Source organism: Pygocentrus nattereri, chromosome 22 (genome assembly GCF_015220715.1).
Source record: "Pygocentrus nattereri isolate fPygNat1 chromosome 22, fPygNat1.pri, whole genome shotgun sequence".
Lineage (NCBI taxonomy): Eukaryota > Metazoa > Chordata > Actinopteri > Characiformes > Serrasalmidae > Pygocentrus > Pygocentrus nattereri.
In genome coordinates this window covers 4,025,415-4,097,503 of record NC_051232.1, presented here as the reverse complement: position 1 = coordinate 4,097,503, position 72,089 = coordinate 4,025,415, and the positions used below count along the sequence as shown (strand labels likewise).

The 72,089-nt window shown below is 42.4% G+C and overlaps 3 protein-coding genes and 1 long non-coding RNA gene across 5 annotated transcripts; all 4 read left to right on the top strand.

The window, feature by feature from the left end:
* Positions 1-44,469: 44,469 nt before the first annotated feature.
* Positions 44,470-48,017, top strand: LOC108413470. Of its 2 annotated transcripts, XR_001856763.2 has the most exons (4): positions 44,470-44,557; positions 44,738-46,026; positions 46,692-47,136; positions 47,228-48,017. It is a non-coding gene; the product is annotated as an uncharacterized LOC108413470 (long non-coding RNA). The 2 variants fall into 2 exon arrangements; XR_001856762.2 differs by having other exon boundaries at positions 44,738-47,136.
* Positions 48,018-50,063: 2,046 nt separating this feature from the next.
* Positions 50,064-52,250, top strand: LOC119262094. Its single transcript, XM_037533090.1, has 5 exons — positions 50,064-50,573; positions 50,684-51,052; positions 51,229-51,396; positions 51,572-51,624; positions 51,756-52,250. The coding sequence occupies exons 1-5, from the start codon at positions 50,537-50,539 to the stop codon at positions 51,870-51,872; spliced, it is 744 nt and encodes a 247-aa protein (XP_037388987.1). The 5' UTR covers positions 50,064-50,536; the 3' UTR covers positions 51,873-52,250.
* A 9,684-nt stretch (positions 52,251-61,934) lies between these two features.
* LOC119262104 lies at positions 61,935-63,316 on the top strand. The gene is made up of 5 exons (XM_037533113.1): positions 61,935-62,013; positions 62,124-62,492; positions 62,789-62,836; positions 63,012-63,064; positions 63,200-63,316. The coding sequence occupies exons 1-5, from the start codon at positions 61,977-61,979 to the stop codon at positions 63,314-63,316; spliced, it is 624 nt and encodes a 207-aa protein (XP_037389010.1). The 5' UTR covers positions 61,935-61,976.
* A 5,756-nt stretch (positions 63,317-69,072) lies between these two features.
* LOC108416838 lies at positions 69,073-71,209 on the top strand. The gene is made up of 5 exons (XM_037533014.1): positions 69,073-69,425; positions 69,536-69,904; positions 70,081-70,248; positions 70,424-70,476; positions 70,612-71,209. The coding sequence occupies exons 1-5, from the start codon at positions 69,389-69,391 to the stop codon at positions 70,726-70,728; spliced, it is 744 nt and encodes a 247-aa protein (XP_037388911.1). The 5' UTR covers positions 69,073-69,388; the 3' UTR covers positions 70,729-71,209.
* The last annotated feature ends 880 nt before the right edge of the window (positions 71,210-72,089 follow it).

Genomic DNA, 72,089 nt, shown 5'->3' with positions numbered 1-72,089 from the left:
TGGTTTAACACTAATTTACCTTTTATTGTGTCTGTTTTAATGGTTTGATGTGTTCTCATGCTTTACATTTTTACTGTTTTATATACCCTCCTTTTCAGTTGTTGTTCAAAAGCTCAGCTGCATTGCAAATGAGGGTCAAACTCAGTGGACTGCGAGTTTAAAATAAAGTCAATTGACTGATATGTTGATTGATTAATGTGCCTTTCTAAGAAATGTTAAAGCATGCATTTCGATTCCAGTCCTGGAGAGCCCACAATTGTGTGCTTTCCTAGCACACCTTTAACTAATTAACAAGCTCCATGGGGTCACCAGAACTTTACATTTATGGCATTTGGCTGACGCTCTTATCCAGAGCAACTTACAATTTGATCATTTTACACAGGTAGGCCAAGGTGGTGTTAGGAGTCTTGCCCAAGGACCCTTATTGGTGTAGTGTAGGGTGCTTGCCCTGGTCGGGGATTGAACCCCAGTCTACAGCGTAGAAGGCAAAGGTGTTAACCACTACACTAACCAACCACAGAACTTACTTTGGGAAATACTGTGTTTCAGATCCTGCTTGCACTCTCTGTTGCTAGAGCGATGACAACAAAAGTTATAAGACAGGCAGATATAAGTCTGAAGCTGCCCTATTTTCCAATGGAAGAATTCAAATAATATGTAGTTCTTCTGAAATCGTAGGTCTTGTTCTGACCGCCAACCTAAATCTGATTTTTGGCATTGTCATGATTGGCCCCTCCCAGTCTTGTCCATGTGCTTTTTCTTCACTGTCCTGCCCCCTTGTTTCATAACTCTGCCCTTGATCGTTTTCACCTGTGTTGTCCACCTGTGTGTGGTTTACCCTCGTCGTGTCCCTGTATTTAAGCCCTGTATTTTCTTGTTGGTCTTTGTTTGATATGCACTGTTTGAAGTGCTGTTTGTTTATTCCCGTGTTCATTTGCATTATGTCTGTCCCTCCTGCACTCTGTGTTGGCTCTGACCCTGGAATGTCCTGACCCTGATTTGCGATATGCATCCGCCTCCTCATCGCGCCTCGTTACAGGCATATCCACATTGTATCTAGATTGATTTTTCATACTCTGCAGCAAAAAACCCCCAAAAAAACAAAACAAACAAAAAAAAAACACACATGAAATTTGATTTTTGCAAATGGGATCCAAACCACATTTGAAGGATACAATCCATAAGACCCAATCAGACTTTTACAGAGGCATCTCAGTTTGGACGCTCTGGCCCCACAAATGGAATATTAAAGTGTCTTTTGCATCACTGCAATGCAACACACAGTGACAATGTCAAATCCCGAGTAACAGAAACGCTGGGACTGGAAACGAGTGCCAAAGATTAAGGTTTATGTATTGGAAGAAAAAGGCCTTTACTGCAAAGATGAGGGCCCAGTCAGTATTGGTTGCTTCTGGCCAACTCTGTTTAAGCAGTTCAAGTTGCTTCCGTCTGGCTGTACACTTTTCCAACATGCAAGACAAACTTCAAAACGGATTTGTTTCAGCGTTCATTGGTCTTTTAACCCTTTAAAAGGCTGAAGTTTTATTACGCATTGAAGTGCCTGTAGTTACTGAATAATAACCGTTAATATATAATAAGTCTGGGATATTAAGGGTCAAATAGTTCATAGAGTAATATAGTAATATTGTCAATCACAAGCCTGAGTGTTTTAGCTTTATTTGATTAGAATCATCTGATCTTTACACTAAACAGGGAGCTTTCCTTGCCACGGTCGCTACTGGCTTGCTCATGCGGGCTTGGACCCAGATTTTCTCTTTTCATTTTCTTTCTGTAATACTGATTGTTCTGTAAAGCCGCTTTGTGACAACACCTGTTGTAAAAAGTACTATATCAATAAACTTTGCTTGCTTTCATTGTACTGAATCAGTAGTGTCTTTCCCACATGAACACACTCTTACTCATAGGCTTCTCACTAATCCAAGCTCTAAGTATAACCTACCCTTATGTTTACTCTAATACTAGCCATGAGCTCAGGTTTACTAACCCAAAAGACATTTAGGACTTTCAGCCAAACGCCAATACATATAACTATGTGGGAACCTGGCAAGAAATAGACTAATTTAATCTTGCATTGAAAGAAATGCAGGCCTGAAACTCACTTTCTTCCTCTCAAACCAGCAAACATCAGCCACTCTAAAACAGGAAATCTACATACAGACTCAGCAGTTCAGACCACAGCAGACCAGTGTTCACTGGCTGATCTCACATCTGTTCTGTAGTGTGTCAACCCAGCTGTCAGGCCTTGTTATAGTGGAGAGACTGATCTAGGATCTGATTGACACATTTCTCAAGTTTTAATATCTACATTTGAGTTAATGGCATGTAAATAATGCTGATAAAACTGACAAGACTGCGTTCGGTGAAGCAATACAGAAACTACTGCAAAAGGCCCTTTGTTCTGCTCCACACAGAGAGACACACAGTGAAGGAAACACCTGTGGTTACAGACCTACATCCTCCAGGTCATTCCCCTGCTCTCAGATCAGGCCTCACAATGGCTTTTTTTTTTATCGTCATCAACTTCCACAAGGTTTCTTGAACTGGTTACCCTGATTTGAAAAGACAAGTGAAGGTTCACACACCTCAGAGCTCACCAGCAACAAAGTTCAGACATGTGAAAACAAGAAACCTGCAACTCAGGCTAGATCACACCACTGCACACAGACTGCCTTTGATAACAGACGTCTATTTGCAACTGGCCATTCTTAACTGAGACTGAGTAGCAGCTACATCAAAGGTCAGATGTGTAAAAACAACACATGCACAGTAGACTGCCTTTTATAGCTGATCTCAGACCTGCTAAAACTGGCTGTCCTTACCTTTAAGGCCAGTTCCTAGCTGGTTCCTGTCCTGTAATCAGCATATAGCTTAGTTATGTGGACAAATATTCAGTTTATCAGCTTGAGTTCACAGAGCAGCAGATGGTATTGAACAGTGATCTGCTTTGGTGCATAATCTTTGCAAAGTAACCCTGTTTGATTGATAGAATGTCTGTAGATATCTACTCCTGGAGGCAAATAGTCTTACAAACGCTTTAATGATTTGAGCCAGTGCTGTGATAGTACAGAGAAAACAGGGACCTCAGGCCATCCAGAACCGACACATTAGTGTCTGAATGACTTCTTCAGGTTTGGTAACATAAAGTTCTCCTATATAAATCGTGTTTACTTTACTGGAAATTTCTTACCTGTCACACGAAACTTAAGCACTCAAGAGAACTACATCATAAAAAAAAACGCTATGTTGTGAGATGTGACCGAAAACAGGACATCTCCACTGACGTGGACCAATCAGAGCTCAACACAGACATCCTCACCATCGTCAGTCCCCTGGCACCAGTGTCTGAGATGGAGAGATCAAGAGCTATTCTCATCATCTCTCGTCTGTGAACATTCACATCTGTTCATTTTAACCTCACAGCTCATTTCATATTAAAGAAAGCGTCTGAGATTGTTTTGTAGCTACATTTGTAGATGTACGTGAGACGTGTTCATCCTTCCTTGCTTCATTTACATTTGGTTACACGTGGTGGTGGGTTGAGGAAACATCAAAAAAGTCAGAAAAGTACAAAAAGAAACAAGGTATGGGCACACACACACACACACACACACACACACACACACACACACACACACACACCCACCTATTTACAGACTTAAACATACTACTGAGAATAATGATTGGTTTTTGCTGAAATTTTCCAATTAAAATATAGATATTTAACACAAATTAAACACAGCATCATCAGCAAATTAATCACGGTTAAAAATTAAAATAAAACATTCATTAATAAAAATTAAAGACAATGTAATTCTTGCCTTTGTTTTGTTTGTCACAAACCAGCTGTTTGAACTAGAAAAAAACATGAATAGGATTATAAGCCCTTAAATGTTACTCTGATAAACAAATGAAGCTCTTACCGATCTGAACCGCACCCTGAATGAGCTTGATGGAAACATAGCCACTGTGGTCAACAAGTGACAGATACCCCCCCTGCTGTTCAGGTTATGGTGGTTTACTGCCCTCCCTGCACTGAAATATGTGTGGTACTGCATGACATCAGTATAAGCATTAGATGGGCCAGTAAACGTGTCAGTACCATGGACAGACAGACATCACTCACAGACCTGTGGGTCTCTACAACAGTCATATCAACAGGTTGGTCTTCTGACCTTGAGATGTGAGGTTAGCTCCATGGCTCCCAGTTCAAGTTAAAGTAGAGTGTTTTGAATTTGCCCATCTCCCTTTAACCCAGCCTGGTTACTTCAAAATCTTCTTATTGATCCAAAAGAGGGTGCTACACAGCCAATACATTACCCCAAAACAAATAACTAATTTGGCTGATGTCAGAGGACAACGAGTATTTACTGTAAAATATCCCAAAAGTTTAAACCATAAACCAAAATAAGAAAAGCTATCAAGATATAATCAAATATTAAACAAGCAAAACAACCAAACAAACATGAATCAAAATAGGTCCAAAGCAGGTCAATGTAACAAACAAAACAATAAATTCAAATCAAGATAAACAAAAGAGCAGTGGCTCAAATTACTACGTAGGTATTAAAGCAATAAAAGCCAAAAGATAACGGTGAGTCAGCTGCTTCCAGAGCCTGCATGTTTGAATGGTTATGCACCACCTAGACCGGTCAATGGCGACACCACATCCGACCTTTAACTGCCACTATGCACAGGCTCACCACCTGTTAGCCGTTGCACCAGCCCACCATACACCTGCATACAGACACCACCCTGGAGAGATCGGAGCGCAGGAGCGCTATAAGGTAGCAGAGCCACAAAGCCACAAATGGCTATGATGATTCAAAGCTGTTTCCAATAGCTCCTCGCTAATACACCAGAAGTGCTGGAGAAGGGGGAGACTGCATAAACTGGCCCACCAGCACCCATCAAATGACCATCAGCCCCAGCCAAGTCAAACTCCAAGCACGAGGAAGTTGTCCATGCACAAGGTGCCACTGTGCTTTTATGCTAAAGCTAATGGCTAGTTGTAAACACCCGGTGCTTCAGATAAGGGAGCAGGAAACAACACAGTGCCTCTCTCTACGGTGGCTGGCAGGGCTCACAACCAGCCAAAGCCTCTGTTGGTTACACCAATTTGGCCCGAAACCCAAACTTGGCCCGAAACCCTAACTTGACCCGAAACCCAAACTTGACCCGAAACCCAAACTTGACCCGAAACCCAAACTTGGCCCGAAACCCTAACTTGACCCGAAACCCAAACTTGACCCGAAACCCAAACTTGACCCGAAACCCAAACTTGGCCCGAAACCCAAACTTGGCCCGAAACCCAAACTTGACCCGAAACCTAATGCAAACCTTGACCCTGTTATCTGGTCAGTAGGCTGGTGAAGTGCGATATACCCTCTAATGACGAGACCGTAACGGACCTTCGCATTAGCGCGAGGCTAGCACTCTTTCTTCTTTATAAGAACCAACAAACAGCACTGCATATCCCATGAATCAGTGCATTCTTAAAGTGCCAATACCATTAAAGCATTAATAGTGTCAATGACTTACGAAATACATCACATTCCTCCCCCTTACATAAAATGTCCTTTCTTTTCTACCCAAGTCTCTTTTTAATGTGTATATATATATATATATATATATATATATATATATATATATATATATATATATATTTGAACTACATGGCACTACTAACAGATCCTCTGCCGCTGTAACAAAATGTCTACACCTTCCTTTTTCTTGTATTTCTTTTAAACTATCTACAGGGTAGAGTAGACTGGTCTTGCCCCGACTTAACCATGGGGATTATTATGCCCCGACCTTCAGGTTAAGCACTAACTAATAAGTCAGTCTAGCGGGTGGATGCCGTTCTCTTGTTCAGTGGCAGATGATGGCACAGTTACCGGAACAGTCTCTTTTTGAGTTTCTCCTTCAGTTACTTCAGATTCATCTGGATGGTGCTGATCCACATGGACTGTTGAGGATACAGGCATCTCGGGTTTAGTGATGAGTGGCATTTCCTGTGGAGTGGATCCTAGCAACAGCTGATCAGCATGTCTTCTCCATACTACATTTGAAGATGTCTGCACTGTGTATGACACTGGTCCAGTCTGTGCAATTACTGATGCTGGCACCCATTTTGGACCCGGAGCGTAATTTCTTGCAAGAACATGTTGACCAGGGGAGAACATTCTGCTCTTTGCTTTTACCTCTCGCCTGTCAATTTGGGCTTGTTGTTGACAGTGCACTACCTCTCTGACACCGGGTGGTTTTAACAAATCAAAATTTGTGCGAAGTAATCTTAGCTTAGAGTTGCTGGCGACGTTTTGGTGGTTGTATGCGTAGTTTCGATAAGACAGTAAGAAACTATGTAAGCGCTGATGTAAAGTCTCTTTACCTTGTGAGGCTTTCAACGCATGTTTCATGGTTTGCACCATTCTCTCAGCGAGACCATTTGTTGAGGAGTGGCCGATGATCAGTCAGCAGCGTGAAACGCTTTCCGAACAAGTACTGATAAAACTTCCTTACACCAAAGACGATTCCCAATGTTTCCCTCTCAATCTGGGCATAGCCCCTCTCCACCCTATTTAAAGTGCGTGAAGCAAAAGCTATGGGTCGTTCTTCTCCGGATGGCATAATGTGGGAAATTACAGCTCCCAAACTGTCTGGTGAAGCATCACATGCAAGCTGTAATGGTAGCTTTGGGTTGAAATGGGTCAGAACTTTTGATTTTAGCTAATGCTTCTTTAGCTTTAGTGAATGCTTGATTGCATTGTTCTGTCCATTTCCAGTGCTTTCCCTGACACAGTAACTCATACAGTGGTTTTAGCAATGTAGCCACGTTCTTAATGAATTTTTCATAATAATTCAAGAGCCCTAGAAATGAGCGAAGCTGGCTAACATTTTGTGGGGCGGGGGCATCCACAATGGCTTTCACCTTTGATGGAGCTTTGTGCAGGCCCTCAGAGTCAATGACATGCCCCAGGTACTCCACAGACTGCTTAAAAGAACTCACATTTGTCTTTTCGGACTCGAAGGCCAAATGAGGATGTCATCCAAGTAACACCGAACACTTGACAGACCACTGAGGATTTGATCCATTGCACGCTGGAAAAGTGCGGGAGCAGATGTAACACCAAAACAAAGATGCTGACATCTAGAAAGGCCTTTGTGAGTCACTATTGTCAACAATTCGTTTGACTTCTCATCTACTGGCATCTGCAAATAAGCTTGGGAGAGGTCAGTTTTACTGATTCGTTGCCCTCCCTGCTAAAGGGTATTGTTCTACTGACAGCACCGGGTTCACTGTAACCTTAAAATCCCCACAAATTCGCACTGACCCGTCCCTTTTCAGAACAGGTACTATGGGAGTGGCCCACTCACTGATGCTCACCACTTCCAGGACACCACTTTTCAAGTCCTCCAAAGCTGCTTCAACTTTTGGCTTTATAGTATAAGGCACTGTACGAGCTTTAAGGAACTTGAGCTTACTATCAGGTTTTATGTCCAGGTTCGCCTTAATTCCCTTCATCATGCCCAGCTCGCCTTTAAACACTTCAGAGTGTCTGTCTAACACGTCTGAAAGGCCAGTGGTCTGTTTGGTTAATGTCCGCACAGAGGGCCAGTCCAACCGGATCTTTTCTAACCAAGAACGGCCCAGGAGTGCTGGATAATTGCCCTTCATGATGTAAACTGGCAGTCTTGTGGTCTGGCCGTTTAACTGCACTTCTGTTTCGATGACACCCTCAACATCCACACGCTCACCTGTGTAAGTTTTAAGTACAATATTTGTGGGTTTTAAAGGCACATGGCTCAGGTGTTTGTATTTTTGTTTCCCAGTCTCCTGTGGTTTTCTTCATTGTGCATGCACGCTCAATGTGGCCTTTTTTCCACAACTTCTACACTGCAAGTCTTTGCACCAGCACTCCCCTGCGTGATGGCCAACCTTGCCACAGCGAATACATGTGACATTCGGATGTTGCGGTTTCGACTCTGGCTTCCCCACTGCCAGTTTATGCATTTTGCTAGTATTCCTGAGATGCTGTGCTTCTTTTGCAGCAAGCTCCATGCTCACACTGATTTCTGTAGCTTTCTGCAATTTTAGGTTGCTTTCACTGAACAGTCGTTTCTGAATGGCTTCACTTCAGAGTCCACACACTAGTCTGTCCCTTATTGTGTCACTTAAAACATCTCCAAATTCACAGTGCTCTGAAAGTTTCTTTAGAGCAGCTACAAACACTGTCACACTTTCTCCTTCCTCCTGATTTCTTTTGTGAAAACGAAATCTTTCTGCTATTACCAGCGGTTTCGGCGAGAAGTGTGAGCCTAAGATGTTTACAATGTCTGTGAATGAGTTCTCACCAGGCTTTGCCGGCTGCACCAAGCTACGAAGCAATGCAAATGTTTTAGCACCCATGACGCTCAGAAAGGTCGACACTGTCTTCTCCGTATCAATCAACACTCATCAACAGGACCCCCTCAGAAGTGATATTTGTTGAAAAAATGACAAAGCCCCAAAAATTCGCCTGGGTGGCTGATTTGGGGGTAAAAAAAAAAATCTCAAAAAAAAATTTGCCTAGGTGGCGTGGTATCCCAGGAGACGGTTCTGGTTATCCCAGTGGGCAGTGGCATGGTATCCCAGGGGACATCTTTTTTAGGTCTCCCAGTGATAAGGGGTCTGGACAAAGTTAATATTCTATTCTTTCACCTAGGTGCTAAGCTCCAGGGTGTCCGTCCTACTAGCAAATCCGAAGAGGTGCACCTTTTTCTGATCCGATTTGGATCCGATTGCGATGGAGGTAAATTTTGAGAGGAAAGTCCAGAGGGGTACCCTCAGTGTTTTGAGGAATGGGTTTTTTAGAGGCAATTTTGGGTCCAAGCACTTTTTGGGAATTTTCAAATCTTTCCTCAAATTTTGACAAAGTCCACACTTTTCATTAAAGTTCATGACATAGATGGATAAACTGAGTCCAACAGATGGTAATGCATGGTGGATTAGTGTCCCTTCTCCCATGGGGGTCACACTATGGTTCCTAAGAGCTCCATGCCCTGGAAAGTGGGTGATACATATTACAAAGCCAGGCTTGCTGCCCCACAGCTGCCTTGGGTCTTATGGTTTCTGGTGGGGTATTATTGGAGGTCTGCCAGCAGGGACTCTCTATAAACTGAGTCTGAGAGATGCGGGAGTGGAGGAGTGTAAAGCCCCCCATTTTAGGGACCTGCTTGGTCTACCAGTGGTTCCGTTCATCCACCGGGGGTCTAAGACCCATTGTGCAAGGTCGACCAGATGGCACTAAGGTTGTCCACAGCACTTTGGGAAGTTTTTATGGTTTTATTAGACCATAAAAATTGTCATATCATGTATCTTTTTTTTTTTTTAAGTTTTACTACAAAATTCCATAATAATCCATAATAATAATAATAATAATAATAATTATAATAATAATAATAATCTCAACCAATTTGCATTGACATCCCAGTAGTTTATTACTTTATAATAAAGCCTTATTATGTAATACGTTTGAGATTTAAAAAGGGTTAAATAAATCATAATTTATAGTTTTTTTTATTGATCATCTGATGTTTTTGGTGGACAGTGCAGATTGTACCACAAATTGCACCTCAGGGATAATAAAGATCCTTAAACAGAATCAACCCAGCATTTGTGTAGAAAACACAACCCAGCAGGTTTTCAGAATGCACATATCTGCACTTCTCTAAAAATATAAAACGTCTCTGGAGCAAAAGATGATTGATTGAATTCTTAGAAAAAGATAAATTCACTCCCTAATGAGTCGCATGCAGATAACAAGCCTGAGCTTTATCTGATCAGGACGCTGTACTAAACACAGCTTTCATTAAACTGAATCAGAATCAATATACTGTGTCTCAGCTATACACTTACTGAAAGGCCTCACATTAATCCAAGGTCTAGACATCTTACATTTACTCTAATACTAGAAACTGATGTAGGATCTGACTTACACATTTCTTAAAACTGCTTTTTTAAGTTTAAACTCAGAATGTGAAACTGCTGAGTACTTCAAATAACACTTTGTCCTCTGCTTCACACAGAGACACATACAGTGATGGAAACACCTGTGGTTACAGACCTACATCCTCCAGGTCATTCCACTACTCTCAGATCAGGCCTCATGAAGGTCTTTATCATTGTTCACATGGTTTCTTGAACTAGTTGCCCTAAATCTGATGAGATAAATAAAGACGAAGGGTCAACCACCCCAAACTTGAGCCTGAGAGCAACAAGTAACAAAGTTCAGACATGCAAAAACAGGAAACCTGCAACTCAGGCTAGATCACACCACTGCACACCGACTGCCTTTGGTAACAGACATGTACGAACAACAGACCATCCTTAACTGAGACTGAGTAGCAGCTACATCAAAGGTCAGATGTGTAAAAACAACACATTGAGTGGGCTGCCTTTTATAGCTGATCTCAGACCTGCTAAAACTGGCTGTCCTTACCTTTAAGGCCAGTTCCTAGCTGGTTCCTGTCCTGTAATGAGTATATAGCTTAGTTATGTGGACAAATATTCAGTTTCCATTAGCTTAAATTCACAGAGCAGCAGATGTTATTGAACAGTGATCTGCTTTGGGGTATCATATATGCAAAGTAACCTTGTTTGATTGATAGAATGTCTGTAGATATCTACTCCTGGAGGCAAATAGTCCTACAAACGCTTTAATGATTTGAGCCAGTGCTGTGATAGTACAGAGAGAACAGGGAACTCAGGCCATCCAGAACCGACACATTAGTGTCTGAATGACTTCTTCAGGTTTGGTAACATGAAGTTCTCCTATATACCACCTCACATCTCACAGTGGTGCAGTAGCAATCACACAGAGACCAGTGAGGAAGCATGTGATCAGTTTGCATGGCTCTCATTGATCAGTTGTCTGAACAGAAAAAAACTAACCGCTATGTTGTGAGATGTGACCGAAAACAGGAACCCTCCACTGACGTGGACCAATCAGAGCTAAACACAGACATCCGCTTCAAAGACCCTCACCATCGTCAGCCACCTGGCACCAGCGTCTGAGATGGAGAGATCAAGAGCTGTTCTCATCACGCTCGCCTGTAAGTGAACATTCACATCGGTTCATTTTAACCTCACAGCTCATTTCATGTTAAAGAAAGCGTCTGAGATTGTTTTGTAGCTACATTTGTAGATGTACGTGAGACTTGTTCATCCTTCCTTGCTTCATTTACACTTGGTTACATGTGGTGGTGGGTTGAGGAAACATCAGTGGGGAAGAGAACTTTGTGCAGCTTCAGCTTAACACTAAAAGCCAGATGCTACTTGAAGAACCAAGACACATGATTGAGCAATAGAGAGATGACAGGAAGGTTCTTTAGAGAGCCTCAAGCCTGGTCTTCATGGCTTCTACTCACAACTACATTTTGATTGTTGTGTTGCAGGTGTTTTGTTCTCCAGGATCTCTGGAGCAGAAGTGGAGATGAGGGTCAGACCAGGAGACGATGTGACTCTCTACAGCGACTGTGTTTGGAAGCGTGGATATAATGCAGTTTGGTTTAGAAACTCTTCACACAAACGCCAGCCTCCTCTCATTATATCAACTCTTGATTTGATACAGGGTGCTCATCCACGCTACCATTTTGAGTCTAATCAATATAATAAAACATATAATCTGCTGGTGAAGAACGTGACTGAATCAGATCTGGGTCTGTATTTCTGCGCTCGGCAGGAGACAAAGATAATCAATGATGGAACTGGAGTCATACGGTATGAGGATATTTATCACTATGGAAGCAGAAGCACTCGACTCTCCTTCCTGGGTAAGATTAGTCATTATGACCTATTCTAGTGTTTACTCTGAGATTAAAGACGTCCATGTACTCTGTCAAATTCAGTTAAAGAATGATCAAAGCTGCAGTGTGTAAGATTTGGGAATTGAGACCTCTCTGGTGGAAATGTGTAACTGCACACAACACACACAAGAACTTTTTGTATGCTTTGCGCTTTAGACCCCTTCCCCAACTGGATGAATCAGAACTGAAAGAGAATGAAAAGATAAAAATTTAATGAAGACATCTTCATTAGTATGATGTATCTGAGTATGTGAGATCATTTGAGACCAAAACATTGAGAAGGACCTTCTTTATGAGCCTTGCGATTATTAGGTTATTACATAATCTTACATAGTGCAGCTTTAATATGTTTTCTTGAGCATTATCTGACTGCAGTTCACGCAGTAACGTTCGACATTTTCTCTCTTATTTCAGAGCCCACCCCTCCTGTCTCAGACTGCAGCGTCTGCTGGAAGCTGCTGGTCAGTGTGTGTCCTGTGTGTGTTCTCCTCTCCTCCACCTGTGTGTGCTGCATCTACAGATACACAACCACAGGTACTCACATAGACATAGACTGTGCACATATACCCATCTATGTCCCCCTTTTCAAATAAAGTGGATGGTGTATGGAAGATTGTGAAGTGCCAGATTGGATATTTATACTTCCGATTTATTTCTTCTAAAGGAGAGAAGAAACATGGGGAGGGGCAGGAAAAAGAGAATCAAAAAAGAAGTACAACAAGAAACAAGGTATGAGCGTGTGCACACACACACACACACACACACACACACACACACACACACACACACACACCCCTATTGACAGATTTAAACAAACACTACTGAGAATAATGTTTGGGTTCTGCTGAAATTTTCCACTCAAAGCAAAGATATTTAACACAATTAAACAGCATCATCAGCAAATTAAACACAGTTGTTCTAATTGTTCATAGTAAAGTGACCCAAAAATCCAAAAATTCTTACCTTTATTTTGTTTGTCACAAACCTGTTTGGAACTAGAAAGTAAAAATAAACGAGTTGGATTCTAAGCACTTAATTGCTACTCTGATAAAGAAATGAAGCTTTTACCGGTTTGAACCCTGAATGAGCTTAGACACTACGCACAAGTAAAGCTTTGTGCATCATTAATAGAGTGACAGGATTCTTGCGGAAAACTTTGAAACACTTTAAAAAGTTGAAAGAATAAATGGAAATGCATTACGAAATTTTTCATGGCCAAAAGGTCAGATTGATGGAAACAAGTGGTAAAAATAGCACTTTGATTTAAACGTTTCCATTTTATTTTACTGCATATTAATACTTCTAAACTTTAAAATCACTTTCAGGAAGAGTTTGCTGAAAGCCACAGTGGAGGCCAGGATGTTTGTTATGCTTCATTGGATCTCCCGACCAGAGGACAGAAGCGTCTGAAGAAGAGAGTTGAGAGCTCTGACTTCAGCACATATTCTGAGGTTAAAACTGGTAAAATATAAAACTGCTGAGGAGGACGTTCCTTTCAACGTTCAGGAGGTCAAGGACCCTGGGTGACAGAATAAGATTCAATCATTAACTAAAGTCTTCTTCTTCGTCGTCTTCTTCTTCGTCGTCTTCTTCTTCGTCGTCGTTGTCGTCGTCGTCTTCTTCCGGCTGCTCCCTTTAGGGGTCGCCACAGCGAATCATCTGCCTCCATCTTGCCCTATCCATTGCCTCCTCTACTTTCACACCAACCATCTCCATGTCCACCTTCACTACATCCATAAACCTTCTCTGAGGCCTACCTCTTCTCCTTCTACCCAGCAGCTCCATCTCCAACATTCTTTGCCCAATATATCCACTATTCCTCCTCAACACATGTCCAAACCATCTCAACCTGGCCTCTCTGGCTTTATCTCCAAACTGCTCCACCTTCACTGTCCCTCTGATCTGCTCATTTCTAATCTTCTCCATCCTTGTCACTCCCAATGAAAATCTCAGCATCTTCATCTCCGCCACCTCCAGCTCAGCCTCCTGTCTTTTAGACAGAGCCACAGTCTCCAAACCGTACATCATAGCAGGACGCGCTACTGTCTTGTAAACCTTCCCTTTCACTCTTGCTGCTATCCTTCTGTCACACATCAGCCCTGACACCCGTCTCCACCCACTCCATCCTGCCTGCACCCTCTTCTTCACCTTTTTTCTACACTGTCCATTGCTCTGGATGGTTGACCCAAGATATTTGAAGTCATCCACCTTTACGACGTCCACTGAAAGGTCTAAAATAAAATGTTGGTCTAACTTAATTTGGATAGCCTGCTACAGTCCCCTGTAGATCATTTACTGATATTCAAAATTGTTAAACTATCTGTTGAAACCTCAATGAGTCTAAGCCGTGCTGAGTTTTGAGTTAGGATTTGGACCAGGGTTAGGATTAAGGCCAGGGTGAGGGTTGGGTTTAGGTTTTGGGTTGAAGTTAAGGTTCAGGCTAGGATTAGACCCAGGTTTAGAGTCAAAGAAAAGTGCGGACTATTTAGTAGATATTTATTTGAATGTAACTTGAAAGTAAATGAAGAAGTATCTGCAAAGCATCAAAAGTGGACTATCCAAATAAAGTGGTACCTAATTTTTTTTACCTCTTTAAAATGATCAGGTTCTCGTTCAATATTCCTAGACAACTTGAGTTTTATTAGCAAATATTAAACATTAAATTGAAAATGAGACTTGCAATGCAAACGTCTACTGAACAAGGATTTCAACTAATCCAGGTACTTTTGTTCTGTTAAGTTGCCAATCTTTCCATTTGAGTCACTTTTCTTGCTTATTAGACATGTTTCACTTTTCCACTCTGAATAATTTCTATTTTTGGTTTCTATATTTGTATTCTGTTAATAACATTTGTATCAAACATATTGTTTAGGGAGAGCCTGGGATTTTGTAAACTGCATCCTACACTATGAATGTTCTGAATAAAGCGGGACAAATACTGATTGAGTGAAGTTTCGGAGTTATTTGACAAACTGTCAGACTTCATCAGCTCAGGAAGAAGCTTTGCTTTCATTGAAAGTACCTGGTCTATTCCCAATAGAGAATTAGATCTGGTTCAGGGAGAATAAGTGCCACACTCTCTCTTTTCTTAGAGATCTTTCATTGCCACACTGGTTGATTGGCAGCTGTAACCAAATTTCAATCGTGTTTCCACACAGTACAAACCTACTTGAAAACCTACCAATAAGCAATTATTAATACAGCCTTTAACCCTATTTAACTATTGGTCAAATAATGTTGGAGATGGAGCTGCCAGGCAGAAGGAGAAGAGGTAGACCTCAGAGAAGGTTTATAGACGTAGTGAAGGTGGACATGGAGATGGTTGGTGTGAAAGTAGAGGAGGCAGTAGATAGGGCAAGATGGAGGCAGATGATCCACTGTGGTGACCCCTAAAGGGAGCAGCTGAAAGAAGAAGAAGAAGATACAGCCTTTAATCCCAATAATAAAGCATTTAACCCAAACCCATACTAATACAGATCACATGGTTTGATGGTGTTGGAATTGTTGGGTCTTTATTCAGAAGCCACTAAGCTTTTTCACATTTCCAGTGAGGCTCCTCTTGAAAAGTCTCAGCTCACATAGTGGAGGTTGGAAAGCAGGTGGTCACGGCTCCTGACTGATTTCCAGGAGATATATTCCAATAATTCCTAATTGTGATCCTGTAATATCCTGTGGTATATTTTGGTGTGTTAGAGCAGGAACACACCTCATCCAACTAGTCAGATCATTTGATTACATCTTTCACTTCTGAAGCATGTTCTAAGTACCTAAAAAGCTTTATTGCTGTGTGAACACTAGCTGAGTTTCAGCACCATGGACAGTACAAGTGGACAGCCTGCACACTGTGTTTTGGCTTACGGGATTCAAAAGAGTACATTTTTCCAAAGGAATTAAATGCATCAACACAATATTGCCATTTATTTCATTCATGTGGAACCAATGTACACATCTGAATTAAGTAAACACAAAGCAACATCGTTTTCATTGTGGTTCACTATAATTGTGAAAAGTCTCTCTTACAAAGTAGGTAGATTTCTTAGAAAGTCACATGCAGGTCAAAATCCTTAGTGTGTAGCTTTACATCATCAGGATTTTTCAGGACACTACACCGACCACAGCTCTCATTTTGCTATGCTTCATTGGATCTCCTGAACAGAAGACCGAGACAGCTGAAGATGAAAAGAGGTGATGGCTCTGATTTCAGCACATATGCTGAGGTTAAAACTGATCAAATGTAAATCTGCTCAGGTAGATTCTGGATATTCAGGAGTTTGAGGGGCTCCTGGAGACACATTATTTGTAATGGTTTATAGAAAAGAAAACAAGCAAACGCATTCTTAGCAAACTTTAATTTCATTATTGAATAACAATTGAAAAGGTGGCTGATCTATGTTGCAATTAATAAAATTTTAAGTAATTTATCTAACTCGGGTACTATTATTTATCCTTACTAATTGCTCAGTTTGATACAGATACTGTTGCTATTTTCTTAATATTCTTTTTCTATTCTAAATGGTGTGTAGTTTTAGTTAATATGGTTGTCCCTGTAGTTTCTTAAATCATATTTATATCAAAGATAGTGTACAGAGTCCTTTGGGATTTCACAAACTGGATCCTATTCTCTGGTCTAACTTTCTAACATACTTTGCTAGATTAGAATGAAGATTTGTATGTAAAGGTGAACATGTCTAATGCAAGTCTGCTGTCCATTCTCCTCTGCTCATGGATGGCTTGCCAATTTATATTTAATAAAACGGTTCCTAATTTGACCCTGGCTTACTCTGTTCCTGTATAATTTGATGTTTTCCTGTTATAGCATAGATCATTGAATTCATGATCTCACTACAAGTTCTTTTTTAATTGAAACGTGAGAGGCAGAAGTGCGAGGACATCTATATGAAGATCATATACTGATAAAGACGAGGAAATAACTGCGTTCTTGCTGGTATTTGATTATGACCAACTTCTGGAGCTAGTTTCTTTAACAAACTGGCCTAAACAGCTTTAACCCTGTAAGTGGCCAGGACCCATGTGGGTCCAGGTTTCCTACACACTTCATTGTGGTAGGCTACCTCCAGTCGCTAGGGGGAAGCAAGGCTAACACAATTAGAGCCGAGTGGCAACAGCTGCAGGCACCCTATTTAAGAGGCGCTCCCATGTTGTCTTATGCTCAGTCTTGAGTTCATGTGACAATGTGCGCATGTCTCTCGGCCCAGCTGGTAATAACGGTATCTCTCTCAAGTTTTTTTCCTTTTCCATTCTGCAGATGATCCAGCATAAGTATTTTTCCCCCCAGTAGTTTCTTGAAACCCTCTTTTGTTTGAAGATGCTGTCCTGGCATTTCTTTTGTTTGGCCTTCATTCAAACTCTTGTTTATCAACCCTTCTGTGAGCTAAACGTCAGTGTTGCTGTGGTAGTTCTCCCCTGCCCCACTATGCGACATCATTAGTTTGATACTCACTCAGCGAGTCATTGTCTTTTTCCTCTATTATCTGCAGTCACTCGAGTCTGCACTGTTCTGCTCTCACCTCAGACTAGGGGCTCGCCCCCATAGTACTTTGGTAAGTTATCCAGGAGGTTGCTGGTTCAATCCCCATGTGGGGTCAATCACTAGTCACATCATGGAATGTAATATAGTTGATCCTTTGTACAAGATATACATTCACTTTATCAGCTGTACTGTAAATCAGCTCACAAGTATTTGTATCAATCATTTGAGGCTTTAACACAAATTTATAACTAGCTTTAAAAGGCAGAAGAAGGCTGACATAGAAATCGATGCAATGAGTTGCTAAAAATGAGCAGATCATGTAGAATATGTAATCAGCCAAATGTATTATTTCATCAATGCCAAGCTCAAATTTATATGCATGAGCTATAAAAAAAAAAAAAAAAAATACTGAATTCAGGCTTCTGCAGCAGAAAAACATTGGCAGGATGAATCTGACCTGCACCTCAAACTGGCATACAGGTCTCAGAAAATCAGGCCCAGAAAGTTTAAAAGCCATCAGCGCAAGTAAGCCTGGGTTTCAGCGCCATGGACATGGAAATGTAAAGGTGTCCAGTTTAGACTGATTTCTGGGTCATTGCATTTCTATTTCCCAATCAGTAGTAGAATGTATAACAAGTCGTGGGCTGGAGGTTAGGGATCTGGCCCTGTGACCGGAAGGTTGCCGGTTCGATCCCCAGGGCTGACAGTCCATGACAGGTGTCCTTGATCAAGACACCTAACCCCCAACTGCTCCCCAGGCGCCGTGGATAGGGCTGCCCACTGCTCCGGGTAAGTGTGCTCACTGCCCCTTAAGTGTGTGTGTTCACTAGTGTGTATGTGGTGTTTCACTTCATGGATGCGGAGGTAGAATTTCCCCGGTTCCCCGGGATCAAAAAAGTTGTTTTTGTTTTTTAAATAAAGTCTCAGTGTCTCTCCTTCTCCTCCCTCTCCCCTTGAGTCCATCCATCAATTTCCTAAGCAGCTTCTCCGTCAGGGTCGCGGGGGGATGCCGGAGCCTATCCCAGCAGTCTTTGGGCGGAAGGCAGGATACACCCTGGACAGGTCGCCAGTCCATCGCAGGGCAGACAGACAGTCACTCACACCTAGGGGTAATGTAGCATGTCCAATTGGCCTGACCGCATGTCTTTGGACTGTGGGAGGAAACCGGAGAACCCGGAGGAAACCCACCCAGACACGGGGAGTACATGCAAACTCCACACAGAGAGGACCCTGGCCGCCCAGCCGGGGAATCGAACCCAGGCCCTCCTCGCTGTGAGGCGACAGCACTACCCACCACGCCCTCTCCCCTTGAGTCCCACAAAGCAATCCAAATATATGCTATTTTGCCCTTGCTAATTTCAAGTACATTGAAACTCATTTAACTCCATAAATCTATGAGGACAAGCTCAAACATCCATATTTACATTTTTAAAATGTATTAAAGTAATAAAATAATCCCCATATCTGATACAGTGCAGCTCGCCCTTCCCCCAAAGCAGCAAACATCAGCCACTAAAACAGGAAACCCACAATGAGGTCCTGCAGCTCGGAGCACATCAGAGCACTGTTCAGTCTTTACTGACTGACCTCACATCTGCTCTGTGTTGTGTAGATTGGAGTTTCAGTCCTGGTTAAAGTGGAGAAACTGATCCAGGATGGGATATAAACATTAGACGTCAGTTTAGTGGGACAGTAAAGAAAACGGATGTGGTGGGTGAAACTGCTGCTCAGGTGTGCTTTGTCTTCTGCACCTCACAGTCATGGAAACATCTGCAGTCAGCAGCATCCACCTCATAACCATGCAGAGCGAAACATCCGTTTGAAGCATTTTTTACTGCTGCAGACTTTGGCAGTTTTCTTGAACAGATTTTAATGTAATCAAAAGACCGTTTGGTTATTGGTCACTGGTGTCTTCCAGAACCTAACGGGGAATTCCAGCTTTAAAAAGGGAACCTGATAAAGACCAGCAGGTGATTGTGCTGCACACACTCTCACTCAAACTGTCAGTGTGATCAACATATTTACTGTATGTACTCCCACGCCCCCACACCCACAGACCTGAGCTAGAGTGTCAGACATGCAAAAACAGGAAACCCACAACAAGGCCTGCAGCTCAAGACAATGTACACAAGTCTTGCACTCCAACTACCTTTAATAACTTCAGGTTCTCCCAGAACTTGATTTCTTCAACTTGAGACTTAACAAGAGCCAACAAACAAGTGTAAACACAGAGCACAGAGAACAAAGAGGGAGGAAAAATACTGGAGGTGGACAAACATTTAAAGGTTTCTTGATGCTCAATCAACAGGCTAAACTGAAAGAACTTGCCAAACACCATCAGCTAACAGATAAGGACACACTGTGTATGGCTTGGAGCCGTTTGTTGCTCATGCCTTCTTTAAGTTTTTAGGTACTTGTGGGGCAATTTTCCCTTTTTTGTTGTGTGTGTTTTTTTTCCCCAACCCTCTTTTTTCTTTTCTTTTCAATACCTACCTGGGCACCATACCAGTCACCCCTCTACAAAGGTATGACAAAGGGCCGCCGTTTGCCACAGCCTTAAGTAGTCCACAGGTGTGCCAGGTTAGGCCTAAACAGCCCAAGGGCTTCTGGGAATTGGAGTTCCCTGAACTTATGGCACCTGGTCACCATCGTCCTCTGCTGGCGGCCGGCTTACAGAACCAACATTTTTCTTGACTTGCTTGTTTCTTGTCCAGCTTTGATATACAGAAAAAAAAGCCACTTCTCCCTCAGGGTCATCTTCACATCAACCATGATAAGGGGGGAAAAGTGATTTTGATCTCCTGGGTTTTTCACAGAGAACAGTCTCTACAGTTTACTCAGAATTGAGCAATAAAGAAAAAACATCCAGTGAGCAGCAGCTCTGTGGACAGAAACACTTTGTTGCTGAGAGATGTCAGTGGAGAATGACCAGGCTGGTTTGAGCTGACAGAAAGGCTGCGGTAATTCAGATAACCACTCTGTACAGTTGTGTTGAGCAGTAAATGTGCATCAGAATGCACAGCACTGCAACGCTTGAGGTGGATGGGCTACAACAGCAGAAGATCACGTTCCACTCCGGTCACCCAAGAACAGAAAGCTGAGGCTGCAGTGGGCACAGGCTCACCAAAACTGGATAACTGAAGCCTGGGGAAATGCAGCTCTCAGGTTCTGCTGAAGTGCACAGATGGTAGGGTCAGAATTTGGTGCATGAATCCATGGACCCAATCTGTCTTCTGTCAACAGTTCAGGCTGGTGGACGAAGTGTAATGGTGTGGGAAATGTATTTGGGCCTGTTAATACCAATCAGTGACCGCTTCAGTGCCACACCCTCTTTAAGTGTTGTTGCTGATCATGCGCATTCCTTCATGGCCACAATTTACCATCTTCTAATGGCAACGTCCAGCATGATAATGCAGCATGTAACAGCAAAAGATGTCTCAAAGTGATCATGAGTTTCATGAACATGGTGCAATGTTTTTCAGTGGCCTTCCCAGCCACCAGATCTGAATCCAATACAATACCTTTGGTATGCGGTGCAATGGAAGCTTTCCAGCATGAAGGTGCACTGAACAATCTGCAGGAATCAAGTGCAAGGAAAAAGTTAGATGACTATCAGAAAATAGAAACAGCAGTTCTGGAAGGCTTTTTGACTCTTCACACAGAACAAAATCCAGAGTAAAAGTTATATCAGTACCTCAAGCTCCTCCATTGATGCTACTATTATTTGTGTTTAGTGTTAGATATTTAATGTGACCATGTGAGCTAAAGGGAACTTCACCTACTTTCAATGTTTTGGTGTGCGATGGGAAAAAGATATAGGTACTCAGTCAGGGTACTGATAGCCCTGGGTTCAGAAAGACCACAAAACTCTACTCTATTATGTTGGACATAACAATGAATTAACCAAACAATAGAAAATCAAAGACTTTTTGATGCCCAAATTAAAGAATTAGCTAAGATTGATTCTGCTGGATAATTAGATGATGAGTTCAGGGAACTTGTAAAAGTTTACATTGGTTGACATTACTTGACAGTTAATGCCTACAAAACCAAGCGCTCTACAGAAATACGGTTTAAAAAACTTTCAGTGTGGACCAAATCAGGTCAGCCATGGGTTTGCATGAAAGGCCACCTTTTCAAGAGGTGAAGCATCAGGAAGCATGAGGTGAGCTCCTCTTACTGGTGACTTAGTTTACCAACTGCGCAGTGGAACATAGTCAAAGATAGAAATGTTCCACTGACGTGGACCAATCAGACATCGACACACACATCCGCTTCAAAGACCTTCACCATAGTCACCCACACAGCACCAGTCTCTGAGATGGAGAGATTAAGAGCTGTTCTCATCCCTCTCATCTGTAAGTGAACGTTTACAGACTCTTTGTAAGATATATTTCTCAGGTTGTTCGTAATGTCTTGTGAATAATGGTATGAGGTCTGCAGGTGTTTTGTTCTCCAGGATCTCTGGAGAAGAAGTGGAGATGAGGGTCAGACCAGGAGACGACGTCACTCTCTACAGCGACTGTGTTTGGAAGTTAGGATTTAATATAGTTTGGTTTAGAAACTGCTCACATGATCATCAACCTCCTCTCATTATGTCAGCTACAACTCACAGTCATCATGCTAGGATATACAACGACTTTAAGCAGAATCCTCTTCCACGTTACTTCTTTGTGTGGAATTCCTTCAGCAAAACGTATCATCTGCTGGTGAAGAACGTCTCTGAGTCAGACCTGTGTCTCTACTACTGCGCTCTACAGGAGAGAAAGATTCCTGGACGTGATGCTCAGAAAGATGTTTTTCAGTATGGAAACAGAACCACTCGAGTCTCTCTGCGTGGTAAGGCTACTCATTCTGACTGTATATATTTCTTTTTGTAGAATTCTGGATCTTCTGCAACTATTCTTGAATTTCTTCAAGCTGTTATGTATAAACAACTGACTGATCTGACACCAAAGAGGCACTTCAAGACCACAGAATGACTTATATATGCAGTCTGTCAATAAATGTTCTTCTCACTTAATTAAGACAGTTTTTTGCTTTATTTCAGACACAACTTTTCCTTGTGCTGATCGCCCCCAGACCACCCCTATCCCCCCCGCATCAGACTGTAATGTCTGCTGGAAGCTGCTGGTCAGTGTGTGTCTTGTGTGTGTTCTCCTCTCCTCCACCTGTGTATGTTGCATCTGCAGATACACAACTAAAGGTATTACATATTACTGCTTTGGCTCCTGATTCGGATTCTTTTACAGTTGCCTATTAGACTCACATGAGTTTCCTAGTTCAACCCCCTTTTCCAGTCGCTGACTCAGTTTGTGGTCAGTTCCATGAGCTCCTCTCTGCATTAAATTCAGTTCCACGCTCTCACTTCAGTTTACCTGCTTGTTTAAGAATGGACCAGCAATCAGTGATATGTTCTCTAACCGAGCTCATACAGCTGTAAAGGTGTCTGATCAGATGTTGTCACAAAGTAGCTGTACAGAGAGATCCAAGTCCAAGCCCCCATGAGCAAACCAACGGTAACATTGGCAAGGAAAAACACCCTAAGAGAATGAAGAAGAAACCTTGAGAGGAACCATGACTCAGAAGAGGAACCCATCCTCCTCTGGTCGACACCGGATAGCAAACAGCATTAGTAAAAAGTATTATACTACAAAACAGGTGAAACAATGGTTAATTAGATTAGTTTGAGTTCATGCTGCAGCAACAGCATTGGGAGGGTCAGTTCATGCAGGTGAGGTTTGCATAGCATCGTACAGCGTGAAGCTCCATCGTGGTCAAAATGGTCCAGAAGGCTGGTGAGCAGTGGCACCCGATCAAGCCAGAAGAGGCGTCAGCATCAGATGCGCAGGATGGGCAGCTGTTCAACTCGGCAAAGAAAAGAAACACACAGAGTCAGTTCTGTAAAGAGTGACTGATCACAGATTCCAGTATTAACTGTTATCATAACCTGAGCTCTGATGAAGAGCTTGAGGATGACCAACACCAATTGTGAATGGAAACCGGTTAACTACAGGCTCTAAGTGGGCTCATGCAGCTGTAAAGGTAGGTGAGCTCAGTAAAGTTGACTTTACTGTTGACTCTAGTAGCCTGCTGTTCTCGTTTGGTTCCAGGTACGATTCATGAGTGCCAGATTAGAAATTTTGGGTATTTTTCTGATGCATTTCATTGACAGGGAGGAAGAAACATGGCGAGGTGGAGGCTGAGAGAACAGTGAATCAGAAGAGCAGTAAAAGTAACAAGGTATGGGAGCATCGCACACAATCCTTTAGATCTATTTAAATCTACACGTGACTAAGGATGCGTTTTTTGTGGTGTGCTGAAGAGTTCCAGTGTTATATTTCACTTTAAACTCACTGCATGTCAACTTTAATTCTATTCTTGCTAGAAAATTAAACTGACGGGAACGTCTCTGGACGTCAAATGTCTTTAAATTGTCTGCAGGTCAGAAGAGATGACGTTTGCTACGCTTCGCTGAATCACCCGAGCAGAAGACAGAAACCTCTGAAGGAGGAGAGAGGGGAGAATTTTGAGTTCAGCACATATTCAGAGGTTAAAACTGATTGTAGCGCTGCTGAGGAGGGCAGTTCTGGTCATTCAGGAGGGGGAGGAGCTCTTGTGGTGGTCAGAAAGTGATCCAGTCGTTCATTTGAATGAACTTAATGAGTAAAACTCATTTCACTGCTTTGTAATGATCTGGTTCCTTCCCTACATTTTCAGACACCCTGAACGTGGGGAGGAAGCTTTGTGTACGGTTTACTGAACATCCACACAAGGCATCTGTCCTTAATAATTATGGGCCAATCTCCAAATTTTAGAATCAACTTATTTCTCAGTGTGAACTCCTTTCATCTGTTACAAGAGAAGAACACTGATCATAGCATCCTTGTGTTAAATGATATTCTTACTGCCATTGTGAAGTGTTTGATGCAGTTGATCATTTCTTACTTTTACTAAATATTAGATTTGCCCAGAAGGATAGTTCTTAATTATGTGACAGACAGAGAGCAGTGTGGAGCAAAAGAAATCAGATCCGTTTCTTCTAACTAAAGGTGTTCCTCGGGGCTCAGTCCTTGGACCAGTTGTATTTAATGTCAGTTTTAATGATCTCCATTGTGCACTGCAAAATGCATCTCTATGCAGATGACACTGTGCTGTACTGTTCTGCTGACTAACTCCATAGTAATGGAAATATTGCAATGCTGTTTTGAAGACTTACAAACTACATTTTACAATAAAGCTTCAAACGTTGATTTTGACACTTTGGATCACCCCCGATCAACCTGCAGCTGTTATTTAGTTCTTACTTGATTTAGGCATGTTTCATTGTTTTGCCTTCATTGTTGTTATTATTTTAAATTGTATTTATTTTTGTTTATTTCATTAATTATTTTTATTATGCCTTTTCTTAAGGTTTTAATGTTTTTCCTTGTTTGTTTTATTTTGTCTTTTTTTTTTACTTGCTTCTCACTAGTTCACATTTTGTCTTTTTTTTACTGGTTTCTCTCTAGTTTACAGTTTATTGTGTCTGTTTTAATGGTTTGATGTGTTCTTATACTTTACAGTTTTACTGCTTTATGTACCCTTCTTTTCAGTTATTGTTCAAAAGCTCATCTACATTGCAAATGAGGGTCAAACTCAGTGGACTGTGAGTTTAAAATAAAGTCAATTGACTGATGTATTGATTGATTAGTATGCCTTTCACAGAGATGTTAAAGCATGCATTTCTATTCCAGTCCTGCAGACTAAACACACCAAACTAACACACACCTGAACTCTGTGAAACCTGTTTGATGTTATAATTTGGTCACATGTCTATTAAAACGCTTCTATGCCAAATACAAAAAAAAAATGTACATTAGTGTCAATATAATCTTTTCCACTGGATGAGTTTCATAGAGAAAATGCTGTGTAAATAAACAGGTATGTGATATCATGTCCAGCATTAGTCTGATGGCAGTGGAAATGATGAGTGGTTTAGTTACACCAACATAAAACCTCTCTCCATCTAGCTGCTGTTTCTTCTGTCACTCTTAAATTTACATTTACAACATTTGGCAGACGCTCTTATCCAGAGAGAGACATACAGTTTGATAATTTTACACAGGTAGGCCGAAGGTGGTGTTAGGAGTCTTGCCCAAGGACCCTTTTTGGTATAGTGTAGGGTGTTTGCCAAGGTGGTGATTGAACCCCCATCTACAGCGTAGAAAGCAGATGTGTTACCCACTACACTAACCAACCATAGGAATGAGTAACGCTTGTACCTGCTAGTGGGTTTTGGTCATTTAAGGGTTTAAAGCAGTGGTCATCAACCTGTCTGCCTTTCTGATAGCAATACCTAGATGGACCAGGTAAGTAAGGACACTTGAAAGCAATGATTTGAAGGATCGGGTAGATTGATCAGCATTGGAGCTTAGGTGTACAGTAAGGTACACCTCCAGGTTGGTGTCCACCGATTTAAACACTGTCAGAATAAGTAAGTCTGGGTTTGCAGAAGAGAATCTACCAGTAGGTTCAGCACCATGGACAGTGCATGCATTCAGTCAGCTCCCACTAACTTGTGGCTTCAATATTCATAGTTTAAGTCTCTGGTGCAACATACATGGATTTCTTAGGAACAACTTTTCTGCTTCCACTTCTGCTTGTAGGTCTCAAGCCTGGGTATGTAGATTTAGGTCTTCATGGTTTTTCACAGACCACAGCTCTGATTATTCTGAGGCAGTCGCTTGTTTAAACTAAGTAGGACTTGTGTAAGGGGGCGGCCTGTACAGCTTTACACTGCCACCCGAAAGAGGCAGACAGCGGCCACTTAGGCAACCAAGGGCAACTGTCATGAGTTGGCCCTACTGCTAGCAGGTGTCTCTAACTAAGTGATATCTTGGGTAAACATTGTTTGTGGTTAATCTCTGGTGTGCACTTTGTTTTCAAGCCATGTATTGAGTCTGCTTGACTCATAACATAAGTGTTTTTTTAAAAAAAGGCTACTATTTAAGTTTATAGTAACTTGCTCTGCACTTGGGTTTAACTCTGCCAGTGGTTCTCAGTGACATACTCCAACCACCCCCCACCCAAAAAAAAGGGTCCAGACATGCTCTTAAGTGACCACCCTATTGGAGCTTATTCTAACAGTCTCCATAATTTACCTATAAACCTACCCTAACCCAGCCTGGAAAAGGATGGCATGTCGTGTGAGGAGCTCGAGCATCCCAGCTGAGCTCAGAGTAGAGCAGCCAGTCCTGCACGTTGACAGCAGCCAGTTTCAAGGTTTCAGACATATGATCAGGGATGCCCACTGTCTGCCTCCTAGAGGAGGGTTACCAGGTATGGCCTACTGGGACTGAGGGCATTTCTGAGGGCATGTTTTTGGTTAGGTTTAGGCTTATAGTCAGTTTTCAGGTTGAGGTAAAGGTTATGGTTGGATTTAAGGTTAGGTTTAGGCTTATAGTCAGTTTTCAGGTTGAGGTAAAGGTTATGGTTAGGGTTGGATTTAAGGTTAGGTTTAGGCTTATAGTCAGGTTTCAGGTTGAGGTAAAGGTTATGGTTGGATTTAAGGTTAGGTTTAGGCTTATAGTCAGGTTTCAGGTTGAGGTAAAGGTAAAGGTTAGGGTTGGATTTAAGGTTAGGTTTTGGGCTTATGTTAGGGTAACGGTTTGGATTAGGGCCAGGGTAAGAGTTAGAATTAGGTTTTGGGTTCACCATATCAACAGTCCACCTACTTATTGTTAGTATCTTCAATATATCCAGAGGTTGTCTAGTCTTAGTGAATGAATTTCTGCTTCATCTTTCCACTCCTTTCAGGCACACCTGTCTGTTCCACTCCCAATCTGGCCACCACCACCCCTCCTGTATCAGAGTGCAGTGTCTGCTGGAAGCTGCTGGTTAGTGTGTGTTCTCTTTTTTTCCATCTGTGTGTACTACATCTGCAGATACACAACTAAAGGTACTCAATTGCTAAGAAGTACTTTCAATATCAAGTACCTTTGTGTCGTCTTCACTTCTTTCCAATGTCCTCACCTACTTTAACACATTTTGCAATGGAAGAAAAAAAGACAAACCTTTTGTAACTTCAACATTCCTAGTCTTTCTTCCTACATTGGGGAATTTCTTTCTGGGATACATTTACAGCCCACTGTAACAAACCCATCTGTTGTAGATGTTCCATGCTGGTGTACATTTAGATACTGTAGCTGATGCACAGCTTGCGTTAGCCATCCTCTAGCGCCTCATCGATGGTCGGTTTATGATCACAGAGCCACTCATGGTTGGATATGTTTGTGTGGTAGTCCTCTCTTTATCTAGCAGTGACACTGACGTCTATTAAAACCCCACTGTGCCTGATATGCTCCCGGCTGGCTCGCCAATTGAAACCAGCCAACACACATTACTATCCCACCACTATTTCATGTTGTCAGCAGTTGAGAGATTAGAAACTGACCAATAACAATATGGTCAGGGGGTGCTGGGGGTCTAAGGGTTTTGCAAAACAAAATGCGAGTTACATGTGTAACAGTTGACCTATATGGTGGATTTATAAAGGAGGTGGACAATGAAGGGAAATTTGGTCAATGAAGGGTCTTGCTGGAGCCTATCCCAGCAGTCATCGAGCAGAAGGCAGGATACACCCTGGACAGGTCGCCAGTCCAGTGCAGGGCAGACAGACAGTCACTCACACACAGGGCCAATTTAGCATGTCCAATCGGCCTGACTGCATGTCTTTGGACTGTGGGAGGAAACTGGAGAACCCAGAGGAAACCCACGCAGACACATGGAGAACATACAAACTCCACACAGAGAGAACCCCGGTCACCCGGTCTGGGAATCGAACCCAGGCCCTCCTCGCTACCCACCTTGCCACCGTGCTGCCCAGGAGGTCAGCAATAGCCATGAACTTATTTGATCATAAACATAAATTTTCATTTTCATATATTTGTCTCCATATTCCACTAATGATATTCAACCCTGCTCCTGGAGATCTGCTTTCCTGTAGAATTTAGTTCCAACCAGCATCCAACATGCACCTCCTCCTTTACCCAATCCTACTGCATCAGACCCAACCAATCAAGGCCTTCTGAAGCAGTTAGTTAGTGGAGCAGGAGTCGCGACCCCTGGTTTAGGGAGTGCACTGAGGGTGCCTCACCCTCACCTGAGGTTATGCATTAATAGATCATCATCATGTTGACTGAGTAAAGCTTCAAAGTTGTTTAAAATAAAAGAAATTCTGGAGGACGTTGTGTGTATTTTCTGAATATATGTTCTAGACACGTTCATAGGTTGGAAACATTTTAGGTCAAGTAGGTTAGGCCAGGTAAACTGAACATTAGGCTGAATTTGATTAGCCATGAGAGCCATAAAGGTGGGTTTAGATGTAACCTAAAACAAAAGTTGTTTTTAAGAAGAAAGTAGAGTATATATGTGTTAATCTCTATTACTCCATTCACAATGGGCCTCTTAAGCTCATCTCAAATAGCAGGTGCTAGTCCTGAAGGTATCACATGGTTCTTGACCATTTCCAAGGAGATGAAAATGTTGACATCACTCTATCCCGGTAACTCCTGGATGGCTCAAACATTTAATTTTACACCAATTATATTCAATCGATTACAAGGGTTATTTGGGTCCATCAGTTGTTTCTTTAAACACATTAAAGCAGTGGTGTACTAGTTTGGTTTGGTAGCCTTGGAGATCTGAACCATATAATGAATTCTCTGCTTTAATATGTCTGCTTTAGCTCATTGTTTTAACCTTTATTTGTTGACAGATGCTCATAATTTAATAAATGCCACTGTTACTATATTTAATCTTTTTATATAGTTGTTATCAGCCAAAGCCTACACACTCAGTAATAGAAATGTGGTTAAAAGAAAGTTGCTATGGAGCAGTTAGTTTAATCACATGTCTATATCAAAGACCACAGGCTCAAGAAGTGTCAGGAAGCATGTGATCAGTTTGCATGTCTTTCATTGGCGAGTTGATTAACCGCTATGCTTGAGACATAAACGAAAACGGAAATGTTCCACTGACGTGGACCAATCAGCCCTCGACACACCCAGCTTCAAAGACCCTCACCATCATCAGCCCCCAAGCACCAGTCTCTGAGATGGAGAGATCAAGAGCCACTGTCATCGCTCTCATCTGTAAGTCAACTTTTACATCTGATCTTAGCACTTTGTGGCACCTTAGAGCCATTGGGTCATCTTGGTTATTTATATGTCTGTTTAATCCGGTGTTTCATTTTGTACTGCAGGTGTTTTGATCTCCAGCATCTCTGGGATAGTCGTGGAGATGAGAGTCAAACCAGGAGACGACGTCACCGTCTACTGCGACTGCACTCGGCAAAATAGATTGAAAATAGCATGGCTGAGAAACTGCACACACAAACAACAACCTCCTCTGATGATCCTGAGTGAAGATATGAAGCCTAGTGCTCTTCCACGTTACTCTCTTGAGTGGAATAAGCTGAACCACACTTATGATCTGCTGGTGACGAACATCACTGAATCTGATCTCGGTCTGTACTACTGTGCTCTGCATGAGAAGAACTTCACCACATATAAGAATGGAGTTAGCTGCTTTAATGACGTTCTTCATTACGGAAACAGAACCACTTTTCTCTCTTTACTGGGTAAGACTATTCATTCTGGTCTACTGAGGTTAAACCTATAACATTGGGCTACTAGTAGAGCTTCACCTACTGTGCTGTTTTCAATAGCTAGTAAGTTCTGCTGACTTGTAGTTCTATTGCTTACTTATTTCTTATTATTTCAGAAGAGAATGTTCCTTGTGCTGGTCCACCCCAGACCACCCTCACCCCTGTATGTAGCATATGCTGGACACTGCTGGTCAGTGTGTGTCCTGTGTGTGCTGTCCTTTCATCACTTCTCTCCTCCATCTGTGTGTACTGCATCTGCTGCAACAGAATTAAAGGTACATCTTCTGTTAAAGTCTTCTAAATGGATTGTGGTCATATCTGCAAATGAAATGAAGCTCTGAATGATCTTTCTAAGCTCACCGTGCTCCCCAATGAGTATATTCTCATGTTCTCCACTGTTACAGCTGAGAAAAGGAACATGAAAATGAGGAAACGTAATGAGGTAGAACACAAACCACAAACTTACTTTACATTATATAGAAACTTGATGAACAGTTGCTAACATACAGTGACTTTCACATATAAGCAAAATGCATCTAAATGTCTTTAAAATAACTGTAGGTTGTCGACAATGACGTTTGCTATGCTTCGTTGGACATCCCAAGCAGCGGGCAGAAACGGCTGAAGAGGGCAGCTGAAAGCTCTGATTTGTGCATATATTCTGAGGTTAAGGCTGAAAAAGCGTAGACCTATCGAAGGATATGCAGAACATTCAGGAGGTTGAAGAATTAATGTACCTCAGACAGCCGTGCTGGAGTTTGATATCATTTCACAGAGTCATATATAATTAGTGTCACTGGAGATCTTTCTAGAGATAACTGCTGATCTTGCCAACACTGGATTGGATTCGTTGGTTGAAATCTCCTTTTCTTTCACATTTCTTTCCGTTCTTCTCATCATCAGTTTTGTAGACTTGTGTTTCAGTGTTCTTCATTTGTTTAGGAAAATGTTTGACTTTTGAGTGATGGCCATTTCTTTCCACAGTATTAAAAACTATTTTATACCATCTGTTAATATTTTGACATGCTGATTCAGATTTTTTTTGATGGGACGTTCTCACACTTCACTGAAATCTAATAAAGTTTGAGTCCTAGTGAACTTTGCGTGGGACGATCTATTCTAGCATTAGTGTACATATGAGGATCGCTGCCTTCTGTAATCTACTGCACTTCAGCTTCTTACCCTCATCACTACCTTGTTTTTAATTTGTTACAAGCTAGTCTCAGGTTGAGCTGTAACAGAATGAGTAAATGGTAAATCGCTTTGTGTCTCGCAGCTACAGCTAACTGTATGAGACAATGAGTAAAGAGAAGAATGATACAAAGACAAACACCAGTCTGGACTTCAGGTTGGCCAACGCCAAAACTACCTAGTCAAAAGAAAAGAGGTGCTAAACGGTCACTGGAGCAGTACCCCTCTTGTCGCTGGGTTGGTACCCTCAAAAGGTACATCTCAGTACCTTTAGTCAGGGAACATAAGTGTACCATAATCTAATGGAATTATATTTTCTCTCATCTCTAGGCTTTAATTTCATTGATCAGTTGTAAAACATGAGGGTATGAAAAGGCACAAACATGTACTTTGCTTATGTAGGGTACACGGTTGGACCTTAAAACTACTGTTGTACCTTGGAGGGAACATATACATTGTTTGTACCTTGATGAATGAAACGTGTACCTGCATAGAACCTAATAGTGCACAGCTGTAGAGACCTTATACAAGATACAAAGTCAGACTATATATTAATTGACCACACACACACACACACACACACACACACACACACACACACACACACACACACACACCTAAGTAACAGTACAGGTGCAAACCAATCTCAGCCAGAATCACAAGCAAAAGGTCAAAAAACAGAATAACAGTAACAGAAGTGAATCAGTCAAAAACCCAGCAAACAGGTTAGTGAGCATGAGGCTGCTTGATGGTGTACAGGATGGCCTTTTATGTCCCAGGGGTCTGACATGGAACACACAGGTCATGATGTAGAACGCAGAAGACACTGGAAGGGAGGACAACTGCACATGGACTAGGACACAAAGCAAACCCTAAGCAAAGGAGCAAGACACGGCCTGGAGCAAACTGGACTGGAGCTGCAGTGCCTAGAGAAGGAACCCGAGAGGGGGTGGGGGATAGAGAAGGAACCCGAGGGGGGGTGGGGGATAGAGAAGGAACCCGAGAGGGGGTGGGGGATAGAGAAGGAACCCGAGAGGGGGTGGGGGATAGAGAAGGAACCCGAGGGGGGGTGGGGGATAGAGAAGGAACCCGAGGGGGGGTGGGGGATAGAGAAGGAACCCGAGAGGGGGTGGGGGATAGAGAAGGAACCTGAGGGGGGGTGGGGGATAGAGACAAACACCCACTGCAAATACAACAGAGCATAACTCATTTCACAGTAGTTCTACAACTCTCCATATGAGTAATGGGATAAGTCTTTAAGTTAGCAATTGCTTATTACCTTAAAATCTCAGGCCTATTTCATACTAAGCCTTATTATTCAGCAATCGCAGGAACATCATTGCGAATGGGTTTAGCTATTCTTAGGTTATAGAAGTGTTGGGCCTGCTGGTGGGCCTATGGCCATGTAAGGGGTACGTATGTCTAGAGCTTGTGGCGTAAAACCATGTAAGACAAAAGAGAGCAGAGGGCAAAAGTGAACAACTACTTTTTAAGCTACTTGTAGCTGTGCTGGTGTACACCGGCTATGCCATCTCCTTTAAAGTTTTGCCTGTGCTCCCCCAACAATTGCCTTCACCATTCTGGTTTGGTCTGCGAAGATGTAGAGATAAAAACAGGGATGGGTGAGTGAGGAACAGGGAATGGGACAGAGCTCCTTTATGTGGTCGCTAAGGGTAACCAATATTAAAGAACTAATGTTTTTTTTTTTGGGGGGGGGGGGGGGGGGGGGGACCTTCTGGATTGCTGTGGAGCTTGGGGAGAGCATTTTATGGGTCACCAAACTCCTATTGAGACAGAGGCAGCACACTTTCAGAGTGGTGAAAGAAGGAATATTCCCATCACCAGGAGGAGACCATGCAAGACATCCAGCCATGACCACTACCATGGTTGATTCAGTCAGCAGTGTGGACTATTGAACCAGTCAACTCGACCAACAACCTTAAACATGGATGCTCTAGTTCACAGAAGAGACTCCTGGAGTTCTGCATAGATTATTGAGGCATTAATAAAATCAGGAAAGACCTTCAAAAAGGCCCCTGTATCTTCATCACCTAGCAAACTGACACTAGGCCAGCTCCCTTTGATCTTTGCTGTGGGTTCTAGAAGGCAATGCTTGCCCAAAATTGCATTCAAGACTGATCGCGGATTCTAGGAGTTAAAACTGATATATGTTATAGGCTCTGAAAACTGTATGTAGAGTGAGAGAAGAAGTTTCAAGCCTGATTAAACAGCAGAAACTCATCAAGGATCTGATTTAAACAATTCTTCTGTTTTTACATGCACTTATGAGTAAACACACACACACACACACACACACACACACACACACACACACACACACACACACACACACAGTCATGGAAACATCTGTGGTTAGCAGCAGCCACCTCATAAACAGAAGCTTCTTTCAGTTTCCAACAAAGCCACAACACACAAGCAGAAACAGTAGCATGCACACAGTAGCCTGAGAAACTTTAGATTCTATAGAAAAACTGGACAGAACCAAGACGTACACGTACATTTATAGTCCTGTTTACATACAGGTCAGCAGAGACTGGCTTTATCATGGTTAACAGCCCCTTCATAATGCACCCAAGTTTATCCTCTTAAGAGTTTTCCACTGTTTAAAATATCAGGTGTTCCTTTTTATCCATCAATGTAAATATCTAATAATGTCTTATTCTAATCAGGCTTAAAATGTGAACTGATAATGATAAGGAGGTCAGTAAATTGACCATTGCACTGTTACACATGCAGACTGTGATGGAAACATTAGGCCTGAGAGCTCACCAGCATACAAAAACAGGAAAACCACAGAGACTGAGCTCAGGCCACGTCAGCCCACAGTTCACTGACTGGCTGAACTAACTGATCTCAGATCTGCTTACAGCTTTAACTTTGAGACTAATTTATAAGCAATGACTGCCCTAGAATCAGTGTATAGTCTCCAAAAATACAAAACAAACAAACATGCATTTTGACTGACTGAGCTCAAAAGGTTAGAAGTGTTGATAGTGTTAGAAGTGAAGTTTGAATCTCTCTCTCTCATATCAAGCCATGTAAACATGTTATAGTAATAGACAGATCACTTCATTAATCCCAGAGGGAAAGTCTTCAATTCATCGACTCTGCAAACGAAACAAAGAGCTGCAGAATACTTTTATCTTTACCGCATGACTTTGAGCATGACGTCATATCCTTCCCATCCATAACAGCTGATCGTGAAGCAGACCAACGAGGGAATATAAACATGAGAAAACATAATGAGGTATAACACACAAACACAGCTCATTTCATCTTATATAGCCATTTAAATACAGTTCAGTACCTTGATGGATTTATTGTATGTATTAATTGCCTGAGGCAAAAATATCTCTAAAATAACTGCAGGTTGGAGATGATGTTTGCTATGTGACATATAATCGTGCTCGCCAGCGTGACACTAAAGCCATCTGTGGAGTAAACCATGTCCACACCATCTCCATCCACTTTCAAAACTGGTTGAACCTTCTCTTCCCAGCTGTAGCTGCTTTAACCTCGCCCATCTTAACGCACGATCCATAACCAGTAAAGCCTCGTTAATCAACGACCTCATCACCCAGAAAAACGTGTTTTTTTCTTTCGGAAACCTGGCAACAACCCGGTGACTACCTACATTTAAACATGCTGACGCCTCCAGGCTACAGTTATCTCTCAAAACCCCGACTGACAGGGAGAGGAGGTGGTCTGGCTGTGGTTCATCATTCCAGTTTAACGGTCATAGAACTTTCCCTATTCAGTACTACAACCTTTGAATATATTGCCTTGAAGGTTGTTTCCTCCTCACCTTTACTGTTCCTGTTAGTTTATCGCCCTCCCAAACCTGCTGCTGACTTCTTGTCTGAACTTAATGAACCATAATTGTGCTTGGTGACTTCAATATCCATGTTGATACTGAATGCTCTTTCACATCTGAGTTCCTTTCAGCTTTAGAGTGTTTTAATTTGATGCAGCATGTTGATTTTCCAACTCACACTCATGGTCATACTCTTGATTTACTCTGCTCTACTGGTTTGAATGGTATCTCTGTCTCTGGTATCTCTGACTATAAGCTCATTGAATGTACTTTTCATATTTCTACTCCTCCCCCCTGTGAAAAAATCTCTGTTGTCTATCGTGATATTAGGTCTGTCAGTCTCAATCTGTTTGCTGCTTTTCTTCAGTCTTCAGCCCTGTCTGACCTACATAACCTATCATCCCCTGAGAGCATAGTGCCATTATAGAGAGAAACCATCTCTGGATCACTTAATGATTTCGCCCCTTTTAAGAATAGATTCCTCCCTGCCGTCCACTCCTGTCCTTGGTTCAACCCAGAACTAAGGGTTCTGAAGGCTTGAAGGCTTTATAAGAGAACCTTATAAGATAGCCTTACTGGCCACTCTCTACTTTACAGTCAACACACCCACAAATATAGGGATGCCCTTAACACTGCCCGCTCCAACCACTACTCCTCCATCATAAATAATGCTAAGTCTAGCCCAAAAGCTCTCTTTCGAACCGTTAACAAACTCCTCCATCCTCCTGTATAAGCGTGCCCGCATTCACCTGAGCAATGTCAGGCTTTTCTACATTTTTCTGACAAGAAAATTAATGAACAGAACACAAAGCTAACTTGTTTCACACCTGTTGACTCCTTTTCTGTCTCTGAGGAAGTCTAATGCTTCCTCCGGTCAGCTTGACCCTGCCCCCACCCCTCTACTCAAGGCCTGTCCATCTGTAGTCAACACCCCTATTGCTACAGTGATAAATTCATGTCTCTCTTCTGGTTCTGTTCCTACTGCCCTTAAAACTGCTGCAGTTACTCCGATACTTAAGAAACCTGAATTGGACCCGACTTCTCTTTCTAATTACAGACCTATCTCACACCTTCCATTTTTAGCTAAAGGGAAAGAGTGGTTGCTTCCCAACTCCAGACATTTCTGAGTGATAATGCCCCCTATGAGCCATTCCAGTCTGGTTTCCGTACTCATCACAGCACTGAGGCAGCTCTTCTGTGAGTTATTAATGATCTTCTCCGGTCTGCTGATAGTGGTTCTCTCAATATTCTTCTTCTCCTTGACTTAAGTGCAGCTTTTGATACTGTTAATCATGATGTTCTCATTTCTTGTCTTTTTTTCTATTGGCATCACTGACACAGCCTTACAGTTGTTCAGGTCATATTTTACAGACAGACACCAGTTTATTACATTAGGCCCACATAAATCCCCCTCCTCTCCTGTTAGATGTGGTGTCCCGCAAGGATCAGTTCTTGGACCCCTACTTTTTCTAATTTAAATATCACCCCTTGGGCAGATGATTCGTAGCCATGGCCTAAACTTCCATTGTTATGCTGATGTTCAGTTATATCTCAGTACACACACACACACACACACACACACACACACACACACACACACACACCCCTTCAGATACCCCTCCCAGTACACTAATTCACTGTATTTCTGATTTAAAGCTCTGGATGCATAATAACTTTCTCATGCTAAACACTGCTAAAACTGAAGTCTTACTGGTTTGCCCTAAACCTTCACTATCAAAGTCATCCAACTTTTCAGTTAGTATTGATGGCCTGCTCATTAAGCCTGCACATGTTGTTAGAAATCTTGGTGTTTTACTCGACTCATCACTCAATTTTGATCTGCATATCAAGTTCCTCGCTAAGACTGCATTCTTTCACTTACGTAACATTTCCCGTCTCTGACCGTTCCTGTCTGATAAAGATGCCAAAACTCTGGTTCATGCCTTCATTATGTCCCGCATTGACTACTGTAACTCCCTCTTTGTTGGTCTCCCTGTAAAGTCTATCGAAAAGCTACAGTACATTCAGAGCTCTGCGGCTAGAGTTCTCACCCATACTAAGCGTTCAGCTCATATCACCCCATTTGTCTCAGCTACGCTGGCTACCGGTCCCGTCCCGTATAAAGTTTAAAATTTTACTACTCACTTTCAAAGCTTTGCATAATCTGCTCCCCCCTCCCTCAGAGAGCTGCTGACCTCTTACACTCCCTCTCTCAGGTCTTCTAGCAATAACTTACTTGCTGTTCCACGCACCAGACTTTCCACCTTGGGAGGGAGGTCCTTAAGTGCCACGGCCCCCAAACTCTGGAATTCTCTTCCTCAATCCCTCAACGAGGCCCTTCTCTTTCCTCTTTTAAATCTGACTTAAAGACTTTTCTGTTTAATGCACATTTTTCTTCCTCCACCTCCACCTAGTTTTTTTTGTTTTGCTATGTGAAGCGACCTTGGGTTTGTGAAAGGCGCTATATAAATGTAATTTATCATTATTATTATGCTTCATTGGACGTCCCAAGCAGTGGAAAGAAGAAGAGGACAGCCGAAAGCTCTGATTTCACATATTCTGAGGTTAAATTTGAGAAAATGTAGAACTTCTGATGATCGAGAGGTCTAAGGATGAAGGTTCCTCAGTCATCAGGGTTGGAGTTGGTTTAGACTCATTGAGACCAGGCAGTCAGGTTTGAACTTCTTTGGATAAAGTCCCTTCCTGGACATCTTACCTATATGCTGTAGCAGATCACTTTCATTTGTTGAAATCTTGGGAGTTGTATTGTTCGGAGCTCTGCTGGTGACATGCCATATTAATAAAAACAATGCATGGCCATGCTTGGGAATGAGATAAAGCCACCACTTAGTATGGCATTGGAACAAGATCATCCCTTACTAAGATTATATATATATATATATATATATATATAAGCATCTTGTTTCCATGGTTTACTCCGTCATTGCCACAACTTAGTAACGCATGGGAACAAGATAATTAAGTTGTGGGCACGCATTGTTTTTATTAATACAGGATGTCACCAGTAGGGCTCCATAGTATTGTATTTAGTAGAAGTACTGTTTCAGAATATCACCAGTGTATGTAGCTTAATAATGTTCGGTACAGTCATTTGACTAAAATCCATTTTTTAAAATAAAAATCTGATTTTTTTTATTTTGAAAAACTACGTTATTTAAAAATGCCTCAGGTTCTTTGACACTGAGGCACATTTTACTCAAAAATGTATAGCATGTAATGTTGAATTAAACCTTTGGCACAATGAAAATGAAAAGAAGACAAAGTAAAAAAGTAGAATAACAAAGTACAAAATGCAAATGCTTAAGAAGAAAGGAATAATTAAAAAGAAGTTGAAAGTTGGGGAAAATGTGCCTGAGTGTCAAAGCATTTAATGACCAAAAGGGTAAAGCGAGGTCATTTTTATTTTGGCTGTCCAGAAATGTGGCGTTGTGCTCAACATAATATAGTTTTTCAACATAAAAAAAAGGACTTTTGAGGACTTTTATTTAAAAAAAAAAAAAAAAAAAAAAAAAAAAGCATCTCAGTAAAATGACAGAGGTCCATATTGATATCATGGAAAACATGTATGCTTTATGAATGTTGATTTAAACATTCATGAATGTGCTATGGAGGGTTTATGTAAGATGTTATGATGTACCAACAAATCTGTATGTTTTATTCTTTTGACTTCACGTGCTGATTATGATTTCACGTGAGAGCGTGTTCACATTTCACTGAAATCTAATAAAAGTTTCTTTCAATCCCAGGTTTGGTTGGCCCTGAGGAAATTTGATGTACAACAGAGGGCCAGTCAACTGTTACTACGGCAATAGGAACCGAGGTGAGGCTGCAGTTCAGTAAGGTAGCATAACAGACGAGGGCCCACTCATCGTCGACCATCATCAGATGCAGGAGGAGATGGACAGTAGTGCTATTCTGGCTTAGGTTAGAAGGACAAGAGACTGAGAAGTAACAAGAGTACAGTGATGTGGAATTGCTTGACCCTGAGTTGGTAGGCCTTGTGTGTCACGATTGGCCCCTCCCAGTCCTGTCCATGCATTCGTGTTTTGGTTTAGCCCCCTCATTTCATGACTCCGCCCCAGATTGTCTCCACCTGTTGTCCACCTGTCCCTCGTTTTCCCTGTGTATTTAAGCCCTGTGTTTGCTGGTTGTTCTGGTTACTGCATGTTAGAACCTGCTGTTTGTTTGTTTGTTTGTTTGTTTGTTTGCTTGCCCCCCGTTCAATCCGTTTTGGCTCTATGACCCTGGAACGTCTTGACCATGACCCTGGATTTGCCCACAATAAAAGTCACTTATCTCTGCATATGCGTCCGCCTCCTCGCTCCACGTTACATTGTGCTCCTAAAGTGCAATTACTGTGTAAGGCTAAAACTCTTCTTCAGCTTCCGAGTCTATTCTAGTAAGCAAAATGTAACCATATTGTTAAGCTCAACATAGACTGCTGCGATTCCTGCGTCGCTCAGAATTAACCAACCCACTGTTCACACACTGTAGTTGATAAGTACCCATGTCTCACCAAGTAATCCCATGTCTCACCATGTTAGCGGGATGCAGCTAGTTCGCACTTACAGTTGACATCTACACTAAATAAATCAGTATATGTTGAATGACACAGGGGCCAAGGACTTAATTCTGAGGTGCCATAGTTGGATGACTTGGTAGGTTACTGTAAGTGGGATACTGTCACTCATCATGGCTTTCTCCTAACATATTGCTTAATGTTAAACTACGACAAGTGATTTTGAGCTGATTTGTAATTGAAAACGTACAATTGGCTCTTCCAACCGCTGTTAAGGAGAGTGAAGCCAGCAGAGGTTTGAGTAACCTGGACAGGGACTAGCTCTTACAGTTGGTGTACACTTGTTGCCTTTTTTTCTAAACACTAACAAAGACAACTCACATAGAAGGTTTTATTTCTTAGTCTACTATCATAGAAAGATAAAGCGGCCCTTAACATTTAGGTTGGCATGATATTTGACCAGAAGGAAGTTTGAGATTACATGCATATTAGCTTACAATTACATTTCAAATTTCCAGTACAGCAGGAGTGATATTAAAATTCAACACACTGAACCAAAGAAATAAGATGATCATACACTAAGTAACACTATATTAAAATACCCACAAAGAAATTGTAACACTGGGGAGTGATGATGAGGCCTTAATCAGGCAAAGGGTATTAAAAACAGCTGTGTATTACGGCACATAGACGGCAGGGAGGCGGACCCAAGTGCAAAAGATGAAAACCCGTGAGAAAAGGTGTTAAATAAAGTCATTGAGGCAATGGTGTGTGAATCTGGCACATTGGGGTTGAGTGACCCAGTGTCTGGCTCGAAATGCTGATGTACAGACTGGTGGTCCGGGCAGTTACTGCTGCATCAGCGGGAAACATCACAAGGAATGGGAAATTAAAAAGGCGGGAAAAGGGCAAACAAAGGAAATGCTGAAAACAGCTCAAACAAAAGCTCAAAAAATAAAAAATAATGAGAAAACAAAAGACATTTCCACTATAATTTTGACAGGAGGGCAGACTTTGTTTCACTTGTTTGCTCTTAGTGGAGTATTTGTATGGCTTGGAACCGTTTTTAGCTCAAGCCTTTTTTTTGAGTAATTTTGGGCAATTACTCTCTGTAGTTTTTTTCCCAGCCCGCTTTCCTTTTTGTTTTTCTTTTCTCATTTTTTTTTTCCTATTTTTCTTTTAAATACCCACCTGGGCTGTGTACCATACCAGTCACACCTCTGCAAAGGTATGACAAAGGATTGTTGTTGGCCACAGCCTTAAATAGAGAGTCCACAGGTGTGTCAGGTTGGGCCTAATCAGCCCAAGGGCTTCTGGGAATTGGCTTTCCTTAAAGTTATGGCGCTTTTTCCCCATTGCCTTCTGCTGATGGCCGCCAGTGCAGGCCAGGCACCTTGCTGCCACCGCCCTCTACTGGCAGCCGGAGGCGCAGACTGGGCACCATGCCACCATCATCCTCTGCTGGTGGCCGACAGCACAGGCTGGACCCTTACACTATGTGCCTGGAAATGCACGTATCTATAGTTAAGGAAATGATTAAGAAGCTTAAAACAACCAGAGCTGTAGTGAACCTGCTTCAAAGAGGATTCATGTGTATTTTACTGCCATGTACAGTTAGGAGGTCAGTCAGAGAAGCAAACTTTTCTCCAAGGATGACTTGGAAATTTCCAGAAGATGGAAACATTTTCTGGTCACCAAAACTACAGGTCATTGGCATGTCAACAAACGATTTGGAAAGCATGCCAGAAGATCTCAGAAAGTCATGTTTCTTGATTTTTACTCTTAAATCTCATCAAGGATTATAAGAGAAGCTGGTATGTTATTGCTTGAGACTTGAAGTCAAACCCATGCATCTGGATTGAAGAAACAACCTAAGAAGAGGACGGTTGAAAGCTCTGATTTGTGCACATATTCCGAGGTAAAAGCTGATAAAAACAGACGTGCTGAAAAGTTCAGGAGGTGAAAACATTTGGAGCAGGTTTGGAGTTGATTGTTTTTTTTTTACCGTCTATTTAATGTGACTGTTACACCATGGGGGTAACACAATTTCAATACACTCTGTCCTATACATATTGTAGCATTGACAATAAAGCTGACTTGACTTGACTTTATCTGGACAAAGGTAATTCCTGAAGATCTTGCCCATTTGATTCATTGAGTTTGTTGTATTGCATTTAGTAACAGCACCATTTGTCCACAATATTATCCCTAAAGGTACCATAATTATCTCATGGATACCCCATATTTGCTCCCCATGATCTCTTCTTATGGGAGTTTGTTGTGTTTTTTTCTGTCTCTTCACTCTATCGGCAGCTGTTCTCATGTTTTTTAGAAAACGCTGTTGTAACTATTGATGACCACAGTCTTTCCACTGTGTTGCAAATGTGTTTTAGACGAAAGTAAAATAGCTTCTTTTCACTTTTTGACTTAAAATGCTGAATATGACTTAATATAATGTTCTGAAATTTCACAGAAATCTAAAAGTGTGTGAGATGAATTATTCTAGTGTTAATGTAGTTGTAAGTGTGATGATGGCTGCCTTCTTTAACCTACTCAACTCTAATGACCAGCAAATGGTCACCATGTAGGACGAAAGAGCAGCCCTTCAACTAATCGGTCAGCTTCCACTGAGAAAGCTGGGCTATTCTTGTCCAAATGAGAGACTCCTGAACTTCTGACATGGATTCAGATCCCCTATAATCAATCCCTTATTGATTCAGAACCCTATAATCGTCCTTTTCAGGGGGATCTGCACATATAACTCTTAGAGCCCTTGCTCCAAAGACAGTTCACAGGAGGAGTTTAATTGGGCTGTTTATGACTTGAGTAGAGGTGCTAGAGTGTTTAGGGTCTCCAGGAGAAAACCGAAGAAAACGAAGAAACCGACTCTGAGTGTACACTTACTGGCCTACCTTCAGCCTACCTACCTGCATAACTAGTTACAGTGGATAATTGTGAAAAACCTGACAAGACCAGCCCTTAAATAATGTACAATGTACATTAAAACATCTGTGCTTGCCATGGTATTTCCCTGATGGTTAATCATAGACAATGTAAGCAATGAGAGGAAATAACTACATTTCAAAGCACTTAATAGGCGAATGGTGACATAGCTGGTTGTCTTTTAGCAGTGGACGTCTAACAGTGTTCATAAGAAACTCCCACTCATACAAAGAGAATGCACAGGCTGTTTAAGCAGCAGTGGTCATATGTGGTTGGTCAGTGTGGAATTAGATAAACAGCAATGTGTGATCCTCCTCCTCCTGACTGACACTTAGAGACATAAGTAAAAAAACAGGAAACCCACAATGAGACCCAGCAGCTCAGATCATATCAGACTACTGTTCACTGACTTCCTTTACTGACTGTCTTCTGTACTGTGTAGACACAACTTTCAGGTCTCATTAAAGACCCAGGTTCTAATTTAAATAGTTATTATGCTTTTATATGCATCACCTTCACTGATTAATCTCACATCTGTGTCAATGTTGCTTTCCGGCTGGGTTAAAGTGATGAAAGTAACTAACCTAGAATCTGATTTAAGGATTTATCTTGTATTTTTATGCATTTAGGTAAAGAACATGGGACCAGCATGTGACACTGTGGTTTAAATGCCACTTCAGTTGCACCACGCAGTCTAAAGCAGTCATGGAAACATCTGTGGTAGACAGTGTCCACCTTATGAAGATGCAGAGCCAGACACTCCTTTCAGCTTCTGAGAAAGCCACAACACATGCCCACTGACATCCTCCAGCTCATGTTCACCCCACACAGATCACGTCCATGAAGGCCTTTTAGCATTGCCAGGTCTTTCTTGAACTGATTATGAAAAGTCTGAACATATCTGAATCCAACCAGAGGACTTTGTAATCTGTGATTAGTATCTTTCTTTATACTTAGATGTTTAAAGATGGGTCTAATAGTGATAAGCAGGCTCATGCATCCAGCCACAATCTCAAACCCAGACGCTGAGTTTAGACGGTGACAGTTGCTGGCTGTAAGATCTGATGAAGACGTGTCTGAGAGCTCAACAGCAACAGCTCACGCTCGAAAACAGGAAACCCACAATGAGGCCCTGCAGCTCAGACCACATCAGGTCACTGCACACTGACTGCCTGTACTGACTGATCACACAGCCTGTAATTAAGTTTGAGGCTGGCTTCCAGACAGTTTCTAACCTGTTTAAGAGGCCGAACGTCCAATTTCACTCAATCTGCGCTGAACATGATCCCTGATAACAGTGACTTTCTTAGCAGCTTTCTATCGTTAGATGGTCACAGAATCATTTCAAGCAAAGCTTCTTTGTGCAACGTGAAGCAGTGGTGGTACAACTGTAGACCTGGAAGCCTGGATTCCTGAAAGGTTTACTGATTTAAGTGTTGTGAATATCATGTTCAGCTCACTTGATGGGTTTGAATATAAGCTGATGACTTTCTGTGTTCATGTTTACAGTATTAGATATACTACACATATACTGAAAACAGGTCACAAGAAGGGATATATACATGATCCAATAGACTAATGATCTGTCATTTCCTAAACATCTTTGGTTCCCTAATGTACCTTTTAAGTTTAAATATTATAAAAGTTCTAGGAAGAACTTTTCAACTAGTAGAGAGCCTTTACATAACCTGAGGGTGCTTCAAGCCCTTAAATGGTGCTTCATGCTCATAAATCTCTTCAGATATGGATTTTAAGGAAACAAATGGTGGTGACAGCACTCAAGTCACACTTTTTGGTTCCTTGATTTTAAGAGTGCAAGTCACAGGAAATGTGACCAAAAAAAAGAAAAAATGTGACTAATCAGGAAGTAGAATCTCTCAAAAGTGGGTTGTCTTAACATCAAGAAAAACCACTACGCTGCACGCAGCACTAGAAAAGACTTGAACACAGACTTTCGCTTCAAAACCCTGACCATCGTCACCCACCCAGCACCAGTCTCTGAGATGGTGAGACCAAGAGCCACTCTTCTCATCGCTGTCATGTGTGAGTAAACGCCCATTTCTGTTTATTTTAATAGCTTTCTTTCTTTCTATTCTTGTAGTGTGTCTGTATTTAGCTATGAAGTACTATTAGTAGAGCTTTATGTTTAAAAACATGCAGGAGGCTGTTTTGTGCCAGATCTACTCATGCTTCATTGTGTGAAGCGTGATTGGTGTGTTACAGGTGTTTTGCCCTCTTTATAAGATCTCTGGAACAGACGTGGAGATGGAAGTCCGATGAGGAAAGAGCATCACTATATACCATGACTGGATGATTGGAAACTGCCATCCTGTTTCTGACTGTTGTGGCTCCTTGAGGTTTCCACTCCACAAAAACAGAACTTACAGTTGATCAGGGAAGCTTTAGCAGGGCGGAAATCTGACTGTATGGATGGCACCCTGTGACCATGCCATACTGAAAGCCACTGAGTTCTATGTGAACCTTTAAAGTATTAAGACAAATGGGGTATAGTTGATATAACTGATACTACTTTCATATAAGACCATCCTTGTAATGGTTTGTGAATGGTTTAAAATCATGGTTATTAGTGAGCTGTTATATCGGATGAATATGAAAATGATAATGAAGCTGACAGGTTTAATGCTGATTGATGAAGACAAGGTAAGATCAATAAACATAAAAATCTGAGGTTTAACAGTTGAATGAAGGTTCACTAATCGGCTAACAACAGGTCACTGTGGCCCTTTTTATTTAAGGGTTGTGCATGCTTATGTATGATTTTAAGGTCGTTATGACCAATGAATAAGCATTAGTTAACTAATTTTAATCCATTCATGAACCTTTATAAAAGTAGTCTTATTTTAAAGTGGGATCATCTAACCAGTACGACACATTTGGGACTGTATCAGGAATACAGGGAACAGGGGACACACTAAATGTGCAGGGAGTTTCCCAGTGCCAGGGGTGAATAAGGGTTTAGTGAGTAAGTCTTCTTCTTGGGCTGTGGAAGCAGTGGTGAACCCAAACAGCAAAAGGGGGCAGTCACTGGTGCATCAGATGGCACTGCTTATGTAGACAGAGCAAACTGTCAAAACCCTGAAGATTACATATGAAGCTGGTACTTTTCCACAAGTCTAGCCCAAGTCGTGCTCCCAAAGACTCCAGTTGCTGCACTGCTGTGAAAGACCACCCCCCAGAACTCCACTAGGTAGAGGATTAGCAGAGTTGGTACCAGCAGCTGTGCAACATATGGAATTTTAGTTGACCTTCTCATTGACTTTGTGATGTTTTCAAGGGGACTAAAGTGGAGTCTTAAATCTAGAAGAAGAACATAGTGGACATCGGGTATCACTGTTAGTTTTGACATGGCAAAGACTGGATGAAGGCCTAAAGAGCTGAAGCGTTGGAGGCCACAGCAGCAGGATGAACTGATGCATCATGAGAGGTTGAAGTGAGGCCAGTGAGTCCAACGTGAGAAGGGCTAGGGCCCAGGCCATGGACTGTCATTACAGGTAGCTCTTTTTGAGTTCTAGCAATACAGCCAGACCTGAGACTTCAACAGCAAGAGAGAGTGGAATAATCTCTTCACTCTGAACCAATTTATCCATCTATCTAGTTGGAGCAACCTCACTGCAACCATGGTAAATCCTAAATTATGTACCAGAGGTCAGCCAAAGGATGCAGAATGTACGTGCATGCTATCTTTACCAGGGCTTTTCCAGAAGGCATTTCAATGACAGGGCAAAGCTATGGCTGGAGTGGACTGAATTAATTTAGAATGACAAAGAGCCTCTTATGGCAGGACCACCATGAGAGTGACTAAATGTATTTGTTTAAATCAGCAGTACACAACTCCAGTCCTAGAAGGCCAATGTCCAGCACGGTTTGATCGTTTTTCCTACTCTAACATTCAACTCACCTGTTAACTGCCAGGTTTATTGGGTGTGTTTGAGCAGGAAGACTCAAGTCAGACACCCTAATGCAGTTCCCCTGCTCCACTCAATACTAAACACTCTGCAGTCAACTAACTTCAGCTGTGCTAAACAGGAAACCCACAATGAGGCCTCACAATCTGACTTTGCTGACTGGTAGACAATCTGTAGTGTATTGACTGGTCCTAACTTTTAGATCTAAATCAGTGGACTGACCTAACATCTGTGTTTTTTCTTTTTTTCAGGGGTCGGGCTCATCCCCTGGGAAATCTTAATGCCTCAACATATCAAGACATTTCTAGGGCAATTCTATGCTTCCAACTTTGTGGGAACAGTTTGGGGAAAAACCTTTTCTGTTCAGCATGATTGCACCCCAGTGCACAAAGCAAGGTCCATAAAGGCCTGGCTGGGTGAGTTTGACATGGAAGAACTTGACTGGCCTGCACAGCTGAGTCCTGACCTCAACCCAATACAACACTTTTGGGATAAACTAGACCAGAAATTGTGAACCAAACCCTCTCGTCCAACATCAGTGTCTGACCTCACGAATACTCTTCTGGATGAATGGGCAAAAATTCCCCACAGACACACTACACTATCTTGTAGAAAGCTTCCCAGAAGAGTGGAAGTTGTTATAGAATGGGTTGGCATGTCTTTCCTAGCAACACCTTGCTGCCATCAGCATGTCTGGTAAGGCTACCAATGTAAGATCGTTTTGTAAATGTATGCTAGATCTGTTTGTCTTTCTTTATTTAATCGAAACTTGATGGGTGTGTTGTAGGTGAAGTTTTCTTCATTATCAAAGTGGAGATAAAAGTCAGAAGACATCAAATCAGTCAGCAGCAAGCACCTTTGACCAACCCCTTACAATGTCACTGCTTCTCAAAGGTCCTTCCATACAGACAATACAGCAGTCATGGCTGTGTCACAGCTGAAGTTCATCCTGGACCAATGAAAATGCATTTGTTGGCTGTGGAATGAAAAGTATAGACTGGCTGGGATGGCAGAGCACAACAGCGACGCCAACAGTGTCTATTCCAAACTCTTGTTGCTAACTCTGCTGATTGCACCTTCATGATCTGCATGAAAAGGGAGTTGTGTGCAACCTAACCGTTATTTTTCAGTGTATAGTACTATACAAAAAGAAGTGACTGTGCTGCAGTGTGTAAAGTACCTGCTAGCTACATTAATAGTGAGGTCAAAACAAATCAAATTTGTATAAAGTCAATATAAAAATGTCATATTTAAAGAGGTAACCTAGGACCACAGCTCTCGTTATACAGAAGCAGGCACTTAGAGAATATATCATTTATCATATAAGGGCAGTCGTGGGCTGTGGGTTAGGGAACCAGCCTTGTAACTGAAAGCTCGCTGGTTCGACCTCCTGGGCTGACAGTACATGACTGATGTGCCCTTGAGCAAGACAACTAATCCCCAAGTGCTCCCTGGGCACCGCTCCAGGCAAGTGTGCTCAATGCCCCCTAGTGCATGTCTTCAAGAGTGTGTGTGTGTGTGTGTGATGTTTCACTGCATGGGTGGGTCAGATTGCGGAGGTGAAATTGGTGGCGAAGATGGTGTCAGGAGTCTTGCCCAAGGACTCTTTTTGGTGTAGTGTAGGGCGCTTACCGAGGTGGGGGTTGAACCCCAGTCTACAGCATAGAAGGCAGAGGTGTTACCCACTACACTAACCAACCACTGTAACACGGAGCGAGGAGGAGGTGGACGCATACGCTGAGATAAGCGAGATTTATTAAGGGCAAATCCAGGGTCATAGTCAAGACAGTCCAGGGTCATACAGCCAACACGGATATATCGGGGGGGCAGACATGACATAAACCAGAATAAACAGAGATCGAGACATCAAACAAAGACTGGCAAACACAGGGCTTAAATACACAGGGATAACGAGGGTCAGGTGAAAACAATCAGGGTAACCAAACAAGGGGCAGGACTAAAACCAAAACAAACGCACATGGAAGACCAAAACAAAGGAGCACATGGAGTAGTGGGAGGAGCCAACCGTGACAACCACTATCCAAATGTATTCTATGGTGTGCTCTTGGTTTCCAAACCATGTATTGAGTCTGCTTGACTCACACATAAATATAGAACCCAAGAGAGCAAGGAGAGTGTGTCCCTGTCAGGAAGCCTGCCTGCTGCCTTAAAGGAACTGTGTAAAACAGCACCATGTCTCAGGCCTCACCACTTCCGTTTGGGCCAAGTCATCAGACCAATCAGACTAGGGGGAAAGCGTGGACTTTAAAAGAGAGAGAAGACGTTGGTTGGCAGACTGTTTAGGGTTTGCATGAATCGAACCTGATTATAGGACATATTTCAGTTGTTGTGTTGTTTATATTAAAAGAAAGCCTTTTGTTTTTAATCTGCACTGATATCTGTGTGGGATGTCCCTTGGTTTCACCGTCAGTGGACATCATCAGAATGTGTACACATATATGGACACACATTCAAAAAGTGTGTAAGCACTTTATCTGATGAGCAGTGCAGCTCCCCCTCCCCCATCTCCAACCCTAAGAGGAGCAAACATCAGCCGCTCTCAAACAGGAAACCCACAACGAGGCCCTGCAGCTCAGAGCACATCAGACCACTGTTCACTGACTGTCTTTACTGACTGACCTCACATCTGTTCTGCATCTGATAGATACAATTTAGAGGCCTGGTCAAAGTGGAAAACCCGATCTAGCTTACGTGCAGTTAATGTGCAAAACAGCCTTTGACAAAATTGTATTTTTTTAAGTTTAGAGAAATAATAAAAGGACATAACTGTTGTTGACCAGTTTTTCTTCTGCACTGCACACAAACACACACACACAGAGTCATGGAAACACCTGTGGTTAGTGACACCTCATAAATATGCGGAGATAAAAAGCAGCTCCTTTCAGTTTCTAACAAAGCCACAACAAACAGATACATAGACATGTGCAGAAGAACTTCAGTCCTGAAAATAGCATGGCTGAGAAAATCCTCAAACAGGGATCAACCTCCTGTGGTTCACTTGACTGAACATTTTTTATGTCCACGCTACTCTCGTGTTTGGAATGACTCCAATAGGACATACGATCTGCTGGAGAAGAACATCACTGAATCAGATCTGGGCCTCTACTACTGTACTACACATGAAAAATATGACCCTAAAAGAGGAACAATTTCACAGGATGTTTATGGTGAAGGAAACAGATTCACTTTTCTCACTTTCCTGGGTAAGATTAGTCATTCAACAGCAAGAACATTGTGAAGCTAGTAAAATCTTGCCTAGACTGGCAAACAGGGCTACTGTTTTCAAATGGTAAGTTCTGCTGACTAGAGTGAATGTGGTGTTTCACTTCATGGATGGGTTAAATGCGGAGGTGAAATTTCTCCATTGTGGGACTAATAAGGGTCACTTAATCAATAATCCATTATTAGGGAAAAAGGGTGAAGTTGCAGAATTATATATATAATAACAATCCAAATTTTCAGTATTTCTCAATTTTTTTGCCTTTCATTTTCCATTTTATTCAGAAGAGATCTGCATATATGTTTTTTTTTCTTTCCCCCACTCCTCCGATGTTCAGCTTCAGAAGTCCTAAATTGACTGTATATAAAAGGAGGTCCCTGTTCACAGCACTGTGTATAACTTTGCTCATCTGATTTAGCCAGTTTGGCAATTAGTTCATTCAACTCAATGAGTGATGAGCCAGATGTGTTACAGTAGGGAGAACTCAAGCACTCCAGGACTGCCAATGTGCGCTCCGAGGCCTGATCTGAGTGAAAGATCAGGTAAGAGACAGCGTGTCTGTTTTCAATCTTGTTCTTAAACCTACAACCCACAGTCAAAGAAATGAGAGAGTGGAAAAATGAGGTTGATCACACGTCTAAATCAAAGACCACCGTCTTAAGAAGTGACCAGTCAGGAAGCATGTGATCAGTTTGCACGTCTCTCATTGGTGGGCTGTCTGAACACGTCTAACCGCTATGCTGAGACGGAATCGACAACAGAAAGGTTCCATTGACGTGGACCAATCAGATCTCAGGCACAGACATCCGCTTCAAAGACTCTCATCATTGTCAGCCCCCAGCTTCAGTCTCTGAGATGGAGAGATCAAGAGCTGTGCTCATCACTCTAATGTGCAAGTAAACTTTGTTCATCTCATCGAGGACTTTGTGACGCTCTAGTGCCATCAGAACTTATTAGTTACTGAGATATTTGTTTAATCTGGTGTTTGATTTTGTACTGCAGGTGTTTTGATCTCCAGCATCTCTGGAATATTTGTGGAGATGAGAGTCAAACCAGGAGACGATGTGACCATCTACTGCGACTGCACCTGGAAGCGTAGATTTAAAATAGTATGGGTGATAAAACCCTCAGACGAGCATCAACCTCCTCTCTTTCATTTAACTGAGGACTCGACACTTCCACATTACTCTTATGTTTGGAACAAGTCCAAGTTGACATACGATCTGCTGGTGAAGAACATCACTGGATCAGAACTTGGCTTGTACTACTGCGCTCTACATGAGACCAAGTTTTCTAGAAATAAGAATGGAGATGGTTTAATAGAGGATCTTTATCTTGATGGGAACAGAACCACTTTCCTCTCTTTCCAGGGTGAGTTTAGTCATTCTGATCTTCTGATTCTTGTGACCTGGGCTTTGTGCAAAATTTAAAGCCATGAAACATCAAGAACGTTGTGTTCAGAGTAAAACTTCACCTAGGACGGCAAATAATGAAGGTGAAGCTCTGCTGACTCATTGAATCCAGTTCTATTTTCTTATTTATTTCAGACACAACGGTTCCTTGTGCCAATCTCTCCGAAACCCCCTCCACCCCTCCTGTATCAGACTGTATTGTCTGCTGGAAGCTGCTGGTCAGTGTGTGTCCTGTGTGTGTTCTCCTCTCCTCAGTGGTCTCCTCCATCTGTGTGTACTGCATCTGCACCACCAGAACTAAAGGTACGTTGACTCTCTCTGACAGGGAGTAATATCTAATATCAAGAAATTTTGTTCATATTTGTAAGTGAATCAAAGTCAACTCAGCGAATGAACGAAGAACGGCAGAATGTTTCTAAATCACTGCACATCTTAATAAATAATGAGGATGATGTCGTGTCCCTCCCAACCATAACAGCTGATCATGAAGCAGACCAGCAAAGGAATATCAGCATGAGAAAACATGATGAGGTATGAGACGTAAACAAATTCTATATCATATAGCAATTTAAATACAGTCGACTCAAAACAATTCATTTATTTGATGGATGTACTTTATATATTAATTGTCTTAAGCAAAAATAACTTCAAAATAACTGCAGGTTGGAAATGATGTTTGCTATGCTTCATTGGACGTCCCGAGTGGTCATAAGAAACGGCTGAAGACGAGGACAGTTGAAAGCTCTGATTTCTGCACATATTCTCAAGTTAAAATTTGAGAAAATGTTGAACTTCTGAGGAGTACGCTGGACGATCAGGAGGTCCAAGAATGACGGTACCTCAGTCATGAAGTTTGGAGCTGACTTAGTTTTAATAAAGTGAGATGAGCGAGTTGATTGTTCTGAATTTGTCTAGATAAAGTCAGTTCTTGATGATCTATCTACTTATACTGAATGTGATTGATTTGATTACATCCCAAGTTTGTTGGCTTATTGGCTTCCTCAGGGATTTCATCCTTTGTTGTGTTCCTCATTCTTTTCGTTCAGTTAGTAGCTTTTTAATGATTTAATGTTCTTGATTTTTAAAAAACTAACCATCGTAACTTGAGCGATAGCCATGTCTTTCCAGAGTATTACAAATGTATTTCAAACAAAGACAAATTGCTAATTTTTGGACTTTTTGTCTTCACATGCTGATGAGGACAGTGTCATATTTCACTGAAGTTTAATAAAATTGAACTGAATCCTAGTGATCAACGCTGAATGAAGTGTGAGTCACTTACACTGAACACTCACGGCATTTTGCTGATGCTCCTATCCAGAGCAACTTACAATTTGATTATTGTTACACAGGAAGGTGAAGGTGGTGTCTTATTGGTATAGTGTAGGGTGGTTACCCACTACACTAACCAACCACTAGACGTATGCTAGCTTTAGTGTACACTCCTTGGGGAAAAACGAGGGTAAACCATTAAGCTTTTAATGGTCTTAATAAAAATCAGTTGTTGGTGTTGTTACAGCAACCAGAGTCAGTATTTCTGTACTGAGCACTGATGGCTTCAAACTGTTAAAACTATTGCTGGGCTAGTTTGTGCTAAAGGTGAGAGCTTTAAAGGGTTTACACATGGACTCTGACAATGCCAGTACCTTCAGTAATAACCATTATATTTGGGCTTAGACCACGGACTATGTGGACACTGTACTTTGATGACCTTTTTCAACCTCCTGATCTTTAACTTTAGTTGAATGTTTATTTTGTCACCATCACAATCATGTTCTTTGAAAGTTTCCAAGTAGTTAGTGAATAATTGATAGTAGTTGAGGAACAATGAACCTTAGAATCAATATGACAATAACTTGCCTAGAGGATAAGGGGATAAACCATCAATGACAGAGCAGCTCCTCAAGCCAACCAACAGCTAGTGAGCAAGTCTGGCTCCTCTTGACCACACGAGAAACTCCTGAAGTTCTGTGTGCAGTACTGACGTCTTCATATCACCATCAGGAACGACTTCTACCTGCTGCACTGATAACATTTTAACATCCATCACCTGGCAAACTCACAGTGGTTCATCTCCCCTTGATCTTTACAGTGGGTGCTGGAAGGCAACACTTGCCCAACATCTTATTCACCAATGGGTACATCATGGGTATGATGTTCTTTGGGATTCCTCAGACATGCTAGATGATTGCCTATGTAGTAGATTGCCAGAGGGTTCTGCTCAGCCCACCGGTATGACAATCACTTCACGCATAGCTCTTAAAGGTTGATGGATTGGTAATGAAGCTAGCAGGAGTTTCAGCACTGCGGACAGGGACTGGCTCTTAGAGCTCATTTAGCTTTTGTGCTTTTCCCAAACCCAAAGTAACTCACAGAAAGAGTGAGGGAGCTCTGTGCGGCTATAGCTCTTCATGACTTGGGCTGAACACTAGATCATTTGGAGGCTACAGGAGTGAGTCATTTAAAGAAGTAGACTCTGGATGCTTACTGACCAGCCTTCAGCTTACTTTCCTAGTTAGAACTGAGAGAAAACTGCAGCTGGTTGTATTTTAGCAGTGTATTTCTAATCGTGTTCACAAGAAACTTCCACAGATAAAGAGCGTATTGGCTGTTTAAGCAGGTGTGAAAATGTGTGGTTGATCAGGGTGGAATCAAATAAACAGTGATGTGTGCTGCTCCTCCCCCACACAGAGTTAGAGAGACGCACTAAAACAGGAAACCCACAATGAGACCCTGCAGCTCAGGCAGATCAGAGGGTCTTTACTGACTGATCTCATATCTGTCAATACAACTTTCAGGCCTGTTTAAAGTGGAGAAACCGACTTGGGATTTCATTTACAAGTTTACTCTAAAGTTAAAGTTCAGTTCAATTTATTTTGTCATCTACACACATACAGTGTGAAACAACATTAGAGAGAGAAAGAAAAACACTTACACTGGTGAAATCAATCATTTGGAGACCACACAGGTCTAGTGGTAGCTGGAAACGAATAAATCAATGAGCAGAGAAGCAAAAGCAACAACTTGGAGCTCCAAATCCCCTCAGGAGCCTCCACTGTGATAATAATCCATGAGCTGTATGAATGACAGGGAAAGCAAAAGGCTACGAACATGGAGGAACCTTGGCCTGTGCATGGGATATACACTCATTTTAACATGCAGCCACTGCTGCTCTCTGATACTTCCAGAAATACAAATCACAAACTTGTAGTAACTGGTAGGAAACCAAAAATACCATTTACACGTAAAAAGTCAGTATATTTCTACTTTATATTATTAGCCATGGGGCAACTTTGACCATCTGAGAAGTCTCTAAAATACAGTAAAGTACACTTACACCCCTGTGCAGATCACTTTATCTGATGAACAGTGCAGTTAACCCCCACCCAGACACCCCCCCACCCCCAACCATGAGAGATCAAGAGCAGCAACATCAGCCACTCTAAAACAGGAAACCCACAATGAGGCCCTGCAGCTCAGAGCACATCAGACCACTGTTCACTGACGGTCTTTACTGACTGACCTCACGTCTGCTCTGTGCTGCTCAGATACAACTTTCAGGCCTGCTTGAAGAGGAGAAACTGACCTGGGATCTGTTTAAACGTGTCTCATGTTCTTTTGATCTCCGTGTGAGTAAGCAGCATGTGAGTGATCATTCTGCTGCTATTAAACCTGAAGCAACATTGTTATTTTTAATAAAATCTCAGTGACAATAATGAAACTGCTGGGTTAATACCGAACCTCAGAAGGTAGTTTGTTTACTGCACCACAGACACACACATCATGGAGGCATCTGTGACTGGTGAACTCTACATACAGCTCAGGCTCTGTGATGGCTTGTTTACCTTTTTCAGGCAGCTGTTTATGACGGCCTACCCCTGAATCTCAATTAGAACAGAATGAACTGGGAACAATAACCTCCATCATTATACAGACTATTTATACACTGCTCAAAAAAATAAAGGGAACACTTAAACAACACAATATAACTCCAAGTAAATCAAACTTCTGTGAAATCAAACTGTCCACTTAGGAAGCAACACTGATTGACAATCAATTTCACAGCTGTTGTTCAAATGGAACAGACAACAGGTGGAAATTATTGGCAATTAGCAAGACACTCAATGAAGCAGTGGTTCTGCAGGTGGGGACCACAGACCACTTCTCAGTACCTTTCTGCTTTCTGGCTGATGTTTTGGTCACTTTTGAATGTTGGTGGTGCTTTCACACTCGTGGTAGCATGAGACGGACTCTACAACCCACACGAGTGGCTCAGGTAGTGCAGCTCATCCAGGATGGCACATCAATGCGAGCTGTGGCAAGAAGGTTTGCAGTGTCTGTCAGCGTAGTGTCCAGAGGCTGGAGGCGCTACCAGGAGACAAGCCAGTACACCAGGAGACGTGGAGGAGGCCGTAGGAGGGCAACAACCCAGCAGCAGGACCGCTACATCTGTCTTTGTGCAAGGAGGAACAGGAGGAGCACTGCCAGAGCCCTGCAAAATGACCTCCAGCAGGACACAAATGTGCATGTGTCTGCACAAACGGTTAGAAACCGACTCCATGAGGATGGTATGAGGGCCCGACGTCCACAGATGGGGGTTGTGCCCACAGCCCAACACCGTGCAGGACGCTTGGCATTTGCCAGAGAACACCAGGATTGGCAAATTCGCCACTGCCGCCCTGTGCTCTTCACAGACGAAAGCAAGTTCACACTGAGCACATGTGACAGACGTGACAGAGTCTGGAGACACCGTGGAGAGCGATCTGCTGCCTGCAACATCCTTCAGCATGACCAGTTTGGCAGTGGGTCAGTAATGGTGTGGGGTGGCATTTCTTTGGAGGGCTGCACAGCCCTCCATGTGCTCGCCAGAGGTAGCCTGACTGCCATTAGGTACCAAGATGAGATCCTCAGACCCTTGTGAGACCATATGCTGGTGCGGTTGGCCCTGGGTTCTTCCTAATGCAGGACAATGCTAGACCTCATGTGGCTGGAGTGTATCAGCAGTTCCTGCAAGATGAAAGCATTGAAGCTATGGACTGGCCCGCCCATTCCCCAGACCTGAATCCGATTGAGCACATCTGGGACATCATGTCTCGCTCCATCCACCAACGCCACGTTGCACCACAGACTGTCCAGGAGTTGGCGGATGCTTTAGTCCAGGTCTGGGAGGAGATCCCTCAGGAGACCATCCGCCACCTCATCAGGAGCATGCCCAGGCATTGTAGGGAGGTCATACAGGCACGTGGAGGCCACACACAATACTGAGCCTCATTTTGACTTGTTTTAAGGACATTACAAAGTTGGATCAGCCTATCGTGTGTTTTTCCACTTTAATTTTGTGTGGGACCCCAAATCCAGGCCTCCATTAGTTAATAAATTTGATTTCCATTGATGATTTTTGTGTGATTTTGTTGTCAACACATTCAACTTTGTACAGAACAAAGTATTCAAGGACAATATTTCATTCATTCAGATCTAGGATGTGTTATCAGGCAGCTGTTTATGACGGCCTACCCCTGAATCTCTATTAGAACAGAATGAACTGTGAACAATAACCCCTTCATTATCCAGACTATTTATATATTATCCAACTCTAATAAATGTAACGATGGGCGCGTTGGTGTTTTTGCCAACGCCTCCTTACTACACTTACACTCACTCCAACACACACCTGCTCAGTTTAGACTGGAATGGAAACAGAGCTGTTGATGGCCACATCAGATAAACTAATATGGGTGAAGATTCAGTTCCCTCCACCATATAAGCACGCTCAGATACTCAGAGCTCTGCAGCATCAAAGTTTATACATGCAGATACAGGAAACCCACAGAGAGACCCTGCAGATCAGGCCATTTCAGACCCCTCCACACTGATTACCTTAACTAACTGATCTCTGATCTGCTGACACTTCTCTGTTCTTAACATTGAGACTGACTTTTAACCAGTAACTCTCACATAGTCAGTCTAAATTTTCAAGTGTTCAGTTTCACACCTTGAGAACAAGAGGTTGTAAATTACTGATGTCACTTATCTGCTAATTTGGATTATTTTACTAATAATAACAAAAAACACTTCCACAGAACCTCACACAGAAAACTCCAACCTAAATATATCAATGTTTTCAGTATCTATGGAGACTATCTGCCTTTATTACAGCTTCTGTTCTTTTCAGGAGACCCACTTTCTGTTTCTCCAAGAAATCTGGAGGGATACATTTTCCCACCTCCAAGGCGTGGAAGTTGGTTGCAAGTAATCCTAAACCAGTCGCTGCAAATTTGACTGGAAATTCAGTAAACGGTGGTCTCTGAGTTCAGTGCCATATGTGCTATACTTCATTGGGTTTAGCTAGTTTGACAGTTAGCTCTTCCAGCCAGATGATGGACCAGATGTGTTAAAGTAAGGAAAACTCAAGCACTTCCAGGACTTCTGTTGTGCACTTAGAGGCCTAAACATGTGTAGAACAAAATAATAAAAAAAAAAAAGAACAAAATAATAAAAGTTGCAGGCCTGTTCAAACTTGTTGCAGCATAAAGCGGATCCGTATTTTTAAGGGAAAAGTCGGCTTACGGTTCCAGTTTTAATGTCGTGTGTCCAACTCTCACCAACGTTACCAGAGCGCGCTCACAGCCGTCCACAGGTCTCTCTCTCGAGATGCAGGCAGGTGCTCCCAGCGATGATAAACCTGCGGAACCTCGAGCGACTCCGGGAGCGTAAATGTTCCTCGTACACAGCCTTCACCACTGCGCAGTCCAGTACACACACACAACTCCTCTCTGAACCAGTAAAACTGCTTAAGCTAGTGGCTAAAGTTAACGGGCATTTCCAGGATACGAGCACTGCAGCATACCATAGTAGCTAACGGCTAATGCTAATTCTCCCACTTCTGAGCAGTGGTAATTCACACAATACATCACTCACGCAATTCTGCACTGTAACTGGTGACTTTACATGCTGCTGCAGACTTGGTGGGTTGCAGTTCACTGTCGCTAAATGAGGATAAAACTGAAAGTTTTAAACATAAACGTTACTGAGCGCTGCCCCCTGCAGTAGCTCTTGCCCGCTGCGGCGGCCCTTGCCCGCCTCATCACATCACGGCTCTCTCATTTCGTCTCTCCCGCGACTGAGTGTTCCCCCCCCCCCTTTTCCCATACCTGACCCCGCCTCCGGGCCATTCTAATAGGAGGAAAACAATGATAGACACTCTCTCTGTCCTATAGCATTTCCTTAAACGCTGACAATAAATCTAGATTGTGCGAGCACATGGATCTCCAGTACGTTCCACTCAAACACGGCATATTATATGAGATAGCCGTTCATCTGCGCATGCGTTCACATTAATTTCCACAGACTACACGTATTCACATTGAATTGGAAATGAAAAATATTTGAAAATATCACAATAAGAGCAGTATTTTAGCCCAGGGCTACAATTGCATATTTAGTAGATTGCAAGAGGGTTCTGCACAGCCTTAGTGGGTCTGATGAGAATCCCTTCACTCCCAGCTTTTCTAAGAGCCTGTATGTGTAGTGAAGCTAGCAGGAGTTTCAGCACTGTGGACAGGGACCGACTCTTAGAGCTGGTTTTCCTCTTGTGTTTTTAATGAACACAATCATAAAGACAGCTCACAAAAAGGGTGAGGGAGCTCTGCAAACCTTTGGGTGTCCATGACGAGTTAAATCCTAGATTGTTTAGGGGACTATAAGTAAGAAGCTTGCAAAGAAGCAGACGCTGAATGCTTACTGGTCTATCTTCAGGTTACTTGGTCACAATTGATAGCAAACTGCAGCTGGTTGTCTTTCAGCAGTGTGTTCACAAGAAACGTCCACACATAAAAGGAATGCACTGGCTGCTTGAGCAGGTAGAAGAATGTGTTGTTGGTGTTTATGAAACCAGATAAGCGTTGATGTGTGCTGCTCCTCCCCCACACCGAGAGTTAGAGAGACGCGCTCAAACAGGAAACCCACAATGAGACCCTGCAGCTCAGGACACATCAGAGTGTCTTTACTGACTGATCTCACGTCTGATCTGCTTAGTGTAGACACAACTTTCAGGCCTGGTTCAAGTGGAGAAACTGCCTGACAAGTTTAACACAAGCTTCCAGGTTCAGTCTAAAGTTAAAGTTCAGGTTCATGAAGAAACTGAAAAAGGCTAAAAGAGTTTAATTGCCACTTTCACTGCACCACAAACAGACTCACAGTCATGGAACCATCTGTGGTTAACGACGGCCACAAGCAGAGGCTCCTTTCAGTGCAGGCGCAAGCTACAGCACATCGAGACACATACATACTCACACGTGACAGATACACACTGACATTCTCCCACCCCTTTCCACCACACACATCAGGCAAATGAAGGCTTTTTTACTATTGGCAGGTCTTTGTCAGGCAGGTTTCTTGGACCAAGTCTAAACATATTTAAATATATAGACTGAACTCTGTCATTTGTGATCGTATCTTTATACGTCATCATATAAAGATGAGTCTAATAGTGATAAACAGGTCTGATTTCTGGCTCATGCATCCGGTCACAGTCTCAAACCCAGATGCTCAGTTTAGACGGTGACAGTTGCTGAGTGTAAGATCTGATGAAGACGTGTCTGAGAGCTCAACAGCAACAGTTCAAACACTCAGAAACAGGAAACCCACAATAAGGCCCTGCAGCTCAGACCACATCAGGTCACTGCACACTGACGGACTGATCTTACTGACCGGATTATACTTAGTTCATGGCCTGTTTTAAGAGATCAAACATTCAATCACACACAGCCTGAGCGAAACATTTCACTGATGGCATTGACTTTCTAGGCAGTATCATTAGGTTGTCACAGAATCCTTTCAAGCACCGTTTATTTGTACAATGTAAAGCACTGGTGTATAACTGTAGACCTGGAAGGCTGGATTCCTGAATAGTGTATCAGTTTACCTGATTTGAAACATCATCATCTCATTTGATGGGCTGGGCATTGATCATCTTCTGCGCTCTTGTTTGCTTTATTGGATATGCTACACTCAAAAGCAAAGGGCTCAAATATTGTTGAACGCATGATGCCGTAATATAACCGCCATGCCTGCACGAAACCTTTTTGGTGCCCTGAAGTACCTTTAAATTTACATAATGTAAAGTTTCTAAGAAGAACTTTTCAACTGGCATATGACGTTTACAACGCATGAAGGATCCTTAAACCCTTAAACGGTTCTTCACGCTTCTCTTAGGGAACCAAAGGTGGTGGCGGTGCTCAAACTCCGCTTTGTGGCTGCTTATTTTTTGAGCGTGTTAGTCACAGGAAATTGATAAAAAGAGAATATAGAGAAAAATCACATCCTCTAAAGGGGCCAGTCAGGAAGCATGTGTCTCGCACTGGTGGGTGGTCTTAATGCAAGGCAAACCACTACGCTGTACACAAAGCTAGAACTGCTCCACTGACCAGACTTCAGCACAGACATCTGCTTCACCTCATTACCAGTGACCCAGCATGAGTCTCTGAGGTGGAGATCAAGACTCCTTCTTACATGTAGGTACATTTTCACATCTGCTCATGGAACAGTACGTCAGATCTGTTTGTACTGGAACAGTACGTCAGATCTGCTTGTCCTTCTGGCGTAAAGTGTGACTGATGTGTTTTGTTATCCATGATCTCCAGAACAGAAGTGAAGACAGGAGTCCGATACAGAGGCAGTGCCACTGTTTGGATGATTGGTTTAAAACCAGTATGGTCATCCTTGTCCTGCTGAGTACCAACCTTCGTCTTAGTTCTTGACTGCTGGATCCTATGTTGGTAGTAACTGATCCAAGTGGACAGAAGCTGTTCAGCACTTCTACATGTACCACCAATGCTGTTAGTGATCTTTTCTGTTGGTATAACCTTTTCTGTCTTCATTATGAGCTGAAGTCATTATGGTCTTGGCTCTTTGAACTGTCTGTGCCATTACTGTGGCTTGTTGATCAGTGTAGAAGGTTCTTATTAGAACAATGAGATTGTATGCATGGGGCTCTCCTGGACTTCCTCATTCCACCACCAACTTTCCTTGTCTTCTTTCCTCTGACAGATTAAACACCCATCATATTCTTGCCAGTTTCTCTCACCACCTTAGCTGTAGTTTCCCAGTCCTCAGGTAGCTCCTCACTGCCCCCAAGGGCCTGTTGCAATTTTTCCCTGAACTGCCTGCAACCATCCTCCTCTTTCAGCTTCCACCATCTAATCTTTGGCTCTGTCTTCACTCTCTTCCTCTTCTTTGTTTCTAATCTCATTCTACAGACAACCACCCTATGCTGCCTTGCTACACTTTCCCCTGGCACCACTTTATAATCTCCAATCTCCTTTAGGTGGCATCTCCTGCTAAGGATATAATCCACCTGTGTGCACCTTCCTCCACTCTTGTATGTCACCCTGTGTTCTTCCCTCTTCTGAAAATACGTGTTCACCACAGCCATTTCCATTCTCGTTGCAAAATCTACAACCATCTGACCTTCCGCATTTCTGTCTTTCACACCATTCATACCCAGCACCTCTTCACCCCCTCTGTTCCCTTCACCAACATGTCCATTGAAGTCTGCACCAATCACCAATCTCTCCTCTCTAGGGACGCCATCTACCACTTCATCCATCTTACTCCAAAATTCCTCTTTCTCCTCTAACTGACAACCAACCTTTGGTGCATATGAACTGAGCACATTCAAAATTACACCATCAACCTCCGACTTCAGGCTCATGATCCTGTCTGACACTCTCTTTACATCCAGAACACTTTTCACAAGCTGTTCCTTTAGGATTATCCCTACTCCATTTCTCTTCCTCTCTACACCATGATTGAACAGTATTTATCCACCTGTTCCTGGCCTTGCTTCCTCTCACCATTGTCACCCCCCAGCTTCAGTCTCTGAGATGGAGAGATCAAGTGCTGTGCTCCTCACTCTAATGTGTAAGTAAACTTTGTTCATCTCATCGTGGACTTTGTGACGCTCTAGTGCCATCAGAACTTATTAGTTACTGAGATATTTGTTTAATCTGGTGTTTGATTTTGTGTTCCAGGTGTTTTGATCTCCAGCATCTCTGGAATAGTTGTGGAGATGAGAGTCAAACCAGGAGACGATGTCACCATCTACTGCGACTGCAACTGGAAGCGTAGATTTAAAATAGTATGGGTGATAAAACCCTCAGACGAGCATCAACCTCCTCTCTTTCATTTAACTGAGCACTCGACACTTCCACATTACTCTCATGTTTGGAACAACTCCAAGGGAACATACGATCTGCTGGTGAAGAACATCACTGGATCAGAACTTGGCTTGTACTACTGCGCTCTACATGAGACCAAGTTTTCTAGAAATGAGATGGGAGAAAGAGTAAAAGAGGATCTTTATCTTGATGGGAACAGAACCACTTTCCTCTCTTTCCAGGGTAAGTTTAGTCATTCTGACCTTCTGTTTCTTGTGATCTGGTCTTTGTGCAAAATTTAAAGCCATGAAACATCAAGAACGTTGTGTTCAGAGTAAAACTTCATCTAGGACGGCAAATAATGAAGGTGAAGTTCTGCTGACTCATTGAATCCAGTTCTATTTTCTTAATTATTTCAGACACAACGGTTCCTTGTGCCAATCTCTCCCAGACCCCCTCCACCCCTCCTGTATCAGACTGTAGTGTCTGCTGGAAGCTGCTGGTCAGTGTGTGTCCCGTGTGTGTTCTCCTGTCCTCAGTGGTCTCCTCCATCTGTGTGTACTGCATCTGCACCACCAGAACTAAAGGTACGTTGACTCTCTCTGACAGGGAGTAATATCTAATATCAAGAATGTTTGTTCATATTTGTAAGTGAATCAAAGTCAACTCTGCGAATGAACGAAGAACGGCAGAATGTTTCTAAATCACTGCACATCTTAATAAATAATGAGGATGATGTCGTGTCCCTCCCAACCATAACAGCTGATCATGAAGCAGACCAGCAAAGGAATATCAGCATGAGAAAACATGATGAGGTATGAGACGTAAACAAATTCTATATCAAATTTAAATCAATTTAAATACAGTTGACTCAAAACAGTTCATTTATTTGATGGATGTTCTTTATATATTAATTGTCTTAAGCAAAAATATCTTCAAAATAACTGCAGGTTGGAAATGATGTTTGCTATGCTTCATTGGACGTCCTGAGTGGTCATAAGAAACGGCTGAAGACGAGGACAGTTGAAGGCTCTGATTTCAGCACATATTCTCAGGTTAAAATTTGAGAAAATGTAGAACTTCTGAGGAGTACGCTGGACGATCAGGAGGTCCAAGAATGAAGGTACCTCAGTCATGAAGTTTGGAGCTGACTTAGTTTGAATAGAGTGAGATGAGCGAGTTGATTGTTTTGAATTTGTCTAGATAAAGTCAGTTCTTGATGATCTATCTACTTTACTGAATGTGATTGATTTGATTACATCCCAAGTTTGTTGGCTTATTGGCTTCCTCAGTGATTTCATCCTTTGTTGTGTTCCTCTGTCTTTTCGGTCAGTTAGTAGCTTTTTAACGATTTAATGTTCTTGATTTTTAAAAAACTAACCATCGTAACTGTTGAGCGATAGCCATGTCTTTCCAGGGTATTACAAATGTATTTCAAACAAAGACAAATTGCTTATTTTAGGGCTTTTTGTCTTCACATGCTGACGATGACTTTGAGAGCATGTTCTCATATTTCATTGAAGTTTAATAAAGTTTAATTGAATCCTAGTGATCAACGCTGAATGAAGTGTGAGTCACTTACACTGAACACTCGCGGTATTTGGCTGACGCTCCTATCCAGAGCGACTTACAATGTGATTATTGTTACACAGGAAGGTGAAGTTAGGAGTCTTGCCCAAGGACTCTTATTGGTATAGTGTCGGGTGGTTAGCCAGGTGGGGGATTGAACCCTAGTCTACAGCGTAGAAGGCAGAGGTGTTACCCACTACACTAACCAATCACCAGATGTATGCTAGCTTTAGTGTACACTCCTTGGGGAAAAACGAGGGTAAACCATTAAGCTTTTAATGGTCTTATTAACAATCAGTTGTTGGTTTTGTTACAGCAACCAGAGTCAGTATTTCTCTACTCAGCACTGATGGCTTCAAACTGTTAAAACTATTGCTGGGCTAGTTTGTGCTAAAGGTGAGAGCTTTAAAGGGTTTACACCCTCTGACAATGCCAGTACCTTCAGTAATAACCATTATGTTTGGGCTTAGACCACAGACTATGTGGACACTGTACTTTAATGGCCTTTTCAACCTGCTGAATTTTAACCAAGGACCTTCTGGAGTTGAGTGTTTAGTTTCTCACCATCACAATCATGTTTTTTGAAAGTTTCCAAGTAGTTAGTGAATAATTGATAGCAGTTGAGGAACAATAAACCTTAGAATCAATATGACAATAACTTGCCTAGAGGATAAGGGGATAAACCATTAATGACAGAGCAGCTCCTCAAGCCAACCAACAGCTAGTGAGCAAGTCTGGCTCCTCTTGACCACACGAGAAACTCCTGAAGTTCTGTGTGCATTACTGACGTCTTCATATCACCATCAGGAACGACTTCTACCTGCTGCACTGATAACATTTTAACATCCATCACCTAGCAAGCTCACAGTGGTTCATCTCCCCTTGATCTTTACAGTGGGTGCTGGAAGGCAACACTTGCCCAACATCTTTTTCACCAATGGGTACATCATGGGTATGACGTTCTTTGGGATTCCTCAGACATGTTAGATGATTGCCTATGTAATAGATTGCCAGAGGGTTCTGTACAGCCCACCGGTATGACAATCACTTCACGCATAGCTCTTAAAGGTTGATGGATTGGTAATGAAGCTAGAAGGAGTTTCAGCACTGTGGACAGGGACTGGCTCTTAGAGCTGATTTAGCTTTTGTGCTTTTCTCAAACCCAAAGTAACTCACAGACAGAGTGAGGGAGCTCTGTGCGGCTTTAGCTGTTCATGACTTGGGCTGAATACTAGATCATTTGGAGGCTACAGGAGTGAGTCATTTAAAGAAGTAGACTCTGGATGCTTACTGACCAGCCTTCAGCTTACTTTCCTAGTTAGAACTGAGAGAAAACTGCAGCTGGTTGTATTTTAGCAGTGTGTTTCTAATCGTGTTCACAAGGAACTTACACAGATAAAGAGCGTATTGGCTGTTTAAGCAGGTGTGAAAATGTGTGGTTGATCAGGGTGGAATCAAATAAACAGTGATGTGTGCTGCTCCTCCCCCACACTGAGAGTTAGAGAGACGCACTAAAACAGGAAACCCACAATGAGACCCTGCAGCTCAGGCAGATCAGAGGGTCTTTACTGACTGATCTCATATCTGTCAATACAACTTTCAGGCCTGTTTAAAGTGGAGAAACCGACTTGGGATTTCATTTACAAGTTTACTCTAAAGTTAAAGTTCAGTTCAATTTATTTTGTCATCTACACACATACAGTGTGAAACAACATTTGAGAGAGAAAGAAAAACACTTACACTGGTGAAATCAATCATTTGGAGACCACACAGATCTAGTGGTAGCTGGAAACTGATAAATCAATGGGCAGAGAAGCAAAAGCAACAACTTGGAGCTCCAAATCCCCTCAGGACCTTCCACTGTGATAATAATCCATGAGCTGTATGAATGACAGGGAAAGCAAAAGAGTACGAACATGGAGGAACCTTGGCCTGTGCATGGGATATACACTCATTTCAACATGCAGCCACTGCTGCTCTCTTATACTTCCAGAAATACAAATCATAAACTTGTAGTAACTGGTAGGAAACCAAAAATACCATTTACACGTAAAAAGTCAGTATATTTCTATTTTATATTATTAGCCATGGGGAAACTTTGACCGTCTGAGAAGTCTCTAAAATACAGTAAAGTACACTTACACCCATGTGCAGATCACTTTATCTGATGAACAGTGCAGTTAACCCCCACCCAGACACCCCCCCACCCCCAACCATGAGAGATCAAGAGCAGCAACATCAGCCACTCTAAAACAGGAAACCCACAATGAGGCCCTGCAGCTCAGAGCACATCAGACCACTGTTCACTGACGGTCTTTACTGACTGACCTCACGTCTGCTCTGTGCTGCTCAGATACAACTTTCAGGCCTGCTTGAAGAGGAGAAACTGACCTGGGATCTGTTTAAACGTGTCTCATGTTCTTTTGATCTCTGTGTGAGTAAGCAGCATGTGAGTGATCATTCTGCTGCTATTAAACCTGAAGCAACATTGTTATTTTTAATAAAATCTCAGTGACAATAATGAAACTGCTGGGTTAATACCGAACCTCAGCAGCTAGTTCGTTTACTGCACCACAGACACACACATCATGGAGGCATCTGTGACTGGTGAACTCTACATACAGCTCAGGCTCTGTGATGGCTTGTTTACCTTTTTCAGGCAGCTGTTTATGACGGCCTACCCCTGAATCTCAATTAGAATAGAATGAACTGGGAACAATAACCTCCATCATTATCCAGACTATTTATACACTGCTCAAAAAAATAAAGGGAACACTTAAACAACACAATATAACTCCAAGTAAATCAAACTTCTGTGAAATCAAACTGTCCACTTAGGAAGCAACACTGATTGACAATCAATTTCACAGCTGTTGTGCAAATGGAACAGACAACAGGTGGAAATTACTGGCAATTAGCAAGACACGCTCAATAAAGGAGTGGTTCTGCAGGTGGGGACCACGGACCACTTCTCAGTACCTTTCTGCTTTCTGGCTGATGTTTTGGTCACTTTTGAATGTTGGTGGTGCTTTCACACTCGTGGTAGCAGGAGACGGACTCTACAACCCACACAAGTGGCTCAGGTAGTGCAGCTCATCCAGGATGGCACATCAATGCGAGCTGTGGCAAGAAGGTTTGCAGTGTCTGTCAGCGTAGTGTCCAGAGGCCGGAGGCGCTACCAGGAGACAGGCCAGTACATCAGGAGACGTGGAGGAGGCCGTAGGAGGGTAACAACCCAGCAGCAGGACCGCTACCTCTGCCTTTGTGCAAGGAGGAACAGGAGGAGCACTGCCAGAGCCCTGCAGAATGACCTCCAGCAGGACACAAATGTGCACGTGTCTGCACAAATGGTTAGAAACCGACTCCATGAGGATGGTATGAGGGACCGACGTCCACAGATGGGGGTTGTGCCCACAGCCCAACACCGTGCAGGACGCTTGGCATTTGCCAGAGAACACCAGGATTGGCAAATTCGCCACTGCCGCACTGTGCTCTTCACAGACGAAAGCAAGTTCAGACTGAGCACATGTGACAGACGTGACAGAGTCTGGAGACGCCGTGGAGAGCGATCTGCTGCCTGCAACATCCTTCAGCATGACCGGTTTGGCAGTGGGTCAGTAATGGTGTGGGGTGGCATTTCTTTGGAAGGCCGCACAGCCCTCCATGTGCTCGCCAGAGGTAGCCTGACTGCCATTAGGTATCGAGACGAGATCCTCAGACCCCTTGTGATACCATATGCTGGTGCGATTGGACCTGGGTTCTTCCTAATGCAGGACAATGTTAGACCTCATGTGGCTTGAGTGTGTCAGCAGTTCCTGCAAGATGAAGGCATTGAAGCTATGGACTGGCCCACCCGTTCCCCAGACCAGAATCCGATTGAGCACATCTGGGACATCATGTCTCGCTCCATCCACCAACGCCACGTTGCACCACAGACTGTCCAGGAGCTGGCGGATGCTTTAGTCCAGGTCTGGGAGGAGATCCCTCAGGAGACCATCCGCCACCTCATCAGGAGCATGCCCAGGCGTTGTAGGGAGGTCATACAGGCACGTGGAGGCCACACAAAATACTGAGCCTCATTTTGACTTGTTTTAAGGACATTACATCAAAGTTGGATCAGCCTGTCGTGTGTTTTTCCACTTTAATTTTGTGTGGGACTCCAAATCCAGGCCTGCACTGGTTAATACATTTGATTTCCATTGATGATTTTTATGATTTTTTTGTCAGCACATTCAACTTTGTACAGAACAAAGTATTCAATGAGATTATTTCATTCATTCAGATCTAGGATGTGTTATTTGAGGGTTCCCTTTTTTTTTTGAGCAGTGTACATTATCCAACTCTAATAAATGTAACGATGGGCGCGTTGGTATTTTGGCCAACGCCTCCTTACTACACTTACACTCACTCCAACACACACCTGCTCAGTTTAGACTGGAATGGAAACAGAGCTGTTGATGGCCACATCAGATAAACACATAAGGGTGAAGATTCACTTCCCTCCACCATATAAGCACGCTCAGATACTCAGAGCTCTGCAGCATCAAAGTTTATACATGCAGATACAGGAAACCCACAGAGAGACCCTGCAGATCAGGCCATTTCAGACCCCTCCACACTGATTACCTTAACTAACTGATCTCTGATCTGCTGACACTTCTCTGTTCTTAACATTGAGACTGACTTTTAACCAGTAACTCTCACACAGTCAGTCTAAATGTTCAAGTGTTCAGTTTCACACCTTGAGAACAAGAGGTTGGAAATTACTGATGTCACTGATCTGCTAATTTGGATTATTTTACTACTAATAATAAAAAACACTTCCACAGAACCTCACACAGAAAACTCCAACCTAAATATATCAACGTTTTCAGTATCTATGGAGACTGTTATCTGCCTTTATTACAGCTTCTGTTCTTTTCAGGAGACTCACTTTCTGTTTCTCCAAGAAATCTGGAGGGATACATTTTCCCACCTCCAAGGCGCGGAAGTTGGTTGCAAGTAATCCTAAACCAGTCGCTCCAAATTTGACTGGAAATGAAGTAAACGGTGGTCTCTGAGTTCAGTGCTATATGTGCTATACTTCATTGGGTTTAGCTAGTTTGACAGTTAGCTCTTCCAGCCAGATGATGGACCAGATGTGTTAAAGTAAGGAAAACTCAAGCACTTCCAGGACTTCTGTTGTGCACTTAGAGGCCTAAACATGTGTAGTCTGACTGAAAGATGTGCTCATAATTTATTTAGTCTGGTTTCAATCTTCTTTACTTTATTGGACATTGCTTGACTGTTAGCCTAAACCAACACGCCCAGTCAAAGAAATGAGAGAGTGGAAAAATGAGGTTGATCACACGTCTAAATCAAAGACCACTGTCTTAAGAAGTGACCAGTCAGGAAGCATGTGATCAGTTTGCACGTCTGTCATTGGTGGGCTGTCTGAACACGTCTAACCGCTATGCTGAGACGGAATCGACAACAGAAAGGTTCCATTGACGTGGACCAATCAGATCTCAGGCACAGACATCCGCTTCAAAGACTCTCACCATTGTCAGCCCCCAGCTTCAGTCTCTGAGATGGAGAGATCAAGTGCTGTGCTCCTCACTCTAATGTGTAAGTAAACTTTGTTCATCTCATCGTGGACTTTGTGACGCTCTAGTGCCATCAGAACTTATTAGTTACTGAGATATTTGTTTAATCTGGTGTTTGATTTTGTGTTCCAGGTGTTTTGATCTCCAGCATCTCTGGAATAGTTGTGGAGATGAGAGTCAAACCAGGAGACGATGTCACCATCTACTGCGACTGCACCTGGAAGCGTAGATTTAAAATAGTATGGGTGATAAAACCCTCACACGAGCATCAAACTCCTCTCTTTCATTTAACTGAGCACTCGACACTTCCACATTACTCTCATGTTTGGAACAAGTCCAAGTTGACATACGATCTCCTGGTGAAGAACATCACTGGATCAGAACTTGGCTTGTACTACTGCGCTCTACATGAGACCATGTTTTCTAGAAATAAGAATGGAGATGGATTAATAGAGGATCTTTATCTTGATGGGAACAGAACCACTTTCCTCTCTTTCCAGGGTAAGTTTAGTCATTCTGACCTTCTGATTCTTGTGATCTGGTCTTTTTGCAAAATTTAAAGCCATGAAACATCAAGAATGTTGTGTTCAGAGTAAAACTTCACCTAGGATGGCAAATAATGAAGGTGAAGTTCTGCTGACTCATTGAATCCAGTTCTATTTTCTTAATTATTTCAGACACAACGGTTCCTTGTGCCAATCTCTCCCAGACCCCCTCCACCCCTCCTGTATCAGACTGTAGTGTCTGCTGGAAGCTGCTGGTCAGTGTGTGTCCTGTGTGTGTTCTCCTCTCCTCAGTGGTCTCCTCCATCTGTGTGTACTGCATCTGCACCACCAGAACTAAAGGTACGTTGACTCTCTCTGACAGGGAGTAATATCTAATATCAAGAATGTTTGTTCATATTTGTAAGTGAATCAAAGTCAACTCAGCGAATGAACGAAGAACGGCAGAATGTTTCTAAATCACTGCACATCTTAATAAATAATGAGGATGATGTCGTGTCCCTCCCAACCATAACAGCTGATCATGAAGCAGACCAGCAAAGGAATATCAGCATGAGAAAACATGATGAGGTATGAGACGTAAACAAATTCTATATCAAATTTAAATCAATTTAAATACAGTCGACTCAAAACAGTTCATTTATTTGATGGATGTACTTTATATATTAATTGTCTTAAGCAAAAATATCTTCAAAATAATTGCAGGTTGGAAATGATGTTTGCTATGCTTCAATGGACGTCCCGAGTGGTCATAAGAAACGGCTGAAGACGAGGACAGTTGAAAGCTCTGATTTCTGCACATATTCTCAGGTTAAAATTTGAGAAAATGTAGAACTTCTGAGGAGTACGCTGGACGATCAGGAGGTCCAAGAATGAAGGTACCTCAGTCATGAAGTTTGGAGCTGACTTAGTTTTAATAGAGTGAGATGAGCGAGTTGATTGTTTTGAATTTGTCTAGATAAAGTCACTTCTTGATGATTTATCTACTTTACTGAATGTGATTGATTTGATTACATCCCAAGTTTGTTGGCTTATTGGCTTCCTCAGGGATTTCATCCTTTGTTGTGTTCCTCTGTCTTTTCGGTCAGTTAGTAGCTTTTTAACGATTTAATGTTCTTGATTTTTAAAAAACTAACCATCGTAACTGTTGAGCGATAGCCATGTCTTTCCAGGGTATTACAAATGTATTTCAAACAAAGACAAATTGCTTATTTTTGGACTTTTTGTCTTCACATGCTGACGATGACTTTGAGAGCATGTTCTCATATTTCATTGAAGTTTAATAAAGTTTAATTGAATCCTAGTGATCAACGCTGAATGAAGTGTGACTCACTTACACTGAACACTCGCGGTATTTGGCTGACGCTCCTATCCAGAGCGACTTACAATGTGATTATTGTTACACAAGAAAGTATGCTAGCTTTAGTGTACACTCCTTGGGGAAAAACAAGGGTAAACCATTAAGCTTTGAATGGTCTTAATAACAATCAGTTGTTGGTGTTGTTACAGCAACCAGAGTCAGCATTTCTGTACTCAGCACTGATGGCTTCAAACTGTTAAAACTATTGCTGGGCTAGTTTGTGCTAAAGGTGAGAGCTTTAAAGGGTTTACACATGGACTCTGACAATGCCAGTACCTTCAGTAATAACCATTATATTTGGGCTTAGACCACAGACTATGTGGACACTGTACTTTAATGGCCTTGGTCAACCTACTGAACTTTAACCAAGGACCTTCTGGAGTTGAGTGTTTATTTTCTCAACATCATAATCATGTTCTTTGAAAGTTTCCAAGTAGTTAGTGAATAATTGATAGCAGTTGAGGAACAATAAACCTTAGAATCAATATGACAATAACTTGTCTAGAGGATAAGGGGATAAACCATCAATGACAGAGCAGCTCCTCAAGCCAACCAACAGCTAGTGAGCAAGTCTGGCTCCTCTTGACCACACGAGAAACTCCTGAAGTTCTGTGCGCATTACTGACGTCTTCATATCACCATTAGGAACGACTTCTACCTGCTGCACTGATAACATTTTAACATCCATCACCTAGCAAGCTCACAGTGGTTCATCTCCCCTTGATCTTTACAGTGGGTGCTGGAAGGCAACACTTGCCCAAGGTCTTATTCACCGATGGGTACATCATGGGTATGTTGTTCTTTGGGATTCCTCAGACATGCT

What these genes read in the sequence shown, in the direction of transcription:
- LOC119262094 (XM_037533090.1), top strand. Translation starts at nt 50,537, where the DNA reads ATGGAGAGATCAAGAGCTGTGCTCATCACTCTAATGT. An exon ending in CACTTTCCTCTCTTTCCAGG is followed by an intron (nt 51,053 to 51,228) that starts GTGAGTTTAGTC and finishes TATTTATTTCAG; the next exon opens with ACACAACGGTTCCTTGTGCC. An exon ending in GCATGAGAAAACATGATGAG is followed by an intron (nt 51,625 to 51,755) that starts GTATGAGACGTA and finishes AAATAACTGCAG; the next exon opens with GTTGGAAATGATGTTTGCTA.
- LOC119262104 (XM_037533113.1), top strand. Translation starts at nt 61,977, where the DNA reads ATGGAGAGATCAAGTGCTGTGCTCCTCACTCTAATGT. An exon ending in TGTGCTCCTCACTCTAATGT is followed by an intron (nt 62,014 to 62,123) that starts GTAAGTAAACTT and finishes TTTGTGTTCCAG; the next exon opens with GTGTTTTGATCTCCAGCATC. An exon ending in CACTTTCCTCTCTTTCCAGG is followed by an intron (nt 62,493 to 62,788) that starts GTAAGTTTAGTC and finishes TCCTGTCCTCAG; the next exon opens with TGGTCTCCTCCATCTGTGTG.
- LOC108416838 (XM_037533014.1), top strand. Translation starts at nt 69,389, where the DNA reads ATGGAGAGATCAAGTGCTGTGCTCCTCACTCTAATGT. An exon ending in CTGCACCACCAGAACTAAAG is followed by an intron (nt 70,249 to 70,423) that starts GTACGTTGACTC and finishes CAACCATAACAG; the next exon opens with CTGATCATGAAGCAGACCAG. An exon ending in GCATGAGAAAACATGATGAG is followed by an intron (nt 70,477 to 70,611) that starts GTATGAGACGTA and finishes AAATAATTGCAG; the next exon opens with GTTGGAAATGATGTTTGCTA.